The sequence below is a fragment of the Erithacus rubecula genome (genome assembly GCF_903797595.1).
Source record: "Erithacus rubecula genome assembly, chromosome: 4".
Lineage (NCBI taxonomy): Eukaryota > Metazoa > Chordata > Aves > Passeriformes > Muscicapidae > Erithacus > Erithacus rubecula.
Window position 1 is genome coordinate 65,673,774 of NC_136686.1, and position 60,948 is coordinate 65,734,721.

The 60,948-nt window shown below is 48.1% G+C and overlaps 1 protein-coding gene across 9 annotated transcripts; it reads right to left on the minus strand.

The window, feature by feature from the left end:
• Nucleotides 1-20,929: 20,929 nt before the first annotated feature.
• Nucleotides 20,930-60,234, minus strand: PFKFB3 (6-phosphofructo-2-kinase/fructose-2,6-biphosphatase 3; the record flags this gene model as incomplete). 9 transcript variants are annotated; one of them, XM_079303992.1, is made up of 16 exons in its annotated part: nt 60,034-60,234; nt 35,217-35,342; nt 34,841-34,937; nt 34,521-34,587; nt 34,324-34,398; nt 33,996-34,052; nt 32,205-32,329; nt 31,303-31,510; nt 30,938-31,084; nt 30,718-30,822; nt 29,637-29,766; nt 29,418-29,480; nt 29,219-29,283; nt 27,539-27,709; nt 26,544-26,566; nt 20,930-23,655 (listed from the first exon to the last, which is right to left on the minus strand). In XM_079303992.1, the coding sequence occupies exons 1-16, from the start codon at nt 60,047-60,049 to the stop codon at nt 23,649-23,651; spliced, it is 1,482 nt and encodes a 493-aa protein (XP_079160118.1). In that variant the 5' UTR covers nt 60,050-60,234. The 9 variants fall into 9 exon arrangements, with proteins under 9 accessions (XP_079160118.1, XP_079160114.1, XP_079160117.1 ...); XM_079303988.1 differs by lacking the exon at nt 60,034-60,234 and adding an exon at nt 39,827-40,391; XM_079303989.1 differs by lacking the exon at nt 20,930-23,655 and adding an exon at nt 24,550-24,767 and having other exon boundaries at nt 60,034-60,199.
• Between the last annotated feature and the right edge of the window lie 714 nt (nt 60,235-60,948).

The window sequence follows — 60,948 nt, forward strand, 5'->3', positions numbered from 1 at the left end:
ATTGGTCCTCTCTCATCCCACTCTTGTGCTCATCCTGTGCACTGTGGGCTGGAACCAGAGAGTACAAACACAAGTCTTGTACTTATTTATAGAAAACAACATAAAATGACTAGCCAAGGGCCATCTAGCCCAGTATTTTGGTTTGCAGCAGCAATTCAAAGGAAAATATGACAAGATAAACACATAGTCACATTTTTCCTGAATGCTGTCCCAGTGAATTTGTGCAAATAACTTTCAAAACCCTGAAAGCAGCAGGACTCTGTCCGTGGCATATTTGGTGATGGAAAACATGTCCCTGGCAATGGAGAACATCTGTGGATACACAAAGCTTTGCTTTTTCATCCCCTGTGCTTTAAAAAGACTGAGGTGAAGGTGCTGCAGCACCAGGATAGGGGTGAAGGTTCCAGGCAAACAGGAGAGCAGCACTCAGCACAGAAAAGCCTCAGATGCTACCACTATTCCTTTTCTACAGTCAGATTTGGGTTATTTGGGGATATCCAATGGGATCACTACTATCAAATAAATAGGATTTTGCCTGAGCTGTGCTACTGGAATAAATCTGTGAAGGGCAGTCCTGCTGCATGAGCAGCAAAGGGTGAATCCAGATGTTTGATGTGCTGGATAAGAAACTGTGTCCCCAAAAGCTGTCACATCTGTATTTTACATCCTCATGGGCAGACCTCAGATTTTGCTGCCAGGTGTGTTGGTTGTTTTAATATTTAGCTGCAAATATCCCAGAAGAGAGGCTACAATGTGGCTGTGATTCTTGGAGGAGAAAAAAATCTGAGATATTAAAGGCAACCAAATCATTTTGAAATTTAAATGGGGTGGGGGAAAAAGACTTGAGGAAATGTTAAAGGAATCTGTAAGAGGCTCCCCAGGGAAGAGGCAGAGTCACCATCCCTGTCAGTGTTCAAAAAACTTTGTAGATGTGGCACTTCTCACAATGGTTTAGTCACCTTGATGGCATTTGGTTGAAGGTTGGACTTCATGATCTTGGAGGTCTTTCCCAGCCTTGATGATACTATGATTCTATGATATCACAGGATCAAATAACTCTTTTTTAAACCTTAAAAACTACAGAAAAAAATACTTTAAATGACTGAAACTGTCAGTGCAATCTCAAGGTTTGGTTCAGATCCCATGGCAAGGTAAATGTGAACACTGCCAGCCTGCATGGTGAATATCTGTTTGTCAGACAAGCTGCTACCTGAGCAGAGCCTGTTGAAGCAAAATCACATCACTTCACTGGAATAATCCTGCAGAGAAACCCTTTTTGCCTGTCTTCTAGCAGAGAAGCAAAGGATTCCGTGGATGTATGAAAAGCATCACTTGGAAGACCTCAGTATGGTTAAAGTTTGTTTTTTTTGGCACGATCATGGAAGCAAAATTCCCCTGGCAGTGTCTTGGCCTCTGGAGCCTCATCACTGTCCCTGTGGGTGCTTCCTTCTGTCTGTGTCCAGCAGCCTGGAAAGGTAAAGCTAATGAGAGCAGGAGTAATCTGACACAGAGGAGGGAGCCCTCAATGAGTCTGACCCATTAACCCTAATCTCATAATTACCCCGCCATTGATCAGGAAGTGTGGCTAATTAGCAGAGCGTTAGAGCAAGGCATGAGTCACCAGCTTAATTATCAACACCTCCTCCCAGGCCTCACAAAGGCTGGGAATGCAGCAGGTGATCTTATTGTGCCCCACTCCTTTTGGGCAAAAAAAGCCCCCAAGAACGTGAGAAAACAAGTCTTGTCACTTGTCTTGCACCATGTTGTCCTCAGCTGCTTCAGTGGCAACCTGGTCCCAAAAAAATGGGTTTTTTGTAAAGGATCATCTCATTCCAACCCCCAACCATGGGCAGAGACTCCTTCCACTGAACCAGGTTGCTCCAAGCCAAATCCAGCCCTTCCTTGGACACTTCCAGGGATGGAGCAGCCACAGCTTCTCTAGGCAATCTGTGCCCTCAGAGTGAAGGATTTATTACTAATATCCAATTCAAACCTATTTTATCAGTTTATAGCCATCCCTCCTTGTCCTCTCACTGCATGCCTTTGCAAAAAGTTCCTCTCCAGCCTTCAGGGTCAGCCAAGCAGAATCCAGCCTTGTTTATTGGGTGACATTAAATCAAAACCAAAAGCTTGGGGACTAATTCTCATTTATGTTGCCTCATTTTCTTATGCAAAATGATCTGCAGCCCCTGCATGAAGTAAAGCAGCTGTGCAGGAATAACTTAAAACCACCAGGCTGCAGGATCCACTTTGGATCCACATTTCCCTTGCTTTCTCCAGCCTTCTGTAAGTTCTAGCGGCCCACTGGGGTTGATCCTTGAAGAGATTTTCCACTGAATCTCTCTAGGTGACAGGTTTGCCCCTCCTCATGTGGAATATGAGCTTCATCCAGCCACATGTTCACCTGGAGGGGTTCCTATGGAGGTCTTAGGGAGGGGGATTGAAAGGTTTCACCAGGAAGGATCAGCTCTATCCCCAGTGCTGCTCTCACCAAGATAATGGGAGATTTTGGGAAGGAAAGCCTCCCTCCTGGGGAATGGCAGGTCCATGGGAAGATCACCCTGCTGTTGCTGTACAGACACACCTGGGTTTTATTTCAGGAGTTGTATAAAACATCTTTTGGCAGGCACAAGGTCCAGGCAGAGGTATCACCCTTCCATGTGTTGGTTATCTCCAGGGGAGGAGCTGGCTCTTCCCACCATCCTGAACTTAAGGCACAGGAGATCTCACAGAGCCTGGGGAGCTGAGCCAGATCCAGAGCTCCAAGGGGGAACAATGCAGAGGAGAAAAGAACTTTGGGCTTTGCAAACACTCACTTCCCACCTCAGGCTGTCAGTGCACTCACCACGGTGGTGCCTGGGACCAAATAACCAAATAACCCTTTTTCACCTGTAGGATCTCATGCAGTGCTCAAGAGGAAGAGCCAGAAACAAAAGCTATTCAATATCAGCATTAATACACAGAATATAAAGCATTTTTAGTCCATGAGTCAAAATAAGGCATCTTTAAAAGATTTTGTTAGTTAATTTTGCAGCCAGAGGCAATTGCAATGTGGAATTGGAGCACTTCTCAGCCAAGGTCTCCAGTAGTCCTCAGGTCCAGGCAATGAGCTCCAAAATGCAGCCCACATCAAGTCCTTCCTTGCTCTATGATCAGGAGTCAGGAATGGGTACATGTAGCTCCTCATTTGCCAAATGCAGTTTTACTTTTGGTTTTATTTATTCATATTTCTGATGTGGAAGGAAAAGGAGGCAAAAGTAACAAACGAAGGAAACAAAACAAAAAACACATTATTTTGCTAATAATGCCTGAAAGGTGAGAATAAAATGTTCCAATATGCCAGGAGCTAAGTCCAGGTCAGCTCCCACAGCAAGAGATTAATTTCCTAAGAACAGTATTATTCTGCATTGAATCTTTGAGAACATCTCAGAATTAAATCTCAGGGGTTTTGTACTAGGCTGAGAAATTGTCTGCTTTAAAACTCAATTTTCAGTCTTGTAAGCAACTTGTGACTGGAAATGTTTCCTGAGGTGGTACAAAGTCCAAATAGCAGCTCACCCTGCAGCAAGGATAAAGTCCCACTGCTGCATGTGGTGTGCAGATCTGTTTTGCTCTGACCTTGGGATCTTCTACTCCATGTGCCTGGAAAGCAGAATTTAAAGTGATAATAATGATAATTAATAACTGTACTGGTTTGAAAGCAAAACCAGTGAGAGACTCCAAGTAAAAAACAATTTCTGGGAAAAGGAAAAGAAAAAAAAATAAAATACATGGAGTAGTACAAAAGAAAACCACTGACAGAGTCAGAATACAATGTGACACCCCACTAGTCAGGGTGGTGGTAGCAGATGAAGTGGTCTTGTTGAAGCAGTGATTCTGTAGAAAGGTCTGGTAGCTCTTGTCCTCTGGAAACCAGTGTGTAAAAGGCTGCTCTGGTGTTCCAAATCTCAGTTTTTCTCTGGGTAGGAAAGGCTTGGCTCCTCCCCTGGCTGGAGCATCTCCCAGTGGGATGATGGAATTTTATCAGCCATGCACTGGGACTCAGTGGCCATGAACAGGAGATATCTCCTGGAGGGAAGGATGGGCTGTGGAAAGATAAAGGTGATTGCCCCACCTGGTTTTTAACAGCTGGCCCATTAGCAGAGGATATCTCCCACAGAGATAAGAATCACTGCCCACCTGGTTTCTGCAGCTGGTGGTAGAATACTGACTTTTGGGCACATTTTTACATTGTAACCTAGGACAATAACTGATAATAATTGTCCTTATAATCTGTTTTTTTTCCCCACAAATCTTCAGGTGCTTTAGAGCTCCTAGGAGGCTCTGGCCAAGTTCAACACCCCACCTCTCCCTGAACTGTTTTTGTTCACTATTGTTTCAAGTATCACCATGTTAGCAGGCTCTAAACAATAGGGAGTGGTGAGAATAATGGAAAACCTTTGTGTTGGATAACTTTGTCCCAGATGTGTGACTCATCTTTATTCCTTATCATTTTGGTGGGATTCCCCTCAGCAATGCAAATCACCATAATTTCATTCAATCCATAGTTGTATCCAAAGTTGAACTGAAAAGGCAATTCTGCCCCAAGTAGACCTTGAGGATAGGTGAAAGACATGGCAAACTGTGTCCTTCGGGAGCTTTTGTTACTCTTACAAAATATTTTTTGAATGTCTTTCACAGATAACGCAGAGTAGACAAGAACATGGAAAAACAAAATAAAAAGGAAATAAAAGAAAATTGCTTGAGCACTACTGACAGCAAAGGATGAAGGGCAAGTATAAGAGATGGTCCTGTGGTGGATAAGAGTAAACATCTTTTTCTTCCATTGAGAAAAATTTCACTGCTTTAAGCTCTTTACATGGAAATGTTTATCTCTGTAAATCTGGAAATAGCCACATCTCTGGGAAGATGGCCCAAAGCTGTCATCTGACTAAGTTAACCTGTGTTGGAGTAAAAGTGAAGAAACTTCTGAGTGAAGAAATTCCCTGTGGAAACCACCCACAGGTAGAGTCAACATGACAGGCAGCCTCAGCTCAGACCAGAGCATCAGCAGAATTTGATTGCCATGGCTACTCATAAAATGTCACTTCTTCATCAAGTTAGAGCCTATTAATATACAAAGCTTTTAAAATCTCTGTTATTGTGTGTTTGGAACGAGTCACAGAATGGTTTGGGTTGGAAGGGACATTATAATGGTCACCTTAGATCAACCCCCCTGCCACAGGCAGAGACACCTTCCACTAGACCAGGTGAAAAGCCCCATCCAGCCTGGCCTTGAATAGAACAGAGTAGTCCAAGTTTTCACTTTTCCCCCTGATTTTGAAGCATTTTCTACCAGAGGTGTGGATCCCCTTGTTCCTTTTGGTTGTCATAATCCAGACCCAAACTTGCCATTACAGGCCACTCCAGAGCATGGTGTGGATGCTGAGATCACTAAAAATGATAAGGACCTTTCCATTCCCTGTCACTCCAGCCATCTCCAGCCAAGCTGCAGACAGTGAGGAATTCATCCCTCCTTCAGAGTTTATTGTTCCTCCTGTTTAACACACAGGTAGTGAGCCACAGAGGTGTTTAAACATCCTGGCCAAGGTCTTGGAGGAGTCTCAGCCACAGATTCAGAAAGAGAGCTCAGATGTCTCCTCTCCAAATCCTGCTGATGGAGCACTGTCAAAAGCTCCTTGTCCCATCACCCCCAGATAGATTCCTTTGTGCTGAATCACTGGTAGCAAAAGGAATAGAATAATTAGAATAATTAACTCCTACACAAGCAAGGCATGATGCAGTTTGCAGAGATCTCCAAGAATTCCTTATCAGTAATTCACATCTGTGTAAATGGAAGCACTGGAAAGTCAAATCACTCAACCCCAGGCCTGTCCTTTCCAGTCACAGGCAGGTCTGGGGTCAGAGAGGTCTCTGAACTCCTTAAACCCAGCTCTCCTCATGGCAAGGTGCTGGACTGCCAAAGGGGACACCAAAGGTGGGTGAGAACACAAGTTAATCTCATCACATGCCTACAAGCCATCCCAGAAAGGCTGCTTGCAACACCTCATCCTTGGAGCATTCAGCATGTGATCAAGGTCACATTTTGCATGTCAAATTTCCCAGCTGGAGACCTGGGCAATGCTCATGAGGAATTTGGGTGTGTTTGCATAAGCTACCTTTATCCAGATATTCAGCATGCCTGGAGGAGCAGCACAAGCATGTCAGCTAGAAGAGATGCTACTCAGGATTTGGTAAAAAACACTTTTTTTTTTTTTTTTTTTTTTTTTTTTCAGGAAGTTATGCATGATTGAGAAGAGTCTGCATTTCTCATGCCCTTTTAGACTTGGTCTCCAGGACTGGTCCTCAGAAAAGGGACGAAGCCAATGTTTCAACTGGAGTTCCATTCCTGCAGAAACCACACTGAGGCTTTTTGTTTGTTTTCCTTGGAAAAAGCTACAGGTTGCTATGAACAGCATTCTTAATTTACCCAGCCATCTGCAGCAGAAGGCTGGTGGTGAATCAACACCAGCTGGAACTCAATAGAAGTTTTTTGGTTGCAGTTATGCTGGGCTATGTTCTGAACCTTCACTTATGGGAGCTTTCCAACTATTTCTAGTATCTACTGCTGTCCTGATTGACCAGATCCTCAGCAGAAGAACAAGCAATAGATCCTGACATTGTATTTAACTCACAGCCCATAAACACTCCTAGATCACTGTTGGTGTCACTAAGCTCACTGGTTTTAATAATCTCCAGTTTTTAGTTCATCCTCCAAAATCTACTCTCCTTTTGGGAGTTCCTCAAAAGCTGATTCCTTCAATTTTCCAGAGCCCAGAGAACCTGACAGCATATGAGACCTTGGGGAAAGCAAAGTGTTTGTGTGTTTGTTTGGTGTGGGAGCATGCTGAGATCAGCTCCCAGATCTCTCAACCAAGATGTTAGATTATGCTCAGACCACCTGTAGGATTCCCTGCCCTGTTCCTGGAAAACAGGAGAGGAATATAAATTTGAATGTGTACATTTTGTCAAAACTGTGACTTGGTGTCATCCCATAGACCCTCTCATTTGATCCAACTGATCCAAGTTCCTAATAATGGTTTCACTAACCAGAAGAATTAAGTGCAAACAAATGTATAAGGCTTTGAGCTACCTGGTCTAGTGGAAGCTGTCCCTGCCCATGGCAAGGGTTTGGAACTGCAGGATCTTTATGGTCCCTTCTGACCCAAACCATCTTAGGATTCTCTGATCCTGGCTAGTGGCAAGCACAAGAGTGTAACATCAGTCATTGGTTGAGTCAATGAGTTGAAATCCATCATTTTCACATCTCAAAGGCTTTGTACTCCATAAATAAGGGCAAGTTCAACTAAAAATGATTGATGTTTTCTCTGGAGCCCAAACATCTTTGCTCACATCAGAGGAGTCCTGAGTGCTGCTAATTTTCCTTATGTTGAAACCCTTTAAATGCTCTCTGATGGTTTTATAGATGATGTAAAACATTCACACTTAGTGGTTCATCTTCCCCTTTGCCTTGAGTGTGGACTCCTGAGGATTGGGAGATGCCAAAGCTTCTGCTCAGCCTTTGGCTTTATCTACAGGAGCAGGTGATCTGAATAGAATCAATTCTGAGTCTTCATTTCAAGAAATTAATAACAACATTCTTGAGCAAGTAGAGAGGAACAGGTGTATTTTGAACCTTAGCTACAGCTGAGAGTGAAGAGCAGGAACACATCCACAAAATGCCTTAGAACAACTCCAGCTCCTAAACTGTGGAAGAGATGATTTTGGGCCTGGCTGTCAAGGCTCTTCTCACAAGGAAATGCTCACATCAGAAATTACTTGTTGCCTTGCTCAACAAATTTGATCCTTCCTAGGCCTGTAACAGTTTTGACCCTCCAGGTTGTTTGTCCTGGGAAGAGCACAATCAAGTTCCATTCTTAATACAGGGGCTGGAAATTCAGTATATCTTCACTGAGTTCAACTGATTTGATTCAAGTTGGTTGAGATTGGAACATGGCATAGAGACAGACCCATTACTTCAGCTGCACCTATTCTGTCACATGTCCCTCTAATATTTCTTCACTGTTTAATGTGAGGGATGCTGTGTGTCTGCTCACAGGTAACTCAGTGGACATGTATTTGTGTTACAGAATCACAGAAGGGTTTTAGTTGGAAGGGACTTTTAGGATCATCCAGTTCCAGCCCTCTGCAATGGGCAGGGACACCTCCCACTGTCCCAGGTTACTCCAAACCCTGTCCAGCCTGGCCTTGGTCATTTCCAGGGATCCAGGGGCAATTACAGCTTCTCTGGGAAGCTTATCTTTGTTTCTATCTGACCTTCACTGCTCAATCTTCACAAGTTTATGCTGACAGTGTGGAAATCCTACAGGCAGACACAGCACTGTAGCTCCCAGTCACTATCTTTTGTCTGGAGCTTGCTCATTCTCAGATAACAGTCCTTAGGTATTTTCTTTTTCCTTTCCTGTGAATTTTTAAGGCAAATGGCTGGGTTTTTATCTCCAGACACTGGAATTTTTTTTTTTTTAAATTTAAATTTGCAGCCTATAAAAACAGGATCAAGCTGCTAATACTTCAACCCAACGACCCTGGAAGTGTCCTCTAAACCCACTCCTGGAGGGAACACAAGGCAGCCCAGATGTGTCACGGCAGTAGATGGCGCTGAAGCCCTTGGAGCCCATCAAGGACCCTGAACAGCCCACTCCCATCTTGCAGGGCTTCCCAAAAAACCTCCCCCCACTCCGTTCCCCTCTTACAGCAGACCACAGGGAGACCTTGCCACTGAAACCTGGGATATTTTGAGACCACAAGCTGTGGGTGATGGTTAGAGTGCCTGACTGGGAGTATAAAAATGGCAACAAGTCAGGGACCACAGAAGATCCCTGTTTTTGGACAGCAGCCCTCTGTAGCTCCTTTCCCACTACCAGTCTATTTGGAGGGTTCCACGGCCACAATAGCTGATGGCTCCTTGCTCTGATCTCAGCAATCTCTCCAGAGGCAATTCCATTTACAGATCCAGAGGTGTGTCTCCAATTATAGAAGTGCTGCAATGTGGCTCCAAGGCACTGTGTGCCCCTGCCACCGTGGGACCCCTGGGGACTGGTGACAGCTCCAGGTCAGGAGCCATCCTCCCTCTCCTGTCTGATGGAACACCCTGTGTCTCAGCTGGAACTTGACACTTGATTGAGGAAAGACTGCTGTGACCTCACTGACTTCCCTGTCTGCTGTGATGGTTTCAAGGAAAAAAAAAAAAAAAAAAAGCAGAGGAAAGTATTCCTTTGGCCTGCCCTGTAGGTGATATACCTGTGGTGGTGTAGCTGGAGGAGGCTGTACCTCCTCAGACTCAGGACCACAACAATTTCTTAGCTGAAAAAATGTAAATTTGTGTCTGTTCCACTGGTGAGTGGAAGAAATGCACATTTCCAGGTGCCCAGAGCAAGGAGCAGTGGAAGGATGACTTCAGGTGGAGCATGTGTCATGTTGAGGCACTTTCTGGCATGACTAAGATGAGTTGTGCCTTCTGTAGCTCAGAGAGAGCACAGGAGATGGCCAGATCTGCCTCAGTCAATTAAATCAAGGGCACAGGGGTATTTTGTCACCTAAATCTAAACTGGACATCATACTTTCTCTGGGTGTGAACACACCACTCACACTCACAACAACACACACTCTTTCTCTTTTTCCACTTTTCCCTTGAGGTTAAATTGCAATACTGGCACTGCTGAGGCATCTCAGTTAAATACTGTTTGTTCCTGACAAATTGGTGTCATCAAGGCAATAAAAGCAGATAAGGATAAAATATGTCCTTAATTGCTTGTGAGGATGGGAGCAACCAGACTTGGGCCAGACAAGAATCTCCACGTTACCCTTAATGCTTCTTTGAGTTACTTGTTCAAATTGAGGAGCAGTGGAGAAATACCTCGAGGATCTTATCAGAATGAACCACAGCTCCATAAAATACTCAAGGCAGCTGAGAAGTTCCCTCTTCTTCACATCCTTGTAGACATTGGAAAAAACCTTCCCCCGGGGCCAGTTCCCTGACCTCCAGCAGCCCGTGGTTACTCATCACATCACGGGCCATTGTGACCATTTTAGACAGGAAATTAAGCTTCTCACTAAACTAAACCCCTTATCTAATCTCCATGTTCAATATTTCCACCTTGCTTGCACTAAAGACATTTCCCTTCACATCCATAAAGCTGGGACAGATCAAAGGACAGTTATCACAGGGTTGTGTGTGCTCACAGGGAGGGGAAGCTTTTCTCACAGCTGCAACACCTCCACGTTTTACCTGCAGCCTCATTAAATAATTCCTGGGATGGAATTCTACAGTGGTCATGTGGTCAAGCCAGGAACTTATCCTCTTTAGTCACATAAGGACATTTCATTCTTCTCGTGGCAGCTACCTTGAGATAATCAGGACATTGATGCCTGCACTGGATCCATATTGATTCTGAAAGTCCAACAGGTGTATGATTTTTTTTATTTTTTTTATTTGAACAGGAACAAGGGCATGTGGTAACAGATTGAGGGGGAATGGGTTTTAACTGGAAGGGAGTAGGTTGAGATTAAGTATTACAAATAAATCCTTCACTGTGAGGGTGGGCAAGCTGAGAAGCTGTGGCTGCCCCTGGACCCCTGGAAGTGTCCAAAGCCAGGCTGGATAGTGCTTGAAGCCATTTGGGGTAGTGGAAGGTGTCCCTGCCCATGGCAGAGGCTTGGAATGAGATGGAATTTAAGTTCCTTTCCAACCCAAACTATTCTGTGACTTTCAATTAATTGCTCCTGCTGAGGTTTACTCTGGCTAGGATAACCAGTGCTGTGTGCTAATTTAATTCATCCCAGAAACATTCCCATAAAAGCCCATGCTGGTGTTAAGCACACCTAAATGTTCATAACTAGACAGATGGAGAAAAGATGCACATGTGTGTGTGCCAAGACTGAAATGGCATCATCTGTCATGCATTCACTCTTGCAAACATCTGATTTATGCATTATTAATGCCAAGGCACCCAGATGATCATTTCCAGCACTGTGTACTCATATGTAGGTGAATGTGGGTGGGTAGGGATCCGTGTGTGTTGAACACTTCAGCATACACACATGAATATGTAAAAATTTCTGAGTGCAAGATCAGAAATGGATAGACAAATGTGTGGTGCAGAAGTTCAGATATCCAAAAAGAAATCTTCTGCATCTAGATGTCAAATTGCTAGAAATCCCAGCACATTTATAACAAAACTTGCCAGCTCCTTTCCTCCCCTGCCTGAGCAGATAAAAGTGTGCCCAGGTTTGCTTGGATCAAAGGCATCCATCATCCACGAATGAGTGTGTGCCCCTGTGACACAGAGAAACAAATACCTGGATGCTGACTGGCAATAAATAAATACCTGCCAGTGTTTATTCCACACCCCAGGGTGGGGCTGGCACTCCGGCTGATCAAGTGAGTCCCTTTTGTGTTTGTTTTGTCGTCTCCAGGGGCTTTCCCGTCCTTTCCCAGCCAGGGAAGGGTCCCACAATGATGCTCTGTGTAACAAGAAAAGCTGCAGAGGTGGGCTGGGCACCAGCTCATCGGGGAGGTTTAATGAGCGATGTGGGGGAAAGGAGAAGCATCTCCCTAAATACAGAGTGAGTCAAACTCACCTCTGGCGAAGGGAGAAGAGGACCTGGAGCAGAGGAGGCGTTGACAAGGCACCGTATGTGCTCTCTGTCACATCCTCTGCTGTTTACTCAGGCTGCAGGGATGTGAGCAGAAGTAAAACCTGATTTAGGTCACATATGCCTTTCTCTCTGCTCAGTGCTGGAGTCAAAACATCCCGTGGGCAAGGGGAGGAGGAGACAGGAGCCAGTGCATTGTCTGGGAGAGGAGAGGATTTGATGCACAGTCCTGGACTAGGAGCCAGGCCATTTCTCCCAGCAGAGAGCTGGTTTTGCTTCTCTCTAAAACCTTCTTTTCTGTTGTTGTTGATTCATGACAGGTAAGTTGGGCTTATCAGAGACTTTATTTTCATAATCAAGAATCTTTGCATAACTAATGAACTCTGTTCCCAGCTTGTTCTGTAAAGCAAACACTAGCTGGCAAGGAGTTTGTAAGATTTATGCACCTAAACAATAGGTATGGTTTGCTTCCTCATCTCCTGCCCACCCATCCTCTGGGCTCAGCATAAAACCATGTGCCCTAGGAGTCAGGGAGTCAGTCTAGGACTTCTGACATCCATCTGCTGAGCAGAGCCAGGAGGAGCTGTGCCAGGAGCCCCACTCCAGGTATCCCAAAGCACCTGACCCCATCTGGTGCAGTTTAGCTGTGAGGCAGAGCTGGGGCCATCACTCCCAGGGATGGGGCAGCAAGAGCTTCTCAGGGTAACCTGAGGACCTCACCACCTTCCCAGCCAAGAATTTTTTTTTATTATATCTAATCTAAATCTCCCCTCTTTTAGTTTAAAACCCTTCCTCTTTTTCATATCACCATCTGCCTATGTAAAAAAATCCCACTCATTTTTATAAGCCCCTTTCAGGTACCAGGAGGTGTTTTAAGGTCTCCCTGGAGCCTTCTCCAGGTGATCACCCCCAGCTCTCCCAGTCTGTCTCCAGAGCAGAGGGGCTCCAGCCCTTGGAGCATCTCCATGGACTCCTCTGGATTATCTCCAGCTGCTCCAGGTCCTTCTGCTGCTGGGCCCCAGGGCTGGAGGCAGCTCTGCAGGTGGGACTCACCTGAGTGGGGCAGAGGGAGAATCCCCTCCCTTGACCTGCTGCCCACACTGCTTGTGGTGCAGCCCAGGATGCACTTGAGCCACAGCCCCAGTGAATTAACTGGAAGGAACCCTCCCACCAGGAGCCCACACGTAGGGACAGATCACAAAATCAGTGCTGCTGCTTGTCTCTGTAAAGCAGAGAGAAAAAAAAAAAAAAAAGAAGAGACTTCAATCCCTGTGACCAAGCAGTGGGAGAGCTCTCCACCATCTGCCTGCTGCTAAATTAAACATGAGCTTTGCCTAAGCACACGCCAATTACTGGAAAAGGCTGAGTGTGACATGTGGTGACATCCTCCCCCTCGCTTCCTCTCCCCCCGTGTGAACACAGCCCTGACTCTGCTGCTGAGCCAGCCAGGCAAAGATGCAAATCTCAGTCTCTGCTTCCACTCACCACGTGTGACAGGACTGCACTGGCCAGAGGGACAGACACTGAACCAGCCTCAGGCATTGCTGCACCCACAGCCCCCGGGTGCAGAAATGGATGGGCAGAATGCACCAAAGTCCAGCAGTTTTATGGCTTAGGCTGGTGGCTGTTAACCTTTTCCAGCCTCGTGGATAATTAGGAATACAACAATTAACACCTGGTTGTCGACTGCAAAAGGAGCTGCAAATTTTGGCAGTGGCAGCAGCTGCCTGGCAAGGCACAGGTTGTTAATCAAAGCATCAGCACTAATAAATGCAATGTCAAGAAGCTAAAGAAAGAAAGTCAATATCCAGTTTAGACACCAGTTAGAGGTTCTCCTGTGCTTTATGACTGCTCTGGTCTATTATCAGATAGTGATAGGACAAGGAGGAACAGTTTTAAACTAAAATAGGAGAGATTTAGATTAGATGCTATAAAGAAATTCTTTACTCAAAGAGTAGTAAGGCACTGGGAAAAGTTGCCTGGAGAAACTGGGAGTGCCCCATCCCTGGAAGTGACCAAAACCAGATTGGATGCAACCTGGTCTCGTGGAAGGTGTCCCTACCCATGACAGAGGAGTTGGAACAAGAGGATCTTTAAGGTTCCTTCCAACCCCTGTGGTTCTGTCAGCATCTGCCCCATTAGACAACATCCCTTCTTCTGCAACCCCCCAGCCCCACCAGATCCTGAACCAGAAGGCCAAAGTGAGGTGGGAGCACAAGGCTGATGTGCCCTGTGGGAACACTGCTTGCTTGGGATTGCAGAAAATCCAAACTGGGACCATGGGGCAGGAGGGGGATGCTGGTTCTGGAGGGCAAGGAGGATGTGCTTCCACCTTGTCTCTCTTTGGAGAGCTGCTTTGTCTGTGTTTGAAAGCAAAATGGGTTCCACATGTGAGCCTTGATTTTGATTTCTTCCCATACATGAATCAAACTGCTGGAGATCCAGGTGGGTGTGTGACTCTTCCTAGAGAGTCTAACAGAAATTTATCCCTCCAGGAGTCACTGAAGTACCTCTGGGGATCCCAAAGAGTGAGAAATGAGGTGAGACCCTTCCTAGACAAATAAACCAAGCCCAGAGTTTGAGCTCCAACAGATCTATTCTGAATCCACTCTCTGGATCCAAGATGCACAGAGGAGCTCATGCCACTCTCAGACATAATAGCCTGATAGTAACAAAGAAAACAATGATAACAGTAATAATAAAATACAAATTTTCTGCCTACCAAGGCCAGACCTGCCTTGGGGTGATTTGCACACATACAAAGACCAGCACAACAGGCAACTTTTAGTGGTTCAACAAGCAGAGCTGGCAGCTGATGGGGGGAAATATTTTGTTCCTCTGCCCCAAACTATGTAAAACCAGGTGTTTTCTCATAGCTCTCCCTTTCCATGTGCAAGCAGTGGGGATGGGTTTTCCCTCTGAGTTTTGGGACTTTCCTGGGGCTGTGCATGATGTGCATCATGCTCATGTGGCCACAGCTGCTCCCAGTCCTACCCAGTTCATCCATCATGGTTATTGTCCTCCTGACAGCAGAATGCTGCCCTCAGATGTGCTCACAGACCCTGTAGTTACAACCCACACAATCCTGTGGTCCACAGGCTGCACCTGTGGTCAAGATCCTTCTCAGTGTGCTTCAAATAAGGAGCTGATTTGAGCACTCTGATTTATTTTGGGAGAGAAGCCATGGTCAGCAGACACCCCCAGCTGATGCATGTACCCAAACTGGGTGATGGGTGTGGTGTGGCTGCATCCCTGAGCCCTGCATGGCCTGCACTGCTCCTGCTCAGCCCAGGCCACTCACCAGGGACACACCAAAACACTGATGGCCCCTGCCCTGACCCTGTTGCTTTGCCAGTATAAACACAGCCTGGCATGTAGATGCAGAGAACTTCAAATTTTGACAAACCAACATTTTCAAGCTCACCCAGAAGAATCCTGTGTGGCTCTGCCTGCCTTCCCAGCCTCACTTAAACACAGATGATTTCTCCCAGCAGCCACAGCCCTGCTGTGATCCCTGCCTGCTCGGATGAGCTCCTGCAGACAGTGGCTATAAATAATCCCAGCAGGATCAGGAATGACCTCCCTGACAGATTTATTTACTGCAGGCATGACCAACACACAGTGATTTAACTTGCTTTTTGCACACAGTTGCTTGGGCCCTTTGGTTAATTACCTAGAAGAGGATGTTAGCAGATTCCACCCTGGAATGTCCCAGGTTTTGATGGCTTCAGTGCTGTTCTCTGTCTCAGCAGAGGTGATGATAACCCAGGGAGGGCTGCAGCTAATGGGATCTGTCAGAAACCTGTCCAGTTCACCAGAGGACACCAGGTCTGATTCTGATACAGCCATTAGATCCTTTTCCTTGGGTGGATTTATTCCTAAGCCCTCTCAGTAAATGTTTCCTTATCCAGAGGTATCTTGATCTCTGACATTTGCTCATTGAGGAATGAGGTGATTGTGAGGGAGACTGATCTCCCACACAGCCTGGCCTTGGACTCCACCCTGCAAAACTGGACCCAGACTTCTTCCTGAGATGGATTCCACAGCTGTTTATCTCAAATTAGCTCTTCAAAACAATAGAGGAATTTGGCAACTGCTTAGTTTTTCCCTTTAGCTTTGCACAGGGGCAAACACATTCCCTTTTGGAGCAGGCACAGTTTTCTTGTGCTCATTTAGCACTTCAACATTGATTTTCTGGACAGTTAGTGTTTGTTGGTTGTTGCTTGTGTTTTTTTGACCCTGATGGTGTGAGGAGCAAGGGGTTGGATGTAAGGATCCATATGGGTCCCCTCAACCTGAGATGTTCTACACTTCTACAACTTTGATCTATAGCTTGCAAGAGATGCACAGACATGAGAACTCCATCCACAGCCAGGGGATGGGCTGGACATTGGAATGTGTGAGCTCCTGCTCTTGGCAAACATCACACTTTCCAAAAATCCTGGCTGTGCCAAAGACAAGCCATGAAACCAAATCCTCTTCCCCAGGCTAGCACAAAAACCCTCCAGGGCACCCAGAAAATTAAATATTTTGCAGTGCATTGCCCTGCCATTGGGAAGTACCAAAGGGGCAGATCCCCAGGCTATACTTGCTGGGGGAAAAAGAATTAAAAATAATTGAAGAGGGTCCTAAAGAAGCTGCAAAACTCAAATTAGAGTCTCAGACGCACAACCAAACCATGGCAATGGCAGCCCATCAGCCAAACCCAACACGTGCACAGGCTCACCCTGTGGCATCCCTGGCTTAGCTTAAACCCCCCAGCTCTGCTGAGCCAGCCTTCCTGCAGGAAAATCAGCTGCACAGCCCAGGAAAAAACCCACCCCGGGCTGGCTGACACCCTCACAGCCCTTGATCACCCTCCAGCCCGTCCTTGGCAGCCTTGGAGCAGCTCTGCAGGCACAGGGCAGCAGAGCTTTGCTAGGAGAGGCTTTGGGAGCAAGGTGCAGACAGGCTCAGATCAGCTTAGCAGATAGCAAGTAATTAATACCTGAGATAAAACCACCAAGGGCAGACAGGTGGGCTTTGTGCTTCAGCCCAGGCCTGCCAGCCTCTGTCCCTGTCTGGGGCACTGCTGACAGAGCTGCCCAGAGCATTTCCAGGGATGACACTGTCTCATCAGCATTCCTGAGGCTGCTCCTCTCTGCTGGGTCTCCCAGGATGTGTCTGGGGTGTGGGCAAGGTGGGCATCCAGCTCTGTGCAAGATAAGGGCAATAAAAACCCCATTTCATCTTTAATGAGTGATAAAGCATCACCCCCATTCTCCCATCACTGCTTCTTCTACCCCCAGCATGACTCCAGTGCAGTGTTTTTTCCAAGGGAATACTTTTTTCAAAAAAGGGCAAGGCTTCTTTAAAAACATCTTCAGCAAAACAGGGAAAATGATATGTCAGTTCACAAGGTCAAAAAAAGCTTCAGAAATTTTGAAAAATATCAGTTTCATCCCATTTGGAATGAAGGCATTTTTATTTTTATTTACATTTTAAAAAGAAGATGTCTGGTGAACCGAGATCCTTGGTTTCCAGCCAGCTGTAACTATGAGTCCTTCAAGCCCTTTATTACAACTTTTCTGGCTTAATTCAGTTTCTTCCCAGTCCCATCTCTCTCCAGGGTGTGCTGACTCTTGCAAGTGATTTTATTTAAGGGATGCAGGTGGACTTCCCCTCTGCAACAGACTCCATCACAAGCAAAATTGTGCCAAAAAGAGGCTTAAATCAGTCTCTGTGCAGAATATTCACCATAAACCAGTTAGCAAGCCTGGAAAGGCATCCTAGTCATTATTACAAATTAATTATGGTGAATATCAATGCTTTATTATTTTCCTATGCCTTGCTTATACAGCAGCCAGTCCTTGCTGGGTAATTTATAGCCAGATAATAACCTCCCTGTGCCAAGTGACTTCAAAAAGTCCCTCCCCTCACTTCAAGGAAATATTTCCTCAGAAAGAAGTGGGGAAAAAAACCTGTTGATTTAACAGGTAAAGCACTTCCCAGCACAAAATGAACAATACTGAACAACACAACCTGGAAGAGATGACAGATTCAGAAATCTCTTGTGTGGGTCACAGTCCCTCCAGCCTGGGAAATGTCACAGCCCAAGCCAGGTCTGGTAGCCACAGGTGTGAGCTCCTGGTGCTCTTCTGGATTTTCAGTCCACAGCAGCTTCAAACAATTCCAATAAAAAGGAAAAAAAACACAGTCCAGCAGCTTCTCTGCCTCAGCTAGCCAGAAAACCTAACCAAAGGGACAACACCAGTAATTTTAGGTGCCACCAACCTCTAAACCAACACATCCCTGCCAGCCAGAAATCTTTGTCCTCCCTCCATCTCCAGCTCTGCCCACAGGTTGGCACCCAGCTTTGGTGGAGGCATCCAGCACAGGCTCTCCAGGCTGGTTTGGATGACATTTATCAAAATGCTGGGTTTTCTTTCTGCTGCTGCTCAGGCAGTCATTTGGGTGGGTGAAGGCAGCAAATGGCAAGACCCAGCTCTGGAAATATCTCCTCATAATGACCAAAATCACAGCTTAATGGTGGGGTTTGAGCTGCAGCTAGAAATATCTGGATTTGGGGCTGTGCTCATTCTTGAGCTGCCCTCCCCCACGGTAATTAGTCGTTAGGTCTTAATTACTGTTTCTTTGTAGCTCTAATTCAGCTGCATTTTTTGGTCACAGCCTCTGCTGCCACCCACTTCTCTAACTTCTTCTCCAAGCCACCAACATCAAATCAGTACAAAGAGCATTCAGATACCTCTTAAAGTAAAGACTAGATAATATTTGCTGGTGTCGGGCCAGAGTGGGTGCAATATCAGAGTCTGCACCTTCTAACAGAGGAAGAAGCAATTTGTAAAACCTGAGGGATGCTGAATGTTGTCCCTTCAGACCATGTTAGGCCTGAGTCTTAGACCAGCAAGAAAAAAAATTATTTTAAAGTTTTCTTGTCCAGCCCCCCTGCAATGAGCAGGAACATCTTCAGCTAGATCAGGTATTTTGGGGTTATGTCAATGCTTTTGGTGTTGATTCTTACCACTACTCCACCCACATGATGGAGTGTCTTCCAGCATTGCTGACAAATAAATTCAGTTTTTATACACTTTTTCTACCCACCACACCACTCACAGAGGACACAGTTGGACACATGAAAAAGGGAAATACAGGGGACAAATATTCACATCCACACAGGATTCCATTAACCACAAATACAACACGAGCTCCTCTGATGGAGAAGGGATCCTGATATTTGGCAGAATTTAGGCATGGAGCAGCAAGACTGTGATTAACACAGAGCTACAAAATAAATTTTCCATATCTCAGCACAAATATATTCCTTTTCAGGACATCTTGGCTGCAGCAAAACTGCACAAACACATCTAGACACCTAGAAATATTGCAAATAATTCCTACTAGAGCCCCTCGCAAAGCAATTCCCGAAAACAGCCGGGGGTTTTTATTTTTTTTTTCCTCACAGATGGATTAAAAAGAGTAAAAATCCCCTCCATCCCATGACGTGAGGGCAGTCACTCCCCAGCCGGAGGCAGGTGAGCCGCTGCCGGCTGCTCTCCATCCAATGTGCTGCATTGGAAAGGTTTGCCCGCGGTTTAGTTAATCCCAGACACATTCCTGAGCCATCAATCAGAGCTGAGTCAGCCAGCGTGACTGCTCTGCCCTTTCTATAATTTTTTTTTTTTTTTTTTTTTTTTTTTTTTTTTAAGCCATCACAAGTTCTCTTGCCTTGTTTGCCAGCAGCAAGCTGGGGGTTTATTCCATTTATTTATTTATTTATCTATTTATTTAAATAAAACGGGACTTGACTGGGAGCAGGGAAATGTTCCTGCTGTCAAGTGTAACCTTTAAAGCTTCACTGCCTCGAGGAGTTTCTGGTCTCTGGGATGCTGCTACGAAATGCATCACATGGAAGAAAAGCAGAGGATGCTGCCTGGGATGGTCCTGATTCCCTTCCCAGCTTGGGGTTGGCATGGCACAACCCCATTGCACACATGTAAGAGAAGGACAGATTTTTGGGGTAGGATTTTCTTGCAGAGCAGCCTTGGGAATGCTGCCCAAAGCCATTTTCAGGGAGGCAAAACCTTCCTCCCACAAGGACAAGGTTTTATCAGGGTTTCCAAACAGGCCCTGGTGTTGTGGCTTGGTGTGACCTCAGCCCACCCTGGCTGGAGGTGTTATCAGAGCCCCTGCAGGGCTGCACTCTGCCCCAAAACACGAGTGTTTTGTCTCTGCCTGGTTCAAGGAGACAGCCAGGTTGCTAGAGATTAAAAAAAATTGGTAAAAAAAAAAAAAATCTTATGGGTGCTGGATTTCCCACAGAGCACGGTGCCCTCAGGATGCACCCAGGGATGAGCATGGCCAGAATCTCACACTTCAGCAGAAATATATAGAAATATATAGAAAATATAACTGCAGATGCCTCAGACACACTTAAAATGAGAGGTTGGTTAGAGGGCCTGGAGCACAGAGCAATTGGGAGAATGGAGATTTTCCTGTGCATCCCAAAATTCTCTGGCCCAAAGACAGGCTCTGCCAGTCCAGGGAGAGCAGAGCAAGGGCTGCACATCAACCAGCAGCATCCTGCACCTTTTAGCCCCTTTTTGCCCCCCATGATCTTTTAGAGATTCAGCTCCTATAGTGGGACAAGCCTCTAATCACAGAGGAATAATTCACTCAAGCTGTGCTCCAGAAAATCATGTCAAATTACACCTTTCCCTGCTTTCTCCCACTTTTTACCTGGAACAATAAATTAGTATTAAATTAATCAATAAAAAAAAAACAAAAAAAAAAAAAACCCACACACAGGTTTACAGAGAGCTTTTCTTGCAGGTGATCTCAGGGGGACAGCTCTTGTCCAGCCCTCCATTCAGCACCCAGATATTTCATTTCAAGAACTAGACAAGGTTTGGGTAACTGCCTACTCCTACCTAAAAACAGCCTAGATCTAGATTTAGGCAGAAAATGTCCCAAAACACAATTTTCTACTCCAGACTGATGTAGCATGTAGAGCATGGGGGGGCATTTTCTTGCCCTAAGTAGGTGTTAACACCTGTAAAATTCATAGAATGTCTTGAAAAACACCTTCCCCTAGACCAGGTTGCTCCAAGCCCTCTTCAACTCACCCTTGAACACTTCCAGGCATGGAGCATCCACAATCTCTCTGAGAATTTTTTATTTATGAGGCACAAGAACAGGTATGAGGCACAGGGTAGCAGAAGGTGACCCTTAGGGCCTGAGAGCATAATTTCTGACACAAGGAAGAACAAGTCACATCTGTATTTCAACAAGGTATTTTATTGGTCCAGCAACTGCAAAATATACAAATTTCTGAAAGGCATACCCTGTTTTTAAGCTGGCACAGCTTTATATCAGGCAATTATTCCAGATGTATTTACAGAACAGTTAACATACCACCAATTAAAAAAAAAAAAAAAAAAAGTAATCCCAAGTAACTACACCCTTCTCTCCAAGCTTTGCAGTATACATTAAATAAATAAAGAGCGCTTTGCTATTAAAAAAAAAAAATAAAAAAATAAATTCAAGTATCACAAAGGAAAACAAATCAGAGAGGGGGAAAAAAAAAGATGGGGGAAGAAATCATTGGTGTGGTTTGACATGTCCTCTCTCCCAATGTGCCTTGGCTGTGGCATCAACTGCCCAATCCTTGGCTCTGTTAACCAGAAAAATGGACAGCAAGTTTTTTGGGGCAGTTGTGATGGCACAGATTTGACACCATCCCACCAAATCCCTGCAGCACAAGAGGAACTAAGAGAGCAATTTTCCCAATGCTGGAAAAAACCACCACATTCAAATTCCAGGTTTTTGTAGATCTATTTAGACATCTATTATTACCAAAGGATGAAAGTTTAGGGCCATTTTGTTGGGGTTTTTTTTTTTTTTCTGTTTTTTATATATATATTTATATATATACACACACAGACAAATACACACCAAAACATCCACACAATTTCACGTGTACAGGGCTGATCTCAGGGCAGCCAGACATCATGTTTGTATTTGCTGGCTTATCTTTCTGCAGCAGGAGGAGGGGAGAGATAAAACTCCCCATGAAGGAGGAAGTTGACAAGAGCCAAGTGAGCAGCTTCCCCAAAAACATTCATTTGTGTGAAAGGCAGAGAAACCAAAAGCACAAGATGCCACCCAGGGCACAGAGGGAGAAGTCTGCTTTTAATGAGATTATTTCAACAGAAATAGAGCAAGGAGGGGGAGTGTTGTTTTATCTGTACAGGGCTATGATACACATATGCACAAGCTCTCACAGGCAGGGCACTGCCAGGACTGTCACCCCCAGGGGACATGGGCTGAGCATGGCCCTGCAGGCACTGTGGTTCACCTTTTCCCAAAGGAAAAACAGACCAAACCCACCCCCCAAACACACACACTCACAAAAAAATAGCATTTCTCCACCAAGCCTCTCCTCTCCCATCTCTGGGGATGGTGTGCAGGACAATGGGGAAAGGATGAAGCCAAAGGAAGGGGCGCTGCCTTCAGCAAAAAAAAAAAAAAATTCATGAGATGGGTATGGAGAAGATGCTGCACATAGGTGGGGGGAAAAAAATCCCAAAACCAACTCAAAACACTGAAAAAAAATTTTAAAAAAATCTAAAATCCACAGACTTTTGCACAAAGCAATAGTGGTTAATTGCCATTTTTAACTGCTGTCTCCTAGCCCAGGACAGGCTGCCAACAAGGGAGCTTATGGATCAAACCACTGGGAGTTGGCTGATGGAGTCAGTCAGGACCTCACCCTGTTTCCCCCACCTCACACACTGTAACTACTATTATTTTGTAGTCTCAGCTTTCTAGCATGCAAAATACAATTAAAAACAAACAGAAAAAGTTGCCTGTACTCAGGCTTCCCCTGTTAAGGGGCACAACTTGGAAAAAAAATAAAGTAGTTATGCTTCTGCCACAAATAAAGTGCAAAAACCAAGCTGTTTATAAGTATACACATATACACACGTGTGTGTAAAATTTAAAAAATACAGACAAAACTGTCCCTTAGTGTGGCTTTTTGCAGTCAGACCTCTGGCCACCTCCATGAGACCTGTGTGTCTGCAAAATGCATCTAAGCCTTAGGTTTCAAACCCTTCCCAATACCTCCACTTTCATCTAAAAAAGAAGAAAGGGGAGATGAAGTACCAGCACAGCACCTCAAACAGTGCTCAGCCTCCCCAAAATTCAGCCCATGCCTGAACTCAGACAATCTGAGTGCTCCCCAAGATGAAAGCATCACCCAAGCCCCTGCTGGCATGGTTCCTCATGCACTGCAGGCATCTTTCAACCTATTGTAGCAGCAGATCTACATTCTCTGCAAACCTCTTTGACAAAAAAAAAAAAAAAAAAAAGTGGAAGAATGGGTTGATTTTTTTTATTAAACCCAGCAGTTCTTGCAGTGAAGGAGTTGACACAGCTGCTTTCCTGGTGCTCACAGATCTGCATGAGCCAGGCTGGCATGTGTGACCAACTGTAGTGTGGGTGAGGGACTGCAGCACAGCATGTTAGGGGCTTATTCAAAAGTAATTAACAACATTAATAATAATAATTTAAAAAAAAAAAATGCAAAACCCCTTTTGCCCACCCCCCTTCCCCGTGTTTCTCTGCTAACCCTGCACCATCCACATATATACACACCCCACCCTGAGATGGATGGGTACCAATCATCTATACAGAAGATCAAAACCACTGAAAAAGAGAAGAAAATGAAACTCCTGTGCACTACAGAAGCACTTTACAGCTCGCTACGACCTAACAGGATGCTGGAGAGGAGAGCTGGGCTGCTCCTCCTCAGCTCTCCTGCATCCCCCCCGAGCAGCAGTGGGGTTTTGGGGAGGAGCTGGCAGCGTGAGTGGAGCCAGCCCAGCGTGGGGCTGGCACAGCCAGAGCTGGAGGGGCCCAGGGGCCAGCAAGCTTCGGGAATGGCGATGGGATGAGAAGCTGGCGGCGCAGTCACGACGGCTTCTGGGAGCTGTTCATGTTCTGCAACGAGAGGGGGACAGAGGGGTCAGGCTCCAGCACAGCAGCACCTTCCAGAGCACAGGGGGGTGAGGAGGAACAAAGCCACACGGGTCACCACAAAGCACCCACCACACAGGAGAGGACACTGCCCACCCCAGGAGAGAGGCAGGTGACAATCGCTGCTCACCCCCTGCCTGCCTTGAGCTACAGGATTGGAATTTAGATAGCCCTTAAAACTGAGCTAAACCAAGGCAACCCTCCCACCCCACCCTGTCTGCCCTTCTCTTTGGTCCATGGAGACAGGGGACCATAGAGCTCACTCAAGCAGCTCAATTAAACATCTCTTGCTCCCCCATCTAACCATATCTCACTTGTTCCCCCCTCATTTAAACACCTCTCTCTTGCTCCCCCATCTAACCATATCTCACTTGTTCCCCCCCCATTTAAACACCTCTCTTGCTGCCCCTGAGGGTGGGCAGTGTCCCTCCTGCCATGCCAAGGACAATGTTCATTGTTTGTCCATCCTTGGCAATGCCAAGAATAGGCAGCTCCCCTCCCACTGGCCATGCCAAGAACCAGCCCCACCAGTGGTAGAGCAGCAGCACAACTCCCCTGGTGACACCCCATGAGGTTTCATGGGCCCCAAGAGATGCTCCAGACACAGCCCTGGTACAAAATGATGACAGCAGGTACCCACCAGCACGAGGTGAGGACCACAAAACCAGAGACAACCAGCTAAACACAAGCAGGACCAGCCCCAAGGGGAGCATCTGCTCCAGGAGAATCCCAGGGGGCCAACAAGGACATTTCCCAACTCACAGAACTACATGAAACAAGGTAGGGGAAAAAAAGGACTGGGAAACAGCTAGGAAGGATTCTCTCTCTTTTTAGGGGTGAGATTTTAAAATTTCTTTTTAGTGGATTTTTGGGTATTTTTTAATGCTTTAACTACCTAAGCTGTCTCTTACAAGCACCAGGAACCCCAGCCAGGCTACAAGGCAGAGCAAGCTGAGCTGTTCTCTCTGTTATCTAAGGAGACAGGAGGAGGGTTAGGAAAAGCCACATGCACCACAGCCATTTACCTTGGAAATATTAGCAAAGAGAAAACTTTGAGAAAGTGACAAACAGGTCTTCTTTTTAAGCATGAAAAGTGAAGGGGAGAAGAAGGGAGGGGATCAGGTGACTGTTCAAAAGTGCACTTTGGATCACAAACCAAGCAAAAGGAAAAGAAATCATCACAGCAGGTAGTCCCACAACCTCCAGGCAGCTCAATCCCACAGCCAGGAGGACTCTGAGGTCTCAGCCCTGTCCCCAGACTCTCCAGCTGTCCCCTGTCCTCCTGGATGGGGGTCAAACCCCAACAGTGAGGGATGGTGCAGTGAGCTCCCATTACCAGCCCAAGCCCATGGTGCAAGTTGAAGGAGATGCTTTCCATCTCCCCAGCCCCATGCTGGGGTGACAGTGAGGGACCAAACCAGTGTACAAGGCAGCAGGCTGCCAGGGCTAACAGCAGTGTGATGGTCACCAAGCCCTGGCTTTGGCATTTCCTCAAGGGTCCCACAAAAGCAGCCTGCACAGGCTGGGACAGGCTCCCAGCACCTGGAGATTTTAAATTTGCTGGGTAACCATCACTGCCAGCTCCAGAAAAACCTGACACATCCATCTCCCAAACTCGACACCAGAGTGTTCTCAGTGTCCCAGCCAGCACCAAGGCATGCAGTGCCTTTTGTTACAATACAGGTGTGAAAATCATGGAGGAAAGGGTGGACAAAAACTAAAATGCTTTCAGAGCAGCCCAAGAGGACCAGGTTTCATCAGGGGCTGTAGTGGCCATGAGCAGCAAGGGAAGGATCACAGGCATGCAGGCCATGCTCAGCAACTCAACCTCTACACTCAGTGACCCCAGCCAACCCATCCACCAGCAAAGCAAAGTGCTACAGTCCTAACTTCCCTTTTCTCAAAGCTGTTTACTCTGAAAGGGGAAGAAATCTGAGATTCAACAGCTGCTGCAGGCAAGCAAAGCTGAGCTCTGGCCAGGCCATGTTGGAGCAGATCCCTCCATCTCCAGCCCACAAAACAACCCAAGCCAGGGATGCTCACAGCCATCCTGATTGAAACTGGCCCTCAGAGGGCAAAAAGACCTCCTGGACACTACCCAGTATCAGCTCAGACCCAAAGTCCTCCCAGTCTTTGAAAAGACATCTGAGCACATATCAACAACTGCTCAACTCAATCCAGCATTAAGTCCAAAGGCTTCAAATTTATCCAGGAGCTGCCCTGTTCCTGTTACTCAGGGATGTAACAGCACTAAGTCAAACCAGAGCCTTGATTATTCACAATTAGTGCACAAAATGCTCAAGAGGTTTTGCTTTCTAAACAGAGGTAGAGAAGGACAACTTCCATTCACTCTGCCCACAACATCTAAGCTGTTCACAAAATCCAAGTTTGTAGAACTGCAGATGGCTGGTCCCAGGATCATCCAGCTCCAGAAAACCAATTCCTGAGAAGGTCAGAAGCTTCTCAGATACCTCCCTGGTGCAATCAATCAGTCACAGACACAACTCAGAGCCCTCAGGAAAGACAGAGCACCCAGGTCTCACCTACAGTACAAGACTATCACAAAGGAGACAACTCCAGGAAAACCCAACAACATCACCCATAGGCATCAAAGTGACAATTTGCTTAATTTCACAGCAAAATTGGGACATTTCATCAAGCTAGGACACAAAACCAGCACCCACATTTCTCCTCTTTACCTTTTCTAAAATAAATCTCCCACAAAACAGCGAAATGTAACTCCAAGAAACCCACACTCCATCCAGATTTTGCAACAACAAAACAACTCAGCAGGATGGCAAGAGACATGGAAAAAGGGTTGGAAGGGGGAATAAGACTCAAGAGGTACTTACAGGCATGCCTTCCCTAGTAAAGGCTGCAGAGAGACAGAGAGAACAGAAAGAACAGAGAGAGGCATCAGTAACTCCACGCCACACCAGGCAGAGGACAGTGGACAGCAGCAAGGAGCACCAGTCAGCCAGAGCTGGCAAAAGGGTTTTTGTGAGGCTGAACCAGCCCAAACAGAGCCCTGGGAGCTGAGACAGACCCAGCTGCCCACCTGGGAGGCTCATGCAAAGCAACAACCAAGCAGGGCAAAGGGGGAGCACAGAGCCATTCCTAACCTGCCCAGGGTCTGGGCAAGGGGAGAAAGGACCAACACAGACAGCAAGATCCAACAGGCAGCTGGGGGCAAGGGCAGCATGGCAAAGGCTCCTATAGATTATATAGGAACTCCCTAGTGAGCTTAGGAGAGGGGTTTGTGCCTGGAGAAGTGAGCAGCAAGCAAGGCCTCTCTTCCTATGTCCCTTCATGGGTGGGTGAAGAGAGGACACACGAGCACCATGGCACTGCCCACAGGGTTTCACCCAGCTTCACCCCACCAACAGCTTTCTACTCAGTTTTGGTCCATTTTGCCTACAGCCCCAAGATGAAGGAGAAAAGGTGAGTCTTGGCAGCTCCTCCTTAAGAGAGGAAGAGTATTTGATTTATTGTCATGCCCAGAGCCAAGCACACCCAGAGGGAAGGCACGAGCCCTTTGTTCCTGCTCAATCCAGGGAGGAGACCCCTCAGGAGGTTGAAGACACTAAATTAATGCAGCCCTAGAGCTTGGTGGAAAGTTCATGACACTCCCAAAACTCAAGAGAGAATCAACAGGCATGGACAGCAGCTGTGGGAGGAGGATGCATGTCAGACGGCAGCACAGGTTACGACAAGTGCAAGCAGCTCCTCAGCTTCAGCAGTGACAGGAGGACAACAAACAAAACAAGAACAACAACAAAAAGAAAAAAAAAAAAAAAGGAAAGCGGAAAAAAAACAAAAAAAAAAAAAAAAGAAAAGATCAACTAACTTGTCCCGGCATCTGCGTGGGCACTTCCTGAGGAACACAGCCTGGCAGGGCAGGAGAAACAGCCACATGCTCCTCAAAGCTGTTGATTCGAGGCTTTTTGGTGGGCTCTGGGCTTGCTAGAGGGGTAACGCTATTGCGTCTCATGAGCGGGTTAGGTCCCTTCTTTGCTTCCTAAATTAAAGTGAGACAAAGAAAATAAAAGTAAATATAAAAAAAAAAAATAAAGCAAAATAAAGGAAAAAGGGAAGAAGGCAACAGTTATATAAAGGGGGGAAAAAAAAGAAGCAAGTTGCTTTGGTTTTCTTTTTTTTTTTTTTTAATCTTAAAGTGGTTTATTTTTACCCACAGTCACTGAGCAAAGGATGCACTGAAAGGCTCTGGACACAAAAAAAAAAAACCAAAAAACCCTGATGCAAAATGTTTAAGAGTGCAGACAGGGAGGAGAGGTTAAAAAAGGCTCTGCACTCAGACATGAGGCAGATTTTCTCCTCATCTGAGTCTCAGCTGACAAAAAAAAAATAGCTACAGGTAGCTGAACACACCCAGCAGCAATCAAGCCATGACTCTGCACACAGAGGTGCCCATCAGTCTCCTCCTCAAAGCTGGTCCCTCCACCCAGACAGAGAGGAGTGAAAGCAAGAAGAGGGAAGATGAGCCAGCCCAGGCTGATCAGGAAGATTTGGGGAGTGGGAGCAGAGCAGCCAGCAAGGGTCAGCACCAAGCTCCAACTCAAGCCAGGAGGGCTGGAGGCAAAGCTGAGCAGGGGCACCCAAGCACTTGGCACCAGTCTCAGCCCACCCTACACGAGGCCCTGCTGCCATCCCAGAGAGGGTGGCAAAGCAGGGCATCCATGGCCCCAGGCAGGGGGAAGGACTGGCTTCCCCCCTACAGCTGCAGGGATGGGCAGGAGGCTCAGGTGCTGCCTCCTGACAGGGGAAGCAAAGGAAAGGAGATGTGGGCCAAAAGGGGACTGTTCAGCATCACTTAGGGCTCCACCACCACTAAGCACAAGTTGGAATGGCCCAGCATCTTGGGACATGGGTGCTGCCAGGGTCCCTGTGGCCCACTCTGGGTGGCTGCCCAGCCCTGACACTGGGCTGGCATCCTCCTGTTCTGGCCTCTGAGCTCCAGTAGAGCACTTGGCAGATAAATTCCTGTAGGGTTGGGTGTTTCTCCACAGGAGGGGTCTCCTCCACAGAGCATCCCCAGCCCAGCACTGCCACCAACCACCCTGTAGAATGACAGAGAGCCACAGGTATACCAGGAAAAAGACCCTCAGAGGCAGATGTAGGGCAAGCACTGAGCCCAGGCTCTGCCAGGCAGCTGTGAGACCTGGGAGAAGTCACCTTCTCCACCCACAGCTCCACCCCTTGCTCAGGCAAGTGGATGACCATGCAGGGAAAGTCAGAGACCAGGGAGGTGTTTTCCCTGGGCAAACACACTGGGAAGCAGGAACATGCAAGAGAGTCCTCTTCCCTTGGAAAACCCTCAACTGGCCACGACTTTGCAGAGCAAGAACACATCTGATGCTCCCAATCTTCCAGCAGCACTTCCAAGCACCCAGCTGAGCAATCCTCCCACACCCACCCCAGGCATTACTTGGCAGTTCCCACTGCCAGCTGACCACAGGGGACAGGAGAGGGACACCAAAGGACAGCCCCAGGGAAAAGCAGCACTCACCTCTGGTCGATCTCTGTGTGTGTTGACTGCTTCAATATTCAGTGAGATGGATTCCACCCTGCAGCCTGCAGAAAGGAGCACAAAGACATCAGCAAGGCCAGGATGCCACCAAGTTCCCCACCACAGATTTTATCCCAGACAGCCTGGATTGAGGAGAAGGTACAAGTCACCCTGGCATGTTTAGGAAGGTCTCACTCACCATAGGCTACTGGGGTCAGCTTCAACACTGTGTGCAGGGGACACTTCAGGTAGGGCATTTCATCTGCAGAGACAGCAAAGCAGGAGGGTTATCCCAGCTCCCCTCCAAAGGCAGCCTCAGGCACCTGCACCCCACAGCAGAGAGATGCACACTCCAGGATGTGAACACCCTCCTCCCCCTGCCACAGGGCCAATCCTCCTCCAGGGACAGGGAGCTCACCTGCACTCTTGTCCAGGAAATATGCCAGGAGACAGCGCATGACAGCCTGGTGGCAGATGACAAGGACATTCTCCTGCCTCTCCAGCTCCATGATGACTGGCTCCAGGCGCTGCACCAGGTCTTGGTAGGACTGGGACAGAAGGGAAGGGACATGAGCCATGGAATCAAGGCAATGAGCATCCCCAAACAGTCCTTGTCTTGGCACACCTCCTGATTTAATGCCTCTGAGAAAACCAACAACTGCCATAAAGAAATAAATCCTCATCCTCAGGCTACTCTGGAACTTGTAATTCCTCTGTCAGAAAAGGAGCCATTCACATCTCTGTGAATCACAGCTCATTCCTGGAGAATTAAGGTAAGCAGCAAAGGCTTTGAAGATAGAACCTCTCCATCATCTTGATATTTGATTTTGTACAGGATTTTAAAGGTCTGAGAAGTCAGGAGCAACCTGAGAAATCCCAGGATTTTGAAGGCCTCAAAAAACCACAACAGACAGGCAGGAGCCCCAGACACTCAGAGTTGGTGTCTGATATCCCCACATATTCTTCTATTAGATACAGGGTCATAAGGATATCTCCAAAGGTTTTTCTGAAATATCTATGGGCATGACTTTACATTTGGGGATAATTAGCTCAATTCACAGCCTAAAGTATCATCCAGAACTGATGCCAATTCCCACCTCATTGTGTCACCCTCACAGCAGACTGCCAGGAACAGAGATATTAGCATCAATCCTTAGGGAATCATACTGAGAACAAGGTGAATATTACTTTTTTTAGAAAGGAGAGAAAATTGGGGCAGCACAAAACTGAGCAGATAGAATGATGGAGGTTGGACTAGAAACCTCCAGAGACCATTCCCTACTAATCTCCTATGAAGTCAGTGGAACTGTTAAGTGAGAACTTCATATGCCAAGACTTCACAAGAGCTCACAAGGTAGAGGAAAACATGAGCCCTGATCTCTTAATTCTCATTTCTTGGAGCTTTCACTGCTTCTTTGCTCAAGAGGAGAGGACAGCATGAGGGAAAAAAAGGCTACATTTAAAGTAAAATGTTTCTGAAGGTGTCCCTGCAGACCTACCTCCCCAGAAGGATAACGGTAGTAATATTTATCCTGGTCACGCAGAGCAAATTCCTCTGGATGCTGCTCCCTGATTTCTTCATAGGTCATTTCTTCACACACACCCTGCCAGGGCAGGACAACCATGAGGTTACTGAAAATGTTAAAGTCAAGCAGCACCAGCACAGCCAGACAAAACCTCACTTTCTCTAGTTAAGCAAGAAGCAGCACAGATACTCACAGCATCTATTTCATTGAGTGCCTTCCACTGCTCATAGGGCAGCTGGAGAGCTTCAGCTGTTTGGATTGTCCTCTTTAGCTGGCTCGTCCAAATTTTGAGGTCCTTCAGGTTCTGCTCTTCCACAAATTTATTCAGTGCCTCTGCAAACTGTGGGATATAATAAAAAGAGGTTGGCTCCTGGTTCACAGCTTGCCAATGGGCCTTCTTCCCTACTTCCCAGGCTTCCATAGGCAGGAAGATCTTCTCGGAGAGGAAGGGCAGCCACACTCATTGATCCCCAAGAGCTACAGATGGACCCTCAGCATGCCAAACATCAGCCAGATCACCCCTGGAAGCCAGAGGGGATGACTTTCCCTCTCCCTCACCTTCTTGCCCCTGTTGGAGAGGCCAGAGTCCCCCCCAATCCTGCCCTTGAGGTTGAACTCGCTCTCCCCGTGCCGGCACAGGTAGATGGTGCGGGGCTGCACGTGGATGTTCATCAGGTAATAAACAATCCTGCTCTGGATGTGATCCTGAACCCTGTTCACCAGGAACCGCCGGCCAACGTCGATGACTTTGATGAGAGAAAGTTCCCTGGGGGCAGACAGAGATGTCATTCTCAAAAGGAGCCCTGTGTGAGTTCCCTGTTCGTGTAATCCCAGGCTCAAAGGATTTCCTGCAGGGAGCCAACAGGTAATGGGGATTCATGGAGAGCTCAATAGCAGCAGTGTAATCACCAGCCCTCCTCCTGCAGCAGGAAAGAGGATTAAACAGGACACACAGGGAACATGTGCCTCCCCAGGACAGGGATCAGCAGGACTGGGACAATCAGACGTGTCTGTGAGCAGTGGAGAGGCTGGGAGGTGCCTGCAGAGTCAGGCAGGACAGCAAAACTTTTCCAAGGCACACAACCACCAGGCAGAACCCTCAGGGCTTGCTCAATCCTGTGGTTTGAGCCAAGCAGCCCCTTCCTTAAGTGGGACAATGAAAAGAAGCACCTTAACCACTCAAACTCAAGTGCTTTCCCAAAGCCTTTGTACTTAGGCAGAACAAGGTTGAGAACAGATCATCTGAGCCCAGAAGAGCCTGGGAAGGCATCAGTGCCCATTTCCCTGGCACAGGGCCTGGGGAAACCAGCATTTTCCTGTAAAAGGCCTGAATTCAAGGTGAGGCCTGGCCATAAATCATTCTAGCACAGCCAGGTGTTTGAAGACAAAGTGAAATACAGCTCCACCCATCACTGTTCCTCTCCTGGCAGAGGGCAGCTCAAGAAGTCGAGGTCTCTCACCTGTCATAGTCATCAGGGTCAAGAGGCTGGTAGCTGGCTTGGTAACAATTGATCCTCTTCATGAAATCCTCCATGGCATCAGTGGAATTACAGTCCCGATAATCTGGGCTGGACAATTTGACTTCCTGCAACAGAAAAAAAAAAAAAATACCACAAGGAGAGGTTAGGAAGCTTTCCAAGCCAGACAGTGCTAATCTGGAATTTCAAAGTCCTGTCAAGATCTAGTGATCAGATGAAAGTAAGTGATGACTACTTTATAGTCATCACTCATCACAGAGCAGAAAAGAAGCAAACAAGACCCAAAACCAAGCATAAGGTGGGACAATTTATCAACCATTGCATGGTTAGTACAGACTAACAGTCCACTCACATTCTCCCAAGAGTTGGGGTAGCACCTCACCACCCAACAGCAGAAAACTCAGCTTTCTAATGGCTAAAAAAAAAAACTTCATCAGGTTCAAATTCAAGCTGAGAAAGGGAAGTGCACAAGCATAGACAAGATGCTTATCCCAGCTCAGCAGCAGGATGGCAACATTCAACCCCTTTCTGTGAATTATTTGCTGCAAGCTGTTGGGCTGAAAGACCCTGGAAACAGGCAATGTGAATATTCAAAACTGTCATGGACTAAGTCCTGCCTGAACTAATCTAACAGGCTGCTTTTCCTGAAGACTTGGGTTTGAACAGCACCATTACACACTGGTAACTTCAAAAGCAGTCCTGAAACCAACAAGAAAACACAATGGATAAACACATGTGGCAGCATCCCAGCCTGGGGTGTATTTTCCACACTGATCCAAGCACTAAGAACACCATTCATCTGCAGTTCCCCGTGGAGCAAAATCCCACACTCAGCCAGAAGACCATTTTCTTGCCCTTCAAGCAGTAGTTTCCAAATAAAGGGATTAAAATCCTGAAAAAAAAAATCCAGCTTATAGCAAAAAAAAAAAAAAGTAGCAAACTGAGCATTTTGTTGTAGAAAAGGCTGTGTGCAACCTCTCAAAAAGTTGGTCACTGGGACAACAGCTTCCAGCAGGAGGAAAATAAACTCTTCAGCCCCAGTCCCTGGTTAGCAGCAGGATTTGCCTCCAGAGAAGCTGTGTTGGCTGTCACCAATCACCTTTTTATTTTCCATGTGCCTCAGAGTTTTCAGGATGATCTGCTCCATGATCTTCCCAAACAGTGGTACGAGCTTGTAGTCCCCCAATTCTGTCAAGGTTTGACTTTCCTAACCCAATCTCTGTATTCCTCCCAGCTGCCTGTCCTTGCTTCCATCCTCTGCCCCTGCAGGCTTCTTTTTTGTGTTTGAGTTTGTCCAGGAGTTCCTTGTTCATTCTGGCATTTTTGATGGCAGCTCCTTTGCTGGGAATGCACCACAGCTGAACTTGGAGAAGCTGATCCTTGAGCATTAACCTGTTTTCTTGGGCTCCTCTTCCCTCCTGGGCTTTTTATCCAACAGGTACTCCAGGCCAAAATCTGCTCTCCTGACATCTCACTTCACAGCCACTGCAGCCCAGGAGCTCCACATTCCTCACCAGCCCCTCCTTGTTGGTGCCAACAACGTGCAACATAGGAGAGCAAACAAGGAGAGAGGTGCTATCCCTTGGAGAAGGAAATCCTCAACACACTCCAGGAACCTCCTGGATTGCCAGTGCCATGCTATGCTGTCCATCCAGCACATACCAGGGGGGCTGAAGTCCACCATGGAGACCAGAGCTTGTGAAGGTGATGCCATTCCTACCCCACAATGGAGGGAAAGCAAAAGCAGGACACTTGCACCAGTTCCACACTTACCATAACATTGGTGGCAACCACGTTGGGATCATTGCAGACAGATTCTATGAAGAACACCTGTGAAGAGAAGCAAAGCTCAGCTGAAAGCCACCACACCAAGGTTTGGAACATTCAGCCAGCTCCTTGCTCAACCCAGCCTCCTCCCTGCTTGACCCAACCTCTCCCTCTGCACTGCCATCATTTCCTTCCCCATGACTCGGTATGAATGAAGAAAGAATTTCATATTTTTAATCAAGCCCAGCACAGGAGCAGCATAAGGATAACATATGAGTGAAAAAGACTCTACATGACAGAGGAATTAACAATGCATCAACCCCATGGCACTGACCTTGAACCCATTCTCTTTGGCAAAGTTCAGGATCATCCCTCTCCTCTCCCGCGTGGTGTTGGTGGCATCAAAAACCTTAAACAGCAAAAGGTCTCAATTAGCACCACAAGGGCCTGGTTTCTTAGAGAGCCCCTCCTCACAGGAGGGATTGCAGAGGATTTTGGGGCTGGCACAGCTGGGCACATCTGGGAGCTCACCGCAATCTGCCCAGCCTCCTCCGTCAGGTACAGCTTCACATCCCTCAGGGCAGCCATGGCACATTGCCTGAAAAAGAGGGGACAGAAGTGTGGCCCTGATGTCCTCTGGGTGTGGTGGCCACCCTGAAGTCACCAATCCTGTACAGGTTCAGTTTTGAGCTCTCAGAACCCTCCTTGAGCAGGCAGGAGAAATTCAAACCCGGGGGAAATTAGAACCCAGGGGAAATTCAGAACCCAACTTGTGTCCATCACCCCCAAAGTGAGTAACTGTTCTCCCAGCCATGGGGAGAAGCTGTGGGGTCAGGGAGGGGTCCCCTCACCTCCTGACTTTCATGGCCTCCTCGTTGTCAGGACGGAAGAAGTCGTAGGAGCTGTAATGCTTCACAGCCTCACGGCGATACTCCCCGACATTGAACACTGGGGGAGAAAAAACCCAAACAGGTGAGGGGCATGGCTCACTAGGGCAGCTCCTGCACTGAAAGCAAGCTGGGGACAAGGAGTGACATCCTCAGAGCAAAGGGCTCAGGGCATGCCTTGGTTTTCAGAGCAAAGGAGAATCAGGCTGCAGCAGGATGTGAACACGCTGATGTTTGGCTGTGGGATCTCAAACATCCCCCACTACCTCCCATCTATCTCCCAAAATTAATTAATTCTGAGGAAATCCTGCTTTTCCCTGGAAGGGAGTGCCAGCCTCACCTTTTGTGGGGACACCAATCCAGTTGAGGTAGCGAGTCAGCTTCTTGGAGATGTAGGTCTTGCCACGGGCTGGGAGGCCAACCATGACTATCACAGTGGGGGAATTGGCAAGCTGAGGCCCACAGGCTGCAAGGAAAAAGAACAGGAGCTGTTAATTCTCCAGCTCATCCTGCATCAAGGTACTTGTTTATATCAAGACTCATTCAAAGTACTTCAGCAGCTGGAGAAAACCTGAAAGCCACAGCAAGAACATCTTTATGGATGCAAAAAGTAAAAATTAAAGCAAGCACAACTTCAAATTCCAATGGCTTGGCCAATTTCATGAAAAGTTCAAGGATAGCCAATGATTTTGGATCCATCCCTGCAGCAGTGTCTGTGCTGAAATACTAGGTCTGGTCCAAGATCTTCATCCACAGAAAGCATCTCCCCCAAAATCTTTGATTAGATTTTTCAGCTGACACACAACCAACTAACTGGATTTTCAAGGCAAGAACACCACAGAACTGCCAGCATTTAAAAGCAGATATCCAAGTGATTTATCCATTTTTTCCCTCATAAACCCAGACTACTAGGCTGGTAGGGTGTGTTTCAGTGTTTTCTTGGTTTTGTTTTTTTTTTTGTTTGTTTGTGTTGTTGTTGTGAAGAGGGTCCATGTCAAACAGCTGGAAAGAAAATCCAGAGGCAGCATTTGCAGGGCAGATGGGACCCTGCAGGGGATTTCTCACCCACCCTTCCATCCATGGTGAGCCCAGAGACCTCATAGGAAAGGAATGCAGGGAGTGAGTGGCTGATGGCAGAGCCATAAAACACAGCTTAATTATGGCCTGGGTGGAGAGCTCTGCCTGCCTGTCACAGCTGCTGAAGGTGGGACCAGGGGATGCCAGGGGCTCCCGGGGTAGGTTTTTGTCAGAGTGGATCTGGAAAGGGCAAACAAACCGAGAATACCCACAGAACATGCAAAGCACATGGGATTACCTTCCCCTTTTAAGAAAATAAATAAACCCAGCAGCTGGAGAAACCAAATTAATGCCACAGGGAAGAAAAATGGCACAGGCACCCAGATGGCAGAGAAGAGGCACTCATCATATTCCTAAGTTTTGCAGCAAAACAAACTCAGCAGGCCAGAGATTAAAAACTACCTAATACATTTTCTCTTCTTTTGTTTCATAAATTTTACATTCCTCAGGCTGCAGCTGCCCTCACACTCACTCCTTTTGTGCAATCTAGTGCTGCATTTCAAAACCCCAGGGCAGCTCCCAAAGATTTTGGGAGCAAGTGCCAATTTTCTGTGCTGGGTCACAAGGGGAGCTGTGCAACATACCCAGAAAAATAATTTTCCCCATCTAACAATCTCACATCCTCTTCCAAGCTATGACTGCAAGTCTGTTCTATACAAAACCCACACACTTATTAGATAAGGGGAGGAAGGAATAATACCTGAAGAATAAGGAAACTCTTCCTTTCCCAACCTGCACGTGGACAAAGGATCTCAAAGAGCAGAGCCAAGAGGATTTGGGGCCATTAAATAGCACTCCAAGAGCAAAGGGACAATGCTGGTACTGTTCTTGTCCCTGTGGCTCCAGACAGCTGTGACAGCCCCAGAGCTGGCACTGTGTGGGCACACACGTGTCACCTCTAGAGTGCTGCAAGAGTTAAAACATCCCTAATTCAGGAATCTCCCCCCAATTTTTGCAACCCTCAGACAATGGAACAGCACCTGGGAAGCACCTCCCAAAACACCATGGCATCAGTGAGTGACTTTCCACCAGGAATCTGAGCCCAAACCAGAAGTCTCCGGGAAACTTTGCATCAGGGATGAAACAGAACCCAGTGTTTGCTCCCAGTCTTTCACAAAAGCCTCATTCATCATTTCTTTTCACCACTGCTGGGAAGCTATCAGGGATTTCAATACATATTCATTACTCCTTATCAACATCTAGACAGGTAAGTCTAGATGAGTTTCAGGCTCAGAGGATATTTAGAAGGAGCTCATCACTTTTGCTATTTGCCAGAAAGTCAGCTTCACCACTGGATAAAAGGAGAAGGAGAAACAAAAAATAACAGCAGAAAAGGGAAGGAAATGTGTTTCTATAAAAAGTTGGATAAAACAGCCACCTCCCCACTGTCTCCCCGTTAAGTACTGCCCCCAGACTGCACATTCTATTAGTCGGATTCTCCTTTTCCCAGCTTCTTCCCGCTGCAATTCCCACACTTTCAGGGATCCCGCATCACACGTGGAACCGCCACCGCCCCGAGGATGAGCGGGAACATCCCCGGCTGCGATCCCACACCCAGCGAGCCGGGGACGGGGAAAAGCAGGGACGGGATGGAGAGAGGCAGCGGCAGCCCCTTCCTTCCCTCCCAGAGCATTTCCCTTCCCTCTCCGGGTATCCCCCTTCATTCCTTCCTTCTCTCCCGGAGCATCCCCCTTCCTTCTCTCCCCGGGTATCCCCTTCCCTCCCGGAGCATCCCCCTTCCTTCTCTCCCTTCCCTCTCCGGGTATCCCCCTTTATTCCTTCCCTCCCTCCCGGAGCATCCCCCTTCCTTCCCTCCCTTCCCTCCCCGGGTATCTATCCCCTTCCCTCCCGGAGCATCCCCCTTCTTCTTTCCCTTCCCTCTCGGAGCATCCCACTTCATTCCTTCCCTCCCTCCCGGAGCATCCCCCTTCCTTCTTTCCCTTCCCTCTCGGAGCATCCCCCTTCATTCCTTCCTTCCCTCCCTCCCGGAGCATCCCCCTCCCCTCTCCCGGCTCTGCCCAGCCCAGCGCCTTCGACGGCTCCACTTTTCCCAGCCCCTACGTGAGAGACGTGCGGCGTGACAGCAATTTAATGGATCGCCGTCAAAAGGCCAGCCGAAGGAATCACTGCAGCCTCCGCCGGGCGAGCGATCGCACAATCGGGCTAATTATTGCCCATCCCGGGATTGTCCTTCCAGAGGATGCTCCCAGGGATGCGCCCGCTCCCCGCGGGCATCGCGCTGGACGTGGGCTCCGTTATTCCTCCCTTCCCACCCAGCTTTGTAGCCCTCGCTCTTTGTTGCTGATGAGGAATTAATAGCACCTCGCGTTTGAAATAGCTTGAGTTAAAAAAGAGCGAGCGAAAAAAAAAAAAAAAAGCCTTAAAAATCCTCACGTTGCACAGCGAACGGTGCCCAGCGTGGCTTGTTCCCACCCCAAGGAAAAATAATTAGAAGCCACATTATGTTATTAATAAGTCCCTCAGTGCCTTAATATATTAAATATCTTAGTATTTTCCGCTACCCAGAGGGAGTTCTCTCCGAGAAACCAGGTGAGTGAAGTGGCAAAAAACCACTGCATGCACAAGGGATTTCTTTCAGAGGTGCCAGTCCTTGAGAAAAATCCAGCCACAGAGAAACACGTGCAAAGCATTAAGCCGGGAGACGTTTTATGCCGCTCTAAGCAAAGCCCCTTGGCTACCCAGATGTGCAGCCTGTTGGTAAAATGCATTTGCCCGGCAGCTCCGGCTGCAGAGCCGCCCTTGCCAGGCACAGGCTGAGCATCCCAACATCTGCTCCAGCGTGCCTGACCCACAGCCACGGGCAACAGCAGCTGGCAAGTTCACAGGTCATCTATTTTTAAAATAATTATTATTTAGAAGGGGAAACTGGCCAGAAAAGGTAAATAAACATCAGAAGCTACTTTAAACGCCTGATGAAGACAAGCATTCCGCCTGATTCACCCAAGCCACTTCCATCGCTCGCCAGGCTGCGAGTGCCACCCCCTCCATCCCGGCTCCGCACATTCCTGAGACGCTCATTTGGAGTTAAGAATCGCACAACTGGCAAGTTGTCAGTGTAGCTGGTGGGTGACTTAAAGGAGCTGCTTCCTGAGCTTGCGGATTGCATCATGATTCAGGATTTGGTTTATAGTAACACCGAGATGACCCAAACATTTTTATATTCCGAGCTTCAGAGACAAGGGGAAGACGGTTCAACACTGATTTCTGCCCTGTCCTCCACCTGCCTCCCATTTCATTCCCACAGGGTTAAATGGCAAAGAGCAAACGGCTGGTGTTTGGTCGGTTTAGTTGGTTTTTTTTTGTTTTTTTTTTTCCCTAAATCCATTGCCCTAACCTTCCCTCCACAACCAAAAAAAAATTTTAGCACACTAATTGGACGGAGTTCGGAGCAGCCTGGTGTAGTGGAAGGTGTCCTGTCACGTGGCAGATTATCTTTACGGTCCCTTCCACACAGACCATTCATAATTCCCTCATTAATAAATCCCCGGCGAGCCGCTTGACACCGCGACAATCCCAGCAGCGAGGTGAACAACCCGCTCCCTTTCCCTTTAATCCCGGAGAGTGGAAATGGGGCCACGCGTGTGTCGGCACCTCCCCGCATCCTGCGGGGCCATGTGACGGCTGCACCTTCCTCCCGAGCCGGCACCGAGTCACGGGATGGAGCGGGGGGGATGCGGGAGCGGCGGGATGCTGGGGCACGGCGAGGAGAAAGGATGCTGCAGGGATGCTGCAACAGCGCGGCGCGCAGGGGACGGGTCTCATCCCAATCCCCATCCCATCTCAATCCCCATCCCTCCATCCCATCTCATCCCGATCCCCATCCCTCCGGGATGCTGCCCTGCCCGTACTCACAGCGGCGGGGCAGCGCCGGGCGGTTGTCATTGGGAAGCCAAATCTTCTGGATGCGGCTTTGCGTCAGCTCCATGGGCATTTTTAAAACAAAGGTCTTTTTGCGCTCCGCGTCCACCTTGATGCGTTTGCGGGAGGGAGGAGGAGAAATAAAAAAGGGGAGGGGGGGAGGAGGTGGGGGAAATATAGGGTAATAAAAATATATAAAAAGGGTTTTTGTTGCAGTGGTTTGGGCGAGCGGCTGCGGCGCTTTCGGATGCTGCTCCGAGCCTCGTGAAGGTTTTACGGCAGGAGGGGGAGGAGGAAGAGGAGGGCCGGGTCTGCAGGGCACAAAGCCGGGCAGGAATGGCCCCAGCGCAGCCGGGAGGGAGCGAGGGCGAGCTCCAGCCGCGAACCGCGATGGAAAGCGGAGTGAAAAATATAGATATTTAAAAGAAAAAAATCTTCCCTTTTGAATTGAAGAAAAAAAAATATCAAGAGAAGAAAGAAAGGCAGGATCTCCACGCGAGGCAGCCGGGGAAGGAGTGGTGCCACAGCCCGCGCTGCCGCTCCGGCCGGCTCCGCTCGCGATGTGCCGGCAGCCGCCGCGCCGCCTATTTCTATCCCGACAGGCCGGGCCCGCCTCCGGGGCGGGGCGGGGAGCGGGCCGGGCCGGGCCGGCGCTGCGGCGCCGCGGAGGAGGAGGAGGAGGAGGAGAGGAGGAGGAGGAGAGGAGGAGGAGGAGGAGGGAAACGGGCAGCAGGAGGAGGAGGAGGAGGATGATGAAGGGGGGATGTCGGCGCGGCCGCTGCTGCCCCCTGCCGCCCGCCCCCCGCACTGCAGCGCGGACAAAGGACGCGCTTTGTTCCACGGGGGGGGCGCGGCACCGACCCCCTCCATCATCCCGGGAATTTGGGGTGCGCAGGGGGCCCCCAAAACCCCCAAACTGCAATACTTAGAGTTAAATAAACGCCCTGCTTCATTTCTCACGTCCTTTCAATCGACAAGGGAGAATGATGGAAAATGATGGAAATTGAATGAAATTTTTCGTTTGTCTTTTCAGATAAATTAAAACTCGACAATAAATAACTTTTTAAAAACTGCTTTAAAAATTCATAGGGAGTGAAAAATATAAAGAGAAAAATATTAAAATTAATTCTTAATTAATTAAGAAAATAAAACAGAGAATAGAGGCGAAAATAAGAAGGGGGAGTGGAGATGGACTGAAAAAAATGGGAATAAAGTTGAACTAAATAAAAAAAGAAAATTCGAAAAAAAAAATAAACTAGAGACAAATGAAAAACAATTTTAAAAAATAAATATAAAGGAGCGCAGAGCAGACAGCGGTGGGACGGGGGCTCCGCCGGCGCGCCCCTTGCGCCCCTCACTCCGCGAGCAGCGGGGCCGGGCCGGGGGGAGCCCCGGGGGGCCGGGGGATGCCGGGGGGTCCCGGGGGGCCGGGAGATGCCGGCGCTGCGCTCCTGCACGTCGCTCACGTCGCACATGCGGTGCCGAGCCGCCTCCCCCGGAGGGGATGCCCGGGATGCGGCGGCTCCGCCTCCGCCCGCGGCACCGCGGCTGCTCCGCGCCCGGGCGGGGCCCCCCTTCCCTCCGCCCTCCCAAACGGGCGCATAACGCTAATTTCTAAGCATTTTTTAAAAAAAATTTAATATTAATTTAATTTAATAATACAGTTTATTTTAATATTTTTAATATTATTTATTATTATTATTTCATTTTATTATTTATTTTTCTTAATTCTTATGTTCTTATACAATAAATATTATTACTTTATTATTATTACATTATTATTATTATTATTATTATTATTATTATTATTATTATTATTATTATTATTATTATTATTATTAAAATTATTAAAATTATTAAAATTATTACTATTATTAATATTATTAATATTATTAATATTATTAATATTATTATTACTACTCCACTCCCCAGGTTCCTGCAAGTTACATTTCCACTCTACATTAGGCTACAAACGGCACCCCAGCAATGCTGACACCCACCCCCACATGCTCTGTTTGCAGCACGGAGGGGTTGGGACCCCCCTGAAAATTCCCATGATGACGCCCAAATCCCAAACACGCAGGTGCTCAAACCCTCCTTGGGTTTGAGGGGTCTCTTTGGAAGGATTCTGGATGGGAATTTGCCACAGCAGGGACATGTGGGAATGTGTCATGGGTGGGAAGAGCTGTAGAGGTGGGAGCATCTGCTTTGGTGGTGTTGAATAAAGCAAATTTTGCTTGAAAATTTAAAGCCTGATAAGGAGCATCTTGGATACCTAAAATGTTCAATAGTCTTTTTTTAACTTAGAGCATTTTCCTCCTCTGGAAGCAAACGTTTGTATTTTTTATAACACATTTAGAAAGAAGATATTTCTGGCTAATTCCTTACATGGAGCCAAGATGGAGTAAAAACTGCACAATCTTTTCCTCTCCCACACAGGGAAAAAATATTCACAGGCAAAAAGAAAAAAAAAATTAAATAGCTACTATGAGGGAGCTGGAAAAGAACCAGAGATTTGGGATGTGGGAAGGAAGATGGGAGAGAGCTGTGAGTGCTCCAGTTGGCAAGGATGGGATGAGAGTCAGGCACAACAGCCCTCCTGGACCACTCTGCACAAAATCCCCAAATCCTTTTCACATGTAGGGCAACAGAAAGTCCCTTCCCAGCTAGAGCATGAGTCAGAAGGAGGGCAAAAATCCACATGATTTTACAGGACAAGGAATTCGAGCATCATCCCCCATCCTCCAGCAGCTCTCTCCCCTCTCCGTGGCTCTTTTCCACCTCACAAATCACCACCCCCACGACATGAAAAGGAGCCCGAAAGTGAAACCCTGCCTGAATTAAAATCACAGTCGCTTCAAATTAGATCCACCTAGTAACTCTTGGCTTAGAAACTCCTAAATAACTGGAGCGGAAAGCTTCGACTCCTAAAGAAGTGGCCTGGATTTCAAAGGCACCAGCACCCAGCTGCTCCCAGGGAGGTCAGCTGGAAGAAGCACTACTATTTATAAGACATTTGCACCCTGGGGAGAGGGCAGGGAGCAGGACATAGCTAGGTGCACTCAGAGGATTATTGCCCCAACCCAAATCGTGCTTCACAAAATCCCAGCTCCCTAAAAATAGCACCTGGACTGGTAAATAAGATGTTGCTCGCAGCTGCTGTGAGGAGTCCAAAGGGGTGCTTAGCTCAGCGATTTTTCAGGAAATCAAATCACTGACGCAGCCTGAATGTTGTCAGGAAGAGGTGTCAGCTGCTTGAGAGCCACCAGAGGCACAGTGTGACATGGGACAGCCCATGAGCTGTCCCACAGCCTCACTGTGTGACAGAGGGTGGAATCAACCAGCCAGTGCGGGCTGGAGCTGCTGCCATACATACCCCAACCAGGAACTAGCAGATATTTAATAAATGAGAAGGGACAGAGGTATAAATATAACACTAAGGGTTTGAAATATGAAAGTCACAGTGGTAGATGGGACAAAAATTGACCTTGAGTGTCCAAGGGATGAAAGTAGCAGGTCCTGAGAGGTGAGAGAGGGAAAGTCTGTGAGAGATGGGGGAAAACTCCCATCTCTGTGAGAATGGGATACCCACCTCTTATGGGATTTACAGTCTTCAAACTTCTCCAAAACACCAAAACTAAAACCACTCAATTCCCTCTTTTTTTCCACTGCTGCTCCAACATCAAACTCATCTAGCAACCTGAACAGTGGCATTTTGCTCTGGATGCATCCCAAAACAGCAGCTCCAGACTTCATTCTCATCCCCTCTGGAAGAACCTGCTGGTCAGCAGCCAGCTTTCCCTGACATCCTCCCCCTGGCATCAAAATCCCAGCAGTGATTGCCCTGGCGAGCCCCAACTCTGACTAAGCCGTGATTCACCCTCCTCTTTTAATGTCTTTGTTTCAAATTTATTTATTTCATTCCCTCTAAAGGAAACTTGGAAGGGAAGGACCAGTCACGTTCTTGCTACATTCAGTGCAACACGCATCCTCCCCTTTGGAAGTGGCACAGAGGGGTGCAGGGGAGGGAGAAGCCTGGTGGGATCCGAGTCACACATCCAGGAATTCTTAGCGTGGTTGGAATTTGGAGAGGGTGACTGGGAGCTGTGTGTGCATCACCGTGTAGATGCAGCCACCCATGTGCTCCATTCATGTCAGGGCAGCTTCATCTGCAGCAGTTTCCAGCATGGCCTTTGGTTTATCAGCCTGGAATGTGGGCACAGAGTTCAGAATCACAGAATGGTTTGGGTTTAAAGGGATTTTCAAGATCATCCAGTCCCAACTCCCTGCCATGGGCAGGGACACCTTCCACTATCTCAGGATGCCCCAAACCCCATCCAGCCTGGCCTTGGGCACTTCCAGGGATAGGGCAGCCACAACTTCTCTGGGCAACCTGTGCCAGGAAAGAATTTCTCCCTAATATCCCATCTAAATCTACTCTCATCCAGTTTAAAGCCATTCCAAAGTGCTCCCTATCCCGGGAGGGTGGTTGCAAAAGTCAGGCAGCAGCTGCCCAGATTCTTCTTAGTGCATTAATGACATTTTCTTGCAGCAGAAAAATTTATTCTTCTGAGTTGACCAAGGAGCATTCATATGGTTTTCAAGGAAAAAAAAACAAAAACAAAAACACAAAACCGAACAAACAAACAAAGCAAAAACAAAACCCAACCCAAAAAAAAAAACTCCAAACAAAATGCTAAATTTTCCACTTGCAAAAAATTATTTTATATAATGGTATATTGGAGAAGTCAAGAAAATTTTCTGCAATATTTTTCGGGGAATTAGATGCTTTCATAAAGGTCAGGAAGGAAACCAAGTGGTTGACCCCCCTCCTATTGGCAGCTGCATGCTGAGTAGTTTTCACTGCTGATGACGCTTTCTTTGGAAAGACTTGATAAAAAGCTGCTACGGGTCAGGCTTGTGGCGGGGAGGGTGATAAATGTCTGATTTTTATCAGGCTGATAAAAATGTGTGGATTTGGAGAGGCAGCCGGAGTTCAAGGTCCTTTGCGCCTGAAGTTTACAATTGCCTCCCTCGCCCCTCGCAAGTATTTCAGTTGCAGGAATAAATAAACGAGGAGCGAAGTGCGAACTGCTCCTGTATCTCCAGGACATCACCGCTCCCTGTCCCTCATCCCGCCCAGCTCCTGATGCCCGGCAGGGAACACCAAGAGCTCCTGCATCTTCCCCTGGGAAGGATCGGGGTGTTTCTGCCATGGAAGAGTTTTTTATTCCCTCTCCTCTAAGCAAGTTGTGTTTTTCTTCCTCATTTCTCGCCTCTCACCCGCCCTGTTCTTGCAGTCTGGCACTGCTCTTCCTCCTCCTGCCACATCGGGCAAAGGGGAACAGAGAAACCAAGCAAAACCATCTCTGCACCCTATTATTTGGGTTTCCTGCAGAGATTAAGGGATGCTGCTCAGACCCCTGAAATCTGGGGAGAGTTTCTGGTGCCTCTGCAGCGGTGAGGGCTGACCCTGCCCGGGATGCAGGATCCAGGCAGGGCAGGGAACATCGTGTGCCCCAGAGCTCTGCCTGCTTTCACCCACCAGTGCACACACACATTCTCCGGGCTGCGGACAAGCCGTGCAGTTTTTCAGCCTGTTGCACCCTCTAATTGCACCTGATGTGCTCAAGGAGCTCCTTCCTTGGCCCGTTGGAAGAAATTCCGATCATTGCTGACAGCAGCTGGGCACTGGGACACCCCTGGAGCAAAACCTGGGCTGCCACACACCTGCCTGTGGGTGCAGCTTTGCTTAAAAATAGCCACATGCAGAGAAAGGGGAGAAATTCAGCAGGGTTCAGCTTCTGACACTGAGAAATCAGGGCTGGGGGAAATCCCCACAGGCGCACAGGGCATTGCTCACCCCGCTGTATCAGCCCCAGCCAAACACTGCACCCAGGGCTGACCCTGCTTTCCTGGCAGCCAAGGGGCAGGAAAAGCCAGAAAGGGTTGCAGAAATGCAGAATTCAGCCTCAATTCAGCTGATTTCAGCTTGGGAACCTGCTGCTTGTGCTCAGCCCTCTGCACTGAGCTCCCCGTGTGTTGTCAGTCACAATCTGAACCATGCAGGAATTCTTTCGAATATTCGAGGACAGTAAATTCTCCCTGAAGTCAACACTTTGCAAAGTTGCTTGCTTGTTTGTTTAATTCCTTTTAATTTATAACTCTTCAGACAGAAGGACAAGGGTTCAAACCTTATTTTTTTTGAGTGGTCAGATTTGTGCTCTTTAGAGGTAAACACCTCTATATAACTGGCTGAGTTAAAGGGCAGCAGGAAAGGAAATGGGAGAGTTGTAAATGCAATGCCTGGCTTTGATTAATATGAGGAAGAAGGAAGAATGAGAGCCTGGATTCAATCTCAATTTGTCATATTAAAAGCAAAGTTATTCAAGGTTTCCTCCAGTGTCCTCAGAGAGGTGGGTGCCTCCAAATGTGTCCTTGGATAGACCAAAGTAAACCTTTAGACCAAAAATGGAGAGGTGTTCAATGGGTGCCCATTAGCCAGGACTGATGGCACCAAAGGGCCCTCCCAGATGGAGGTTCATATTTAAGAAAGGTTTATTTGTAATTTTAAAAAATAATTATATTTTGTAATTCTCAAAAAACATAATTTGGAGATAACATCCTGAAGCTGCAAACATCCACTAAAGCAGGGACATTTCTCAAAGTTGGCAAGTCTGCTCAGATTGAGCAATGTCCTGTGAAAGTTCCTGACCTTACAAAACTATGCAAAACAAAACTCACCCCATAAATGGGCTAAATCATAAAGATAATTGACTCCATAGGTTGCAGAGAGGGTAGATTTAGGGTAGATATTATAAAGAAATTCTTTACTGTGAGGGTGGTGAGGCCCTGGCACTGGTTGCCCAAAGAAGCTGTGGCTGCCCATCCCTGGAAGTGTCCAAGGTTAGACAGGGCTTGCAGAACCTATTTTTGTGGAAGGTGTCCCTGCTAATGGCAGGGGTTGGAACTGGGTGATCTTAAAAGTCACTTCCAACCCAGGCCATTCTGTGATTCTGTGAAACACGGGCTTCTAAGAATAGTTAGAGAGTAATTAAATGGCAAGAGTTTGAGATATTCCAGCCTCAGGAATTGAATACTGGTTCTCCTTGAAATAAAACCTGGCTGCCAAAGTTCAGGTTTGGTCTCAATACCAAGGGTCAAAGGGTGCAGATCAGTCAGAGAGTCACAGCTGAGGTTTGGCATTGTCAGAGCTTCTGAAATGACAATATTCACATTAACCTGGCACTGGGTTGAGCTTTCTACTCCCAGGTACTTTCAGTTACATGAAAGGAACACTTCCCTGTTTGCCCTGTTATTTTAAGTTGTAAAATTCCCCACTGAAAATCCTGGGATTGCTGTAGGGTGTAAATCCACAGGATGTTGAACTTGACTTTAGGTTACCTCATCCCTAATCAACCACCTGCGACAAGGCACTGATCCAGCAGAAAAATCCTGCTGGTCTGAGAGAAAAGTGTGTTTACAGGGCTACTCTGTCCCTGCTGCCAGATCAGATATTCCCTGTCCTGCTGCTCCAGCAGAACCTGGCATGTGTTACCACACTGCCTTCTCTGGGAAAATCAGCAGAATTACAGCCTTTTGCTCTCACCTGAACCAGACCCAATTTAGGATTTTCGTGGTTTAACCCCAGCTAGGAGCTCAGCCCCACTCACTGCAGTGAACTGGAAGGTAAAAGTGAGAAAACTTATGGGTTGAGGTAATGAAAGTTTAATGGGTACAGCAAAAGCCACGTGCACATGCAAAGGAAAACAAGGAATTTTCAAACAAGGAAAATTGCAATGATCGCCAGGAAAGCAGGGCTCCATCACATGTGGAGGTGGCTGGGGAAGGAAACACCATCACCCCGAATGTCCCTCTTTTCCTAAACTCGACAAAATGTGTTATGGAATATTTTTGGTCAGTTTGGGGTCAGCTGTTCTTGCTCTGTCCTCTCCCAACTCCTTTTGCTCCCCAGTTCCTCACTGGTGAGGAGCAGAAAAGCCTTGACTCTATGTAAGCCCAGCTCAGCTAAACCGAAAACATCTCTATGTTATCAACAATGCCTTGGTCACGAGTCAGAAACAGCCCCAGAGCAGCTGCTCTGAAGAAAACCAACCTGTCCCAGCCCAAACCAGCACAGTGCTGCAAAGCAATGCAGCATTTTGGAGATCTTTGAAGAACAAAGAATTCCAGCCCTCCTGTGTGCACAGATTGTTACAGGATTTATTGTCGGAGGTGCCCAGTGGCTGAAGCTGATTGTGTTAAGGAAGAACTCAATTTCCAGCCCGTGCTGGATGTGAAACCCCCACGGATGAGTCTGTTCATCCCATTTACGGTGGAGGATGATCACCCTCAGGAAATCACAGCCTCTCATTATCCCATGGACTTTGCCATTGAACTGTTTCCTAACTTCTCATTACCACCCACCTTTCATTAAGAGCCTGGATCGTTATCTCCTCATTGCAGGTTATTAAATCAAACAATGGCAAAGGCTGTGGCCTTTCTGGGGCTGACTCACCTCATTATGTAACAAGCCCGGGCCGGCGACAACCTCAGCATCGTTATGGTGACAGAAGAGCATCTAAAAAGTTGTAGGCAATGATGTGGCGAAGCCAGATATCCCAGAGATGCTAGAGAATCTCTTCAAAGTAATGCAAAAAAACCCTAAAACACAAAGCTCTGGGGGAGAACGTGGTGGTTTGTATTTGGGATGATCAAGGAGGACGTGCTTGTAGGCAGCAGCGGGCAGCAGATTAATCACAGCCTAGGAGAAAGGGTATTTTTTTATCTGAGGTCTCAACCCCCGCTGATAATCAGTTTGGCTCCTGCTACAGGAGCTTTTGAAGCAGCATCCCAGAAGGATCTGCACTGCCTGGGAGGCTCAGATGGAAAGGTTCCCCTGAGGGATGCTGAGCAGGGAGGAGGCGTTGAAGCTCTCAGCTCCTGCTGTTCTGCCCCCATCCACAGCAAAACTGTGGGAAACATTTATGTAATTTTGGGGTGTCTACAAGGAATTGGTCACCTTTGACCACTCCTACCACCTGTGGAGAGAAATGGGCACTCACTTGCACAGAGAACAATCCAGCTGCCCTGCTGTGGGTACTGGCTGCAAACCAGGAGATGTCCTGGAGGAGTTTGTGTCCTGTGAGCACAGAAAGAACCTCAGAGCTATGCCCAAAACCACTCCATGCACACATCTCAGTGCTCTCCAGCACAAAGTGACCCAAAACACAAATCCTTGTCCAATCCAGAGTGCCATGTAGGGAGGAAGAGCAGAGCTTTGGTGAGGAGCTGCATTTCGAAATTGTGGACGTGCAGAGGATCTTCCCACCCACACTCACCTCTGCGAGCACCTCTGCCCCCTGCTCATCCCTGACTCCTCACGGGGCTGGCATGGCCCAGGTTGCCCAACAGTGGCCCACACACCTCAGCTCTGGCCAAGAAGAACCATTTTGGGGACCAGCACCACTCCTGGGGTTGAGCTGTTGAGCTGGGAGGGCTCCTCTCTCCATTCAGCTGGTGGAAACCACCAGGCATGCCGAGGTGAGCTCTAAGTGTCCCTCTTTACCAGAGTGTTACCATGTGCTTAAAAACTCCAGACCTGCAGGCACGGCTTTTAGGAGGTCTGTGAAAGACAAGTGAGAGGGAAAGGGCTTGGTCAGCAAACTGAAATTTAGAATAGGAAGGTCCAGTTTTGTTTCCATATCTTTTGCTGGAGCTCTTTACAGCTCCTCTCCTAACCAAGTTTTGGACCCAAATCACTGGAATCACATCACACAGATTGCTGGAATGCAGAAATTAAATAACCAAATTTCCTTATCATGGTTTTCTTAAAATTCTTCCACTTGTAGAGCAATGTTTTTAATGCATTTAAGTCCTAGCAGATGATCTTCATTTGTGTATTTACTTTTTTCCTATGCCATGGAGACCTGTCTGTGAACGAAAACAAAAGGCTAAAATTTAAAAAATATATATCTACAGAATTTGTTTCTTCTTTCCCTATTATTTTCCGATCAGACATGAAAAATATTAACGGAAAATTTCTGTGGAATTTTGGGGCAAGCTGAAACAATATGGGGAGCTTGCTGCCAACATATTTTCTCAAATACATTTATATTTTCCAACCCGCAATGACAAGCTGTTAACAGCTCCTTGGGGAGGGGAAAAAAAAAAAAGAAAAAAAAAAAGAAAACTGAGCTCAATGTTTACACTTCTGCCCTAGAGTTTAACAGGGAGTTGCAAAGCAGTGTCTGGGTGCCTGCAGGGGTCATAAGGAAAGATGCTGTGCTTCAAAACACTTGGGAGGGTCTCAGTTTTCTCCTAAACTGCTGCTGAGCTGAGACAGAGCCAGGAGGGCATGGCACAGGTGGAAGTTCATCATGGCCATTGATTATCCTCACTGAGTAACAATGGGGATGGGGAAAACCACTTTTATTATGTCTGCTTCAACATTTCCAGCAACACCACTCATTAGGGAATCACAGAATGGTTTCAGCTGAAAGGGACATAAAAGATTATTCTGTTCCAACCTCCCTGCTATGGTAGGGGCACTTTCCACCATCCCAGGCTGCTCCAAGCCCTGTCCAATCTGGCCTTGGACACTTCCAGGGATGGGGCAGCTACAGCTTGTCTGGGCAACCTGTTCCAGCACAAACTCTGTGCCACAAATAGACCACTCAAACCAAACAAATGACCCCTGCACAGGGGCTCACCTCACATGTCCATCCCCCTGTGCCCCCTGCACAGCTCTGGTGGGTTCCTGCTCCCTGCACGTCCCTGGGCTGGTGCCTGCAGTGACAGCATGGCCACAGCCTGGGTCTCACATTTCCCAGCCCAGCTGTTTACCCACAGCTCAGCCTCAAGGAAAACAACTGCTAGACTGTCAACAGGAGATCTGAGAGCCACCTGTCTGCTGGGCAGGCTTTCCTACCAGCTTCCCTATAAAGGAGGAGAGCTGGGCTCTGGCTCCAGGAATGACCTTCCTTCAGTTCATGTTGTTATTAGCCAGGCTGAGACAGCCCATTGACCTGATTGATGGGCACCTTTCACCCACTGCTGGCTGAGGGTGCTTGGGATGCCTCAGGGGTTCCATGGATGGTCACTCAGGCAGTGGGGGAGAGTTGTACCCATGGAGCAGAGCCCAGAGCAATTCCCAAACTTGCCAGCTATGCAAAAGCAAGGCCTTTGTGCAGCTGTGGCTAAGGGGGGTCCCACCAGGATGGGTTTGGGGTGAAGGTGGGCTAGCCAAAGGGTCACAGGAGCTGTATTTTCTGGACATGCTAAGAGCATGGATGTGCTGTGCTCCTCCCTAAACACTGGTGCCTATTCCAGACCTGACCAGCTGAATATCCCTGAAAACTCATCTTGTGCAGGCTCAAACCCATCTCAGCCCAGAGCCTGAGCAAGCACAGCTCCCCTGCACACATGCAGGAGCACACACAGCCACCCCAGCCCCTGGCAGCCACCAGTGCCTTCAGATGCTGCTCAAAATTCTGGTCCTCTTGCATTCAGGCAGAGCCAGTCATGGATGACAGGGGTGACTAAAGCTCAGCACTGCCCCTTGCCAGCCCTATTCCACACTGCCTTGTCCCATCTTGCCTGCAGCCAGGCCATTACCTGCCAGGCCACCCAGCTGGTGTGACAGCACATCCCAAGCCAGCCTGGAAAAGGCAACCTCAGGTCACCCAGAATTTGGGCTAGGAAAGTCACATCCATGAAAAGAATGCTTCCCACCCTCATGCCTTCCACCTAATTGCTGCTGTTGCAACAGCCCTACATGATTTAATGGTTTATTGCATTGTTCTTTTATTTATGGCATGGATGTGTTGGATGTGATCAGGTCTCACAAATATTATTGCACACAAATATTATTAAGAGAAAAAAAAAAAAAAAAAAAAAAAAAAGGAAAGGAGAAACACAGCAGCAAGCAGAGGTGATTTAATGCTCAAGGAAAACAAAGGCTTTGCTGACTGTGTTTCCCCGTGCACATGATCTTCACAGCTGGCAGGAGGTGGAAATCCATTCCCTGCCTTTGGCAAAGCCACCTTGGAGAAAAATAATAAACACAAAAATCACTGCTGGCAGGTGCCTCTTCTGTCTCAACTCATCCTGCTCAGCTTGGTTCAGCAACGTGGAGATTTTGGTGGTGAAGCTACTTGAGTCCCTCTTCCCAAAGCCTTTTTCCTCAGCCATGAATGAGATACAGCTCTCCAGCTGGGAAATGGACCCAGGCTAGAAAAAAAAAAAAACCCAAACCCTACCATTTAATTGTCTTTATTATTATTCTGCAAATTTATTTATCTTTATTTTGCTCTGAATGGGGATGTTGTTTTGTGAGCATGGATCCATCCCTGGAGCAGCACCTGGTGTTGGCATAAAGCCATCCCAGATTCCTTTTGTGGAAGGGTTTATTGGCCTGCCTAAGCCTAAATCAGCCTCAGCCTACTGTTCCTGTGATAAATTCCTTGCTAATAAGGAGGGTTGCAAACAAAGTCAGTGAGAAGGAGAAAAAAAAAACAAGGCAAATTCTCAAATTTGTGCCCCAGCCATGTTAGAATCTCCTACTGGCATTAAGGCTTGCCTGGGTCATACCTGACATGAAGGCACAAGAAATTTATATTGGTGACTGAGAAGCCTTTATTTTACACATGTGCCAGGTGACCTGGCAGTGCCCACTTGCATTTTTAGGGGTGGAAAAATTTGGTCTCCCAGGCACAGAAATCAGCAGTTTTTCAGTCCTCACTTTGAGCAAGTCCCAGTGCAACCCTGCTTATCCCCAGTACAGGCAGCTGGAGCATCCTGGCTCAGGAGAGCCTGAAACTGGGAAGCCACATCCCTGCTTGGGGCTCATGGATTTGGGAGTAGCAAAACCCAATTTTTCTCCTACTGATAAGCCTTTTTAGGCTTACCTAGAAACAAAGGCCAGACAAAGTTAAAATAATAAATTATATTTATTTAATGTAGTGCCTTCAGGTATATTAAGGGCAGACAAAGCCTCTGCAAGGGGCTACACTCAAAAATGGACAAAGTTCATAAGTTTTTTAGACAGATCTAAGTTTGATCCATTTACATATCAGGGGTTAATCCTCCAATTACAGCTTCAGGGAATGAAGTCATATTCCCCCAGTTTGCACCCCTTCACCTCCAAATTCACTTTTGTTTATACTTTTCAGGGCCTGAGGCAGTAGGGTGCCCTTGAATCTCAGGCACAGAGGGATTGTTTTGTCTGCGAGGACAAGTTAACAAACATTTTATATCGAGTTATGCAGTAGAGAATTTGAAAAACATAGAAGAGCCTAATACCACTGGGACAAAAAAAAAAAAAACCAAAAAAAAAAACCAAACCAAACCAAAACAAACCCCTCCTGATCCTGGTGATCCTGGCGGGCTGTGCTGTTGTTTAGCAGCTCTCGGGTTTCCTGGAAGGAGCTGGGAAGGGCAGCAGCAGCAGCAGCAGCTCCGCTCCGCACGCTCCGCTGGCGTGTCCGCAGCCGCTCCGTGCGCTCCCCGCCCGCTCCCACGCCGCGGCGGCGTGCGCGGCTCCTGGGGCTCCCCCTGCCCTTCATGACAGCAGGATAATAAAATCGTGCCTTGAACTGGTAAACAAGCTCAGCCCGCTGCACTGGGAAAGGCTGTCCCCGCGCTGGGTCGGGTGAACAAGTTCCAGAGGAATAAATAAACCGGGTTGGTTGATTAATACCAGCCCTGCTGTGCTCCGGCCAAAAGGAGCCCAAAGTGGGGCTGGGAGTCTTGCTGGCACTGCAATGCCTCTTTTTCTCCTTGGATTTACCACCACCTTCCTCAGCGCCCCTGCCCTGCATCGTTTCTCCCCAAACCGTTTTGCAAGGTCTTTCTCAGCTTGCCCCCTCTGTCCGCAGATAATCCTTTTCAGGGCTGAGAAAAGCTTTCCTTGATTTCCAGCCCAAATCAGCATCTCTCCAGGTGGGGTTGTAACACCCTGCTCCAGCCCACAAGGGGTGATTTGGAAGCTCTGAGTGCACTAGAGTGAATTCTGCACCAGTAATATCCCCAAAATGCACCTGCACAGGGAATAGAACTCAGAAAGCTCCAGCAGAGCCAGGATTGGTGCAGAGAGAGCTGGATCTGTGGATTAGAGCAGCTAAAGGCACTGTCAGTGCACACTCCAGCCCATGTCTGCACCCTCCTGGGCCTCAGTTTCCCCTGCTTCAGTTGATAGAGCTGGAAATCATCCAACAAGGAGTAAAGGACTGGGGAGAGGAGAAGCAAAAAGGTCACAGCAGTCTGAGAGCAAACAGCACGAAGTCCCTGGAGAAAACACTACTATTATTCTTCTTATTCTTCTTATTATTCATAATAATGAAGGGAAATCAAAAGGAAAGCCAAATTCCATGATGGTTTAGCAAGAGGTTGGCATACAAAATGCAGGAGGTTGGGTTTTCTGGACTGGATGGTGCTGGTTCCTCGGCACCAAAGAAGGAACCAGAGGAAATCTCTCTTCCTGTGCTTCTGGGAAGAGGTTTAATCTGGGATGGGACAGGGTGGGCAACATCAAGATGTTTTCAGAATGGGGTATATGGGACAGCACAAAATTAGAGTGATTTTTTTTCTCCAGAAAGGAGAAAACTGGGGAATAGCTTTTGGCCTTGAAAAGAATGCTATGGAGAAGAAAACAGCTGTCCTTTATAACAAGGAATATTTAAGGTTTTTACCAGATATGCTGCCCCAGTGGAATTCAAATTAGTGGAATCCTGATACCTCTTGCCAAGACAAGGAATTCTCCAGGGGAAAACATAAAGGAAAACTTAATCTACTTGTGTGGGTTTGATCTGGAGTCCCAACTAGGGCTTGTATTCCATAATTTTTTTTTACCCCCAACTTTAAAATGTAGTTATGACAGGGAAAAGAATCAGGTGCCCTGCAGAGATGTGTGTGCCTGCACGCACGCACCAGGAAAACAGGGATCACACCTTGCCTGCTCCTGGTTTTGAAATCCTCCCACGTCCATCCATGAAAAAAAAAACCACCTGTGGTCATCTGATCTAAAGCCTTTGGAGCTGCTTTGTGCTGAGATCAATTTCTCCATCACAGAGGGTGTGTTAGGGAAAGGTTCAGCAGGGCAGCAGCTCTGCTGGCACAGGCTCCCTGTGGCACAAGGAGGGTGGGATGCCAGGTGGAAAAGGGAACTGGGGGTGCTGGTGGTGGGATCTGAGCATTGGGGTGAAGCCCAAGCCTAATCTGAGCTGCTTTCCTGTGTGACACAGCCACTGAGCTTGGATTCAGCTGCTGGATGGAAATAGAGCAATGGAGAGTCTTTGCCCATCCCTGCCAGGAGGGAGGCAGGACACCAAGAGAGGTTTTCCAGCATCTTCAGTTGCTTGGTGGGATGCTGGCCCTGGTAGGGAGGTTATAGGTGTGTTTGTCTGCTCCCAGGTTAGGACATAAGGACATACCTTCATTATTGTTATGTGGTTTAATTCCCAGGCTCAGGAAGTCTGAGAGGTGCTAACCCATATCTCTCCCCACCAGCTGGTTTCTGTGGAGTGATCAGAATGCAGAGCAGGTCCCAAAAATCCCACTGGACTTTGCAGAGCACCCCTTAGAAGGGTCCTACAAGAGTTTCTAGTGGAGTGGTGGTTCCACCTGCAGCTGGTGGCAGCCAAGGTTGTCCCACCTGGCCACCATGGCCTGGCATGTGCCTCCTGCACCAGCACCAGGAGATGTGAGGGATTCTGCTGCTTGGTTCTGCATGATCCAGTGAGCAATAAAAGGAACAAAACTGGGCATGGTGACCCTGAAATCCATCAAAAACTCCCCATGAATGGCCATAAATGCTAAAGAAAGTGGAAAGGCCAAGAGGCAGTGGAAAGGTTGTGCTCACCAAGGGCTTTTTTGGAAGTGCAGGGAGGTGCTGGGAGGGGTGTGATGGGGGGACAGACACACCAGCTCTTTTGGGTCCTTTGGCTCAAGAGATGGTGAGGTGAAAGGGGGTGAAATGGAACCAAGAGCCAGAATGAAAATATCACAGTGAGAAACACAGGCTGGGGGACAAAGCAGGATGGGAGGGGATTTCCAGCCTTCCAGGAAAGGGGTTCAGTGAAAACAAGGTGATGGTTTGACTCAGGCATGAGCCAGTGAGTCAGGAGAGCCAGGGCCAGTTCTGCCACACGTTTCCTCTGTGCCCTTTGAGCAGACACCCTCGAGCAGACACCCACAGTGTCACTGTCACTGGGGAGCAGGCAGGACCCTCCTCAAGCAGCTCCTGACTCCTCACATGGCTTCTCTGCATCCATCAGTGCTTAAAAATCCTGTCCAGTGCCTCTGACAGGAAATGCTGGGTAAAAACTTTTCCAGGGCTGCCAGGAAGACACGACATCAAGGAGTGATGGGTGGCATGGCCTGCAAAGACAGCAGCATGTGGGTTTGCAGGGCATTGCCAGCAATCCAGAAATCCTCCCAAAGTGACAAAATTATCCCTTCCAATAGCTAAAAAGCTGCAGAAAGGCAGTTCTCCACCTTTAGCTGTAACCATTCTGCAAAAGCAGAGTTTCCCATCAGGGGGTGTTGTAATCTGAGTCACTGCAAGAGCTGGGACAGTAAGGAAGTGCTCGGTGGCACAGGGGACAGGCAGCAGAAATAACCATGCAGGGATGTGGCACAGTCCTGTCCTTTCCCTTCATGCTCACAGGCAAAAGGCACCTCTGCTCCTGCTAGCAAGAGCCTCACTGATCTCAGCAAGCAGAAATGAGAGCAGGAGATGTTGTAACTTCTGCTAACAGAATGTACAAAGCAGTGAGAGCTGTAGGAGAGTGAGGGATCTGCCCCTCCACTCCACTCTGGTGACACTCCACCTGGAGCACCATGTCCAGCTTGGAATCTCCAGTATAAAAAGGGTGTAGAGCTGCTGGAGCAAGTCCAGAAGAGGCCATGAAGATGCTCCAAGGGCTGGGGAACCTTTGTTATAGAGACAGGCTGAGGAAGCTGGGGCTGTTCAGCCTGGAGAAGGCTTGTGGGAGATCTTAGAGCCCCTTCCAGTGCCTAAAGAGAACCTATAAGAAAGATGGGGACAGATATTATAGCAAGGTCTGTTGCAATAGGGCAAGGGGTGATGTTTCAAAGTGAAGGAGGGATGATTTATATTAGATATAAGGAAGAAATTTTTTATGATGAGGGTGGTGAGACCCTGGCACAGGTTGCCCAGAGAGGCAGTGGGTACCCTATCCCTGGAAGAGCTCAAGGTGAGGTTGGAATGGACTTTGAATAACTTCATGGAGTACAAGATGTCCTTGTCCTGTCAGAGGCTTTGGAACTAGGTGATCTTTTGCATCCTTTCCAACCCAAGTTGTTCTGTGCTTCTATCATCATGTGTTCAATCTCTGCTGGCTGGCTTTCAGTCTTATCTCCAGCTCCTTCCCAGCCAGCAGCACTGGGATTTCATTTGTCCTTTGACAGATGACAAATGTCCCTCTCCTGGCAATGCTTATCACCTGCACACTCCCAGGCTTCCCCGCGTCAGCTGCAGTAATTAAATCACATTTTTCAGGAAGGGCACTTTAGGTGAAAGCTCCCAGCACCTCCTGCCAGCAGAGCTGCAGCCTCAGACAGGCCTTTTCCAGAGTAATGGCACTGCCTGGGGATCAGGGCTCTCTCCAGTGCTCCCAGCTGATGCAGCAATGCTGGAAGAAATTAATTTCTGTCCTAATCTTGTTCCTCCTGGCTGTCCTTGAGCATCTCTGCTAGAAACACCTTTCTTTAATATCTGAAACTGCCAAATGCCTTGAGGTTGGCTAAGTGTCAGATGTCATACAGCCATGGAGTGCAGATCCTGTGGCAATGCCACTGGCTACAATACCCGAGGAGAAAGGAGGCAGAACAGAGCCAAGGCAACCAGGATTTCACACAGACTTCTCTGGGAGACACAGGAAAGTGATACCAAAGCTGCTAGTGGTGAGAAATCAACCAAGACAAGGGTGGAGTTTGCATTTTCCACCACAGGGGTGTGCAAAGACAGCTGAGAGCCTCCAAAATGCTCATCCCAAAGTGTCCTTGTGCCTCAAGCTACCACAAGTCTACAGAGCAGCAGCCCTTGGGCAGAGCCTCCTCTTTGCACCCTGGATCAGGGTGGCTGTGAGCAAGCCCTGAGGTGAGATGCTGTTCCCAAAAGGCTCCCAGAGTAGAGGCTCAGCCTCCTTGCCAAGCTGCCTGGAGTCCCCATATTCCTCTGGGAGGGTCAGGAATACAGCCAGATTCCAGCCCAGGTGAAGCCACCACCTTGAGCAAGCATTTTTATGCACCAAACTGAACTAGAAGGAAAAGATCTTTTTTTTTTTTTACCAGCTTAGGATGTGCATAGCTTGCTGTGGGCATGTTTTGAAGGGCAGCCACAGGGCCATGCTGTCCACAACCCTCCTGCCTGGTGGCTTATGGATGTGTCCCTGGGAAGCCCAGGGAGCCCAGCAGCAGCCACTGAGCAGTGCTCCAGGCAGGGCTGGTGATGTGGGTCCTAGTGGGATGCTCTAAATTGAGGTTAGTCTGCAGCCAAGTCACAGCACTGCTATGCCACCACTCAACAATGTCCCAAGTGCCACATCTATGTATCTTAAATCCCTCCAGGAACAGTGACTCCACCACTCCCCTGGCACCACTTTCTTAGTGCTTGACAACTCTTGTAGTGACAAAAATTATTCATGAAATACACAAGCAATGGGCAAAACCCATTCACTCCCATCTCTGTCACCTTGGACTCTCTGGAGCTGCTGAGAGCTGTTCTGGCATTTCAAGGTTGACCTCTAGAGGAAGTTTGTAGACAGACGAGCTACGGCTGCGACGGTGCCACAAGGGCTGCAGGACACAAGTGCTGAGAATTTGCAGCTCAGCTGTGCCCCACGAGTGTGAATCACAAGCACAGCATGAGGTCCCGGCAAACCGCTCCTCCCAAATTTCGGTGTGCTGGGCAGGACGGCATGGAAAAGCATCAATTGCTGCAAACCCACCGTGTGTCCCCAAGTGCTGGGGACCTGCCCAGGGTCATTTCTACCCCTGTAGAGGCTGCAGCACGTTCCCCCGGTCTCTCCCTGCTCCTCAGCTCAGCGCTCTGAAAGCCTCACAAGCTCAGCTTTCCTCCCACGGCCCACCCCCAGCATCTCTCTCCCCCTGCTCCAAATTAATCCGTTTATCACCTATAATTAAATGGAGCCCTGCAGCCTGCTGCTGCGCTGGCAAATGCGAGGGTGTGAACCGCATCACGCTCCCTGAGCCTTAAAAGGCAGCAAACCCTCGGCGCCGGAGATGCGGGCTCTGTGAGCATCACTGCTCACCCCCACCACATCCCTCCGAGCAGCCAGAGGGGAGAAAAAACAAATCCAGCCTCTCCCCGCCTGTTCAGTCCCTGCCTGCTGCCTTTCGATGCCGTGCCAGTGTGACACCTCTGTCGCTGCCCCGGCACAGGGCTGCCCGCCGGCCAATGCTGATGCTGAGCAGCACCTTCTGCCCTGTCCTTGCACATTCCCACCTAACCCTGCCTCCCCTGGCTTTTTTGTCTCATGGAGAAGAGTTTTTCCATTCTGTTTCTCCACCCCATAGAGCTGCTGGGAAAGGGCACCACTGCAAGCATCCCACTCTGTCCCACCGTGCCAGCACTTCCCTCTGGAAAGAGGAGGAGGAGGTGACATTTAAGATTCTCTGCTTCTCAGCCAGGAGAGGATGGAAAACTCATCCACAGCAGCCCGGGAGCACCCATCAGGCTTTAAGTCCCATATTGGGTGTTTCTTGCCCGACACTGCCAAGCCAGGGGTGGAAAAGATGTGGTTTGGGGTGCAGATCTCAGGGCAGCACGGCATGAAAGGGGCTTGCCCAGGTTTATGTCCCCAGCCCCTCAGCCGAGCACCTGCCAAGGACACAAATGAACGCAGGACGCCAATTCTCAGACCAGCAGCACCCCCTGCCCGGGAGCATCTCGCTGCCCTCAGCCCTTGCAACCCCCCAGCAGCTCATTCCCCTCACCCGGGGGCACAAAAACCCCCCAGGGAAGGCGGAGAGGGGACATTTCCCCTTTTCAGGCGGCACAGAACACACCCACCCCCCGCACACACACAGCCTCAGGGTGTCCCCATCCTCCCCAAAGCCGGCAGAGCTCCCATCCCCATCCCCTGCAGGACACACGGATCCATCCCCGGGATTCCCTGCGGGAGCATCCCGGGATGCTGCCCACCCTCCCACCCTACCTTTGCGGAACGGCATGGACGCCGGGGTTCCTCGGACGCGGACGCCTTCTCTTAGATAGATACACAAAAAATATATGTATTTCCTTCTGTATCTCTGTTTCTTTCCTTCCTCCTTCTCCTCCTCCTTCTTTCAGAAGGAAACGGACATATTTGGGCAAAGCCTGGCAGAAAACAGCGTCATTCCGAGGGTGGCACTGCAGAAAGGAGGAAGTTCTTGCAGTTTCAGAGCTTTTAACCCTTCGCTTCCCGGAGGCATCAGGGATGGGAGGGGGGTGACAGGAACAGGACAGGGAGCTGATTGCCTTAAAAAGGGCTGGAAGGTACTGGGAAAGCGGTTTTGAGTTGATTTGTGGTGTTTTTTTCTTGGTAGGACCAGTGCAGAACTGAGTGTAATGGATGTGGGTGTGATAATGGAATTTTGGCCTCCTGCATCACTCATGCAAATTTCTGAGCTCATCAAAGCACCAATCCCATCTTTATGCTGCCCCTAGGACAAACTGGGAAAACCCAGCTGGTTTAGAAACAAGGGGGTCAGAAGAAACTCAGATCTCTGTGTTCAGCATCTCCTGCCCTTGCACAGGCAACTGCAAGTTCAGATGGTGCTGTGCTGGGTCCTGAGGATGGGCAAATACCCCTTGCCTGCCATCACAGGGCTGGAATGAGCTTTGGAGCAGCATCAGGTCTGTGTGTCCCCATCTCTGGAGCTCAGGTTGCAGCAGGAGGTGAAGGTGGATCATTTTAACCTGGGAGGGTTGTTTTATTTTTATTGTGGCTCCTTTATGCCCTCTCTGGAGGTTGAAAGAGGCATTGGCTTGGAGGGGGTTCAAGAGGAACTCTTTGAACTGTGCATGGTAGGATCCCATCCTTTAACCTTGGTGCTTGACAGCGACACCATGAGCTCCATGCTGTGTCTCT